Source organism: Periophthalmus magnuspinnatus, chromosome 9 (genome assembly GCF_009829125.3).
Source record: "Periophthalmus magnuspinnatus isolate fPerMag1 chromosome 9, fPerMag1.2.pri, whole genome shotgun sequence".
In the NCBI taxonomy this organism is placed as follows: domain Eukaryota; kingdom Metazoa; phylum Chordata; class Actinopteri; order Gobiiformes; family Gobiidae; genus Periophthalmus; species Periophthalmus magnuspinnatus.
In genome coordinates this window covers 21,330,985-21,403,073 of record NC_047134.1, presented here as the reverse complement: position 1 = coordinate 21,403,073, position 72,089 = coordinate 21,330,985, and the positions used below count along the sequence as shown (strand labels likewise).

The window sequence follows — 72,089 nt, the reverse complement described above, 5'->3', positions numbered from 1 at the left end:
AATGTGTTTAATTCTGATTACTGATGTTCTTTTACTAATAGTAGTACTTTTTTTATAGGTGTTTTGCACTGGTTAAAAAATTTTGTAATCAAGAAAAGGATATCAGCAGGTTAGCCAAATACGCAAGACAAAAGTCAATACGAATAAATACAAACTAGATAAAGCTCCTCAAATCAATATTAAAGGGGACAGTATGTAGAACTGTTATTCTAATTTCAAAATTATGACCTTTGTCCCCAGATACGAGACAAACATGTTCAAAACAAGTATTCCTTTTACAGACAACAATTGTAGTGCTGATCTAATCTAAATTAGTAAATTGTTCTATTGTACATGATGGTCTTGTTTGGTATTTTGGCTCTCAAGATTATTATCCAAACAGAAAGCAGAATGATCTCATTTGGGTTGCCAATTCCTACGCCAAAAAAACAAAACACAAAACAGAAACAGAAAAGGACTCTCTTTGATCTGAATCCTCACGCTCTAAAACCCAGTGCCTGCAGCAAATCATTAATCAATGCTAGTGCAGCCTCTGCAGTGGATTTTAAGGAATGTGCAGGCTACATACAACTCTTATATAAAGAGATTAATCTATCTTTTTACATGTAAATACCAAAATGCGAAATCTTCAGCTAACTCACTCACTAACTTCTCCTTTCTGTTGTTGTCTCATATAAATCTGATTATAATGATTTGTCGATTAATACAAATTTTGGTCAACTAAGACACCTTCGACCGATTAATGAACTAAACGAATAAAGGACTATAGACCTAATCACTACTAGTCACATTACTCTGATTGGAGTGTGCAATAGGCAAATACAGAGGTTTCTTACGTAGCGGCACAACAACAGTAAATTGTTAGATGGACACTGAACCGGTTGCTTAGAGAATGCTAAACCCATTAAACCACGGCCATCACAGCTAACCACTTTTTATTTCCAAATTATTTGGCAGAACACTATAACTACTCAATTCCTATTTATTTGCCCTTTGGGTCAGTCTTTGAGGCCAACAGCAATTTCACAGCAGGTCAGCCACAAATCTTAGGGTGGGTAGTTTTATCTCTCTACCTACCAGTATATTAGTAAGTTTGTGTTCTTTTGCAATTTGTCTGTATAAATGTGTGCTGTAATTATTGTATTGGGCATCTGGCACAGTACATCAGTCAAATCAAGTTTTCCTCTCATTCAAATGTTCTCTCCTATCAGTTTTACATATACATTTGGCTTGATATCCTTCCTGTTCCAACTCACACATGGAAAAATAACACGAAAACTACAATGTCTCTAATGCACATTACCCTTGAAGTCCTATTTATTACAACCGCAGCAAAGAGAGTGAGATAAGCCAGCACAAGTGTTTAAGTGGGAAAAACGGCTTCACTAACTTTACAATGGCTCCCATGTTGGGCAATAGTTCCCATAACCCATGAGTCACAGACATTCTCTGACTAAAATAGTTTTAATCATCTCCAAAAGCAGCCACACTATTCAAAAATGAGTGCTTTGCGGGCTCTCTCACCCACTCTCTATCATTGCGCTCCTAATTGAGAGGCTTTACGTAAACGGCTGGTACACCTCAACTTGTTAAATTAAATATTTGCAGAGCCATTTTAAAACTTGCGGCGATGTTGTCAAAGAATTGAGGTTGAAGAGGTAGATAAATTGGCATTACGGAATCAAACCCTCAACCTTCAATACAATGAACAAGGAAACACGCTCTACAAGTCTATTTCTGCTATCCTGTTATTCCGTTTCTTGTTGTATTTTTGCGCTACGTTTGGTGCTAAGTGATCATTAGCGTAGTTGCGTTCTGTCTGGCTGGGATCAGTGAAGTAGTGTTTTGAGTTTGAGTTTTTTTTGTTCGGCGGTGTGCGGGCTGTGACTTGCAGTAGTTAGGTGGCTGCTGAAGCTGCTTTTCATCATTTATCACACAGGAGTCATATATAAAGGAAAAAGTCTGGAGGCTTTTAACCGTTAACAGTACGCTAATAGGGTACGGCAAAAAATGTAGGTTGATTTGGAAGGAAGGAGAAAGTATAACTCTGAAAAATAGTGTGATATCTGTGCAGAAAAGTCACAAATGAATAGAAGGAAAAACAAAATGATCATATGAGAGATCACATGAAACTCTTATCTATTCAATCATGTATTAAATATTATACACAACCCACCAACAACCCCGTTATTAGAGACGAGCAGATTATCGAAATATTGATAAAATGGTGAATGTTCTTTTAAAAAATATGAAAAACTTTGATACTGAATCTACTGTTTATAATAAAAAAGCTGAAAAATGATCTGATTAAAAAAGAAAAGGGAAAAAAATGTTGAGGAAACTTTCAAATATGGTTATAAAGTGTTTGTTTTCGATGGAGTCATGTAGGTGACTTATGCTCTGTTGCTTTAAACTTCAACTAATAAATTTAAAGACATGTTTTACGACTTTTTTAATGCATTGACATGTAACATCATTTAGGGAAAAAAGTGAAGTTTTTGCACTCCAAGCATTTTTTTTAATTCTTGAAAAAAGAAGAGTTGTTTTTATATTTTTCATATATTCATTATTAAAGCAGACCAATTATGCAAAACTTGCTTTTCAAAGCTTTTAACCATTTATACTTCCCCTAGTTTCCCTTCAACATTTACCCACTCAAAGTTAAATTTGGAGTGATTCATGCATGTCTGAGCAATCTTTAATCGTTTATTTTCAAGTCGCCAACTCCCATTTTCACCGCCACCGGTATATCCCCACTGCTCTCTACTTACTCCTCCAATTAAATTTTCTTAAACTGTGATATGTGTAGGATTTGACAATGCTGCACAGACATTTTGGTATAAATTTAAAAAACACTACTCAACAACGTAATCTGAAGCTATCACGTGAAGGTGCCGAGTTGTTTTAGATGAATATTCCGATTTAAAATGTGTATATTATAACATTGTGATTCACAGAAGAATAACAATTTAAAAACTGATCCCAATTTTGCCGTAGCGGTATTTATACAGCAAAGTACTAATCATCCTTCTATATGCACTTCTTAAACTACAAGACCACAAGATAATCTCAAGGCCAATTACTAGGTAAACAATTTCCCAGGTGATCAAACCGCATGCACACTTGACAAACCGAAATCACTCTGAGCACGTTGCATAATCCAATTCCACGAAAACAATTATTCATCAACTGTCAAGAGCTTTAAAACCACAACCGTGACTATAACCTTGGTTCAACATTTCAACTGCTTCCTGCTCTGAATGCGAGATAAAGATCAGACAGCGGTTAGATCTCATTATGGTGAATCAGAGGACCTCTTCTGTGTCAACACAATGTTATTTTTCAGTCATTTTCATCCCCGCTGAGGTGAGCACTTTAGGCTTTAGGAAACCACGGCCGCTATAGCTACTGTGAGTTCAATAGAAAACACTGAAACACAATACAATGGATAGGTGTTTGAAATAATGGTGTGGTTAGCCGAGTGGTCATTCTGTTAAAGCGGGCATTATCCACTTTGCACAGTGGGGTATTCAAGTTTGCATTGGACTTACCTTTTTAACTTCAAACGCACAACTATCCTATTGGTAGTTTTGGCGAAAATATAACTTGTAAAATACAGCTCACAACTTTACGTAAAGTAAATCAACAATACATGATCTATGGACTTGTGTTGTCAAGATACTAAAATTTAAAACTTGATGTTGATACTAAGGAATAGACTCGATATCAATTCTAATACCACAATTAGACAGTTACAGAACATGATTTTCAGTATTTGTCGTAACGGTGCGGATAGGACCAAAGGATGCAGACCAGAGCAGTTTTAACAGTGTTTATTTACAACGGTGAAAATGCAGTCTTTAAACAGGTCACAAGAGCAGGTACAGGAACCAGGGAGCGGGAGACGGGTCAGGCGGGTGCGGTGCAGGTAGAGGCGGGCAGGACAGGACCAGGACGGGGATAGAAGCAGGTGCGGTACCAGGGCGGGCGGAGCAGACGAAGACCAGAGCGGGGAGCGGGTGACAAACCAGAGACCAGGACCGGACAGGAGACGAGACGAGCAGGAGACGAGACGAGCAGGAGACGAGACGAGCAGGAGACGAGACGAGCAGGAGACAAGACGAGCTGGAAGCGATACCGGGACTGGAACGTGGCGGCAGGAGCTGGGCGAGTAGAGGCAGGAATCTGGAGGGTGCATAAATCCAAATGAGCATTTGCCGGAAAGTACCATATAACAAAGCTTAGCAAGAAACATTCACGTTTTACACGCGGACGGTCTGGCACCGAGTGTAGACTGCCAAGCCTTCTTGTACTCAGCAGCAGGTGGTGGTGATTAGGCTGATGCATCCCAGGTGTGCACGGGAGGAGTCAGGCACTCCACCCAGCTCCAGACACACAGGTAGGGGAGGGGGAGAGAGCACGGGAGGACAGGGAAAACTGACATCATGACAGTACCCCCCCCCCTAAGGTCCACCTCCTGGTGGACCCCCAGGCTTGTCAGGATGAGCGCGGTGGAAGTCTCTCACCATGTCGGGGTCCAGAATGCGTGCCCTGGGCACCCAGGATCGCTCCTCCGGACCGTAACCCTCCCAATCGACGAGGTACTGGAGGCCCCTACCACGGCGACGAACGTCAATCAGGCGGCGGACGGTGAACGCCGGGTGGCCGTCAATGACTCGGGCGGGCGGTGGGGGATCGGCCGGAGGGCACAGGTCGCTGGTCCGGACTGGTTTAACCTGGGAGACGTGAAAGGTCGGATGAATCCGGAGAGACGGGGGTAACTGGAGGCGCACCGCCGATGGATTTATGATCTTCATGATCTTAAACGGTCCCAGGAATCGGGGGGACAGCTTACGGGAGTCCGTCTTCAGCGGGACCGTCTTGGCGGAGAGCCAAACCATCTGGCCAGGTTGGTATACGGGCGCCGGGACACGGTGGCGATCGGCCGTCGCCTTAGTGCGCGCTCCAGCCCGAAGAAGGGCCGCCCTGGCCTTCTTCCAGATCCGGCGACAGCGCTGGAGATGGCGCTGAACAGACGGGACGGCGAGGTCCCTCTCCTCCGTGGGAAAGAGAGGGGGTTGATATCCCAGCGATGCCTCGAAGGGGGACATACCAGTGGCGGAACTCACGAGGGAGTTGTGAGCATACTCTATCCAGGGCAGGTGAGTACTCCAGGTCGCGGGGTTGGCGGAGGCTGTGCACCGTAGGGCCGACTCCAGGTCTTGGTTGGCCCGCTCCGTCTGCCCATTAGATTGTGGATGGAACCCGGACGTGAGGCTAACCGTGGCCCCCAAACCGTCGCAGAAAGACCGCCATACCTGAGAGGTGAATTGGGTCCCTCTGTCGGACACGATGTCCACCGGGATGCCGTGGAGTCGGAAGACATGACTGGTCAGCTGGTCGGCAGTTTCTTTGGCTGTGGGGAGCTTAGGCAGGGCAACGAAATGGGCGGCCTTGGAGAAGCGGTCCACAATGGTGAGAACCACCGTGTTCCCCTGGGAAGGGGGAAGGCCCGTCACGAAGTCCAAGGCGATGTGGGACCAAGGGCGACGAGGAACTGGGAGAGGATGCAAGAGACCAGAAGGGGGTGAGTGGGAGGCCTTGGCCCGAGCACATACCTGGCAGGCGGCGACATAAGCCCGGGTGTCTGTGTCCATCGTGGGCCACCAGAAGCGTCTCCTGAGGAGGGAGAGAGAGCGACCGGCACCAGGATGGCAGGCGAAACGGGAGGCATGGACCCACTGGAGCACCTGAGACCGGACAGAATCGGGAACAAACAGTTTACCTGGAGGGCCGTTACCTGGGTCGGGGTCGTTGGTCTGGGCCTCTCGGACGGTGTCCTCGATATCCCAATGGACCGCGGCCACCACACACGAGGAGGGAATAATTGTTTCTGCGGTGACCGGGCTATCCTCCAGGGCGAACTGGCGGGAGAGGGCATCGGGTTTGACGTTCCGAGATCCGGGGCGGTAGGTGAGGAGAAAGTTGAAGCGGCTGAAGAAGAGGGACCAACGAGCTTGACGGGGATTGAGGCGCCTGGCGGACTGGATGTACTCCAAGTTTTTATGGTCGGTCCAGACGATGAATGGTTGCTCCGCCCCTTCGAGCCAGTGGCGCCACTCCTCCAAGGCCAGCTTTACGGCAAGGAGCTCCCGATCCCCCACGTCATAATTGACCTCGGCCGAGGACAATCGCCGGGAAAAGAAGGCGCAGGGACAGAGGCGGTTGTGGGGGTCGAACCTCTGCGAAAGCACGGCCCCCACTCCCGAGTCGGAGGCGTCGACCTCCACGATGAATTGCCGTGAAGGGTCGGGCTGGTGCAGGATGGGAGCGGAGGTAAATAGTCTCTTAAGCTTCTCGAAGGCTGTCTGCGCCTCAGGAGACCAGGCAAACTGCAAAGCAGGAGAGGTGAGTTTAGTTAAGGGCGAGATAACCCTACTAAAATCCCGGATGAAACGTCTATAAAAATTGGCAAAGCCGATAAATCTCTGGAGCTGTCTCCGGCTGGTAGGAACGGGCCACTCAGTGACAGCCTGGATCTTTTCAGGGTCAGCTCTTACTTGGCCCCGCCCCACAATGAAGCCCAAAAAGCTGACCTCCTCTGCGTGAAACTCGCATTTCTCAGCTTTCACGAACAGTTTATTCTCGAGGAGGCGCTGGAGAACCTGGCGAACGTGCTGATGATGCTCCTGGGGGGACCGCGAGAAAATCAAGATGTCATCCAAGTAAACAAAGACGAATCGGTTAAGGAAATCACGGAGCACATCGTTGATGAGGGCTTGGAATACGGCAGGGGCGTTGGTGAGACCGAAGGGCATAACCAAGTATTCGAAATGTCCCAGGGGTGTCTTGAAGGCCGTCTTCCATTCGTCTCCCTCCCTGATGCGCACCAGGTGGTACGCATTCCGCAAATCCAACTTGGAGAAGATGGTCGCACCGTGGAGGGGCGTAAATGCCGAGTCCAGTAAGGGAAGCGGGTATTTATTCTTTACAGTTATATTGTTCAGACCCCGGTAATCAATGCAAGGCCGCAGGGATTTGTCCTTCTTAGCCACAAAGAAGAACCCCGCTCCCACGGGTGAAGTGGACGGGCGGATGATTCCGGCAGCCAGGGACCCACGGATATAGTCCTCCATTGACTCGCGTTCAGGTTTAGACAGGTTATATAGCCTGCTAGATGGTAGTGGGGCACCCGGCAGGAGGTCAATGGCGCAGTCATATGGGCGGTGGGGCGGTAAAGAGAGGGCCTTGCTCTTGCTAAAAACCTCCCCCAGGTCGTGATATTCAGCAGGCACCGAGGACAGATTGGGGGTGTCTGGGGACGGATCAGCGACAGGAACGGACCTCCCGGCCGGAGGGAGGGCGGACCGAAGGCACTTGGCGTGGCAATCGGGACTCCAGCCCGAAACTCCGCCCCTGGCCCAATCGAAAACAGGGTTGTGGGCGCGTAGCCAGGGGTAACCAAGGACCAGAGGAGACGCGGAGGAGGACAGGACATGAAACTGACGGTTCTCTTGGTGGTTGCCGGACAGAATCACGGTGACAGGTTCTGTGATGTGAGTGATGTGCCCCAGAAAACGTCCATTGAGCCCCTGGGCATTTAAGGGGCGTTCGAGGGGCTCCAGGTAGACCCCGAGCTGCTCCGCGACTTGGGCATCAATAAAGTCCCTCTCAGCCCCGGAGTCGATAAGGGCGGAAACGCATAAGGTCTCTGTGCGAACGCACAGGGTGGCGCTGAGCCGCAGTCTATTAGAAGAGTCCAGGATGTGTTGCTCGCCCACCAGTACTCCCAGTGCTACTGGTGGGCCCCCCCTTTTGGCCGAACTGGGCAGGTGACCACATAATGTCCGCGCTCACCGCAGTAGAGGCAAGCCCCGGCCAGACGACGCCTCCGTTGACGCTCCTCGGCCGACACAAGGGTCCTGTCGAGTTGCATGGGCTCATCCGGCGGGGGCGGGGCAGCGCGTGGCTCCGGCGGGACCGGTGACCGGCGTCTCTCTCGGCGACGAGCCCGTAGGCGGTTGTCTATACGGTGAGTGAGGGAGATGAGGGTCCGCAGGTCGGGGGGTTCGTCCCGGGAAACCAATTCATCTTTCAAAGTCTCGTTCAGGCCCCGCACAAACACAGCCCGCAGCGCGCTGTCCGTCCAGTCCAGCTCCGCCGCATGTGTCCAGAATTCAATGGAATAATCCGCTACCGTCCTGGAGCCCTGGCTGAGAGTCAATAACCGGGAGGCAGCATTGTCCTGGTAGTGCGGGTGGTCAAACACCAGCTTAAACGTGGACACAAATTCATTAAAATCCAGGCTATCCACAGACGTCTTCATTAGGCGCGCCTCTGCCCACTGGAGAGCTCTGCCCCGGAGTAATCCACATATATATCGGATCTTGGTGGCCCCCGAGCTGAAACGAGAAGGGCATTGCTGGAACATGAACTCGCACTGGAACAGGAATCCGCGACAGAGGTGAGGTTGTCCAGCATACGGCTCCGGATCCGTGCCTCTCGGCTCCGGGAGGCGTGGCGGCGCTCCGGCTGCAGCAGGCGGGGTGACGAGGAGCGCGGCCACCTGGTGGTTAAGCTGTGCCACCTGCTGGGACAATGTCTGATTTAGCTCCAATAGAGTTCGAATGGAGTGTTCATGCTGACCCAGCACCGCCTCGGGGTGAGAGTGCGTGAGGCGGCGCGTCTGGTCCGGATCTGAGCCTGCTTGGTCCATAGTGGCCAGACCGTTCTGTCGTAACGGTGCGGATAGGACCAAAGGATGCAGACCAGAGCAGTTTTAACAGTGTTTATTTACAACGGTGAAAATGCAGTCTTTAAACAGGTCACAAGAGCAGGTACAGGAACCAGGGAGCGGGAGACGGGTCAGGCGGGTGCGGTGCAGGTAGAGGCGGGCAGGACAGGACCAGGACGGGGATAGAAGCAGGTGCGGTACCAGGGCGGGCGGAGCAGACGAAGACCAGAGCGGGGAGCGGGTGACAAACCAGAGACCAGGACCGGACAGGAGACGAGACGAGCAGGAGACGAGACGAGCAGGAGACGAGACGAGCAGGAGACGAGACGAGCAGGAGACAAGACGAGCTGGAAGCGATACCGGGACTGGAACGTGGCGGCAGGAGCTGGGCGAGTAGAGGCAGGAATCTGGAGGGTGCATAAATCCAAATGAGCATTTGCCGGAAAGTACCATATAACAAAGCTTAGCAAGAAACATTCACGTTTTACACGCGGACGGTCTGGCACCGAGTGTAGACTGCCAAGCCTTCTTGTACTCAGCAGCAGGTGGTGGTGATTAGGCTGATGCATCCCAGGTGTGCACGGGAGGAGTCAGGCACTCCACCCAGCTCCAGACACACAGGTAGGGGAGGGGGAGAGAGCACGGGAGGACAGGGAAAACTGACATCATGACAGTATTAAATCATAGTACTTTCTTTTATATTACCATGCAGTCTTATATCTGTGTAATCCCTCAGTCGTTCAGGTAGTTTCCATAGTGGTCGATGGGCATGTACTAGTCTATGTGTCTTATACTTGTTCAGATACAGCTCAAGATCATTCTAAAGTTCTTCAGGATAAGGTTAATTACGTTCATTTCTTTCTCATAAATGTGCATTTTTTTGTACTGATACCTCAAATGAGTATCTACATTTGATACTAGTTTTAGTACTGATTAGTATTTGATTTTCATTACATTTAACACCAATACTATATATGAGAAACATTCCAATAAATGTATTAGTTGAGATCATAACTCAGCACAGTAGCACTTTAGACAGTGGCACTCACAGTTAGATGGTCCCCTGCTCTATACCTGGGCTGTGTGGTGTTTGCGTGTTCTCCCTGTGTGAACTGTTGCGAACTGAATAGTGTGTTTTTTGGAAACTGCAAAGAAGTACCACCATTTGGCATTCCATGTACTTTTAGGCAACACTACCATTACACCATTAGACCATTAGTCAGGATAATTACTATATCAAGTTGTCATTCAACATATGTCAGATTGAACAATAATTTTTGAGGGTCGATATATATGGTGGTACTAGAGGGAGGTCTTTTTGCTATTTTCTTTTGTACTATATTAAGTAGAGGTTTCGTTTATTGCTGTTCATTTTTAACCATATTAAACATTTAGAAGTTTTGGGAGGATAATTCTGCTTAATGTGTCAGTGGCATGAATTTGTGTCAGTATTATAGTTAATCGTCTTTTCTTCGGCAACATATCGTACTTCAAAATGTGTTATCGCGACAAACCTATGTAACTTCAACGAAATCTATTCCAAATCTCTGTACATTGCTCCAGCCTCAGTGTTATAATACCTCTCCAACACCTTTAGCTTAAACAAGGCCCGTGTGTGTGACCGTTATCTCCACAGCATTAAAGCATATCTGTTCTCCGAGAAGCCCCTTATCAACGTCGCCACACAAGTTTGCACTCTGAAGTTTGGCCACTGTTCTAAACGCGCCCCGTTAGCAACTGCAAGGTGACAGAGGAAGGTTGAACCAGCCGGGCCCCCCACCCCTCCTTTTACCCCCTCCCTCCCTCTCTCTCTCTTTGTTCGGTGCTCCCATCAGCCTCTCAGCGGGGGGGCGTGGTCCGAAAGAGGAGGAAATTGCCGCAAATTTGCCCGTAATTGAAAACACCTATATCCCCCAGTGTGTCAGCCTGCCTACCTGTTCGGAAAGCCCAGCGCCGAACCTCCGCGGCCCTGTTTCCTCCCTTCTATTCCCAACGCTCCAGCTAATGGTACCCCCTTCCCATCCCCGGTCCCGTCCTCTGTCTCCCACTGGACCCAATTGATGCTAACTACTGAGGGCCCATTTGCTGTCTGGAGGCGCGCTTGACCCACCGTTGGTTGGTCGGATCGCCCAACCTCATCCAGGCAATTGCAGGTATTGATGCCCCGCGATTCTCTGGCCTCGGCCCAGGGGGTGGAGTGCTTTCTGGGAAAATTGGGGGCCCCCCTCAGGTGTTTGATGGCTTTTATCGATTCACACCCACACGCTATGCTTTTTAGACGGGGCTGGATCTGCAGTTGGGGCCTATTGTTAAGTATTATTATTATTATGGTGTTCAGCAGATATGTGGTGGTTTATCTGTAGCTGTCTATCTCTCATTCAAGGGTTCGACTACTTTCAAATTACGTTTAAACAAAAGGATGGCTATTTGACTCCCTGCTACTACTGCAGTTTCAAGATTCAAATATATTCACTTTTTGCACTAATGGTACTTCATGTATTTGTACATAAACATTTTCGGATTGAAGGCCAAATAATGGGAATCGTAGTTGTGTAGAATAAATGTGAATCCTTGAACTGACACAATAGAGTCCAAAGTAAAAAAGAAAAGTTGAGCTCAAAGCAATTGTTTCTGAAAGGAAAACTAACACAACCTATAGCAGTCACCTAGAGGTTGTTCAGTTCTGTTTCTGCTTTATTGTCTAAATGGGCAGGTGTGGGTAGGTAGTACTCAGTTGCATTTACGCAGTTACATTTACTTGAGCAAATTTTTGAAGAAATTGCACTTTTCTGGCAGCGTACTTTCATTCCTTCTCTAGTAATATAGAGTCTACAAGTGCAAAAAAGCTTTATGTTGACAATATGAAAAATTTTTTTGCACTGCTCCTTCAAATATAAAGTAATTGTTCTATTTTGTGTCTATATTCTGAAAATACCAGATTTTGTCCATTATTTAATGTTTTGTCCTTCGAAAATAATAAAGAACTGTCCAGACAGTTACTCTTTAAGTCACTATTACTTGAGTCATTTCTTAGGCTGCTTTGTACTTCTATTTGAATTATATTAATTTGTAGTAATATTATGCCTACTGAAGTACATTTTTGCGACTCTACCCAGCTCTGTAAATGGGACACATATCTTTGCATTGACCCGTTAGATGTGACTAAAACAAGGCCTGTGTATGACCATTATCTCCAGAGCATTAAAGCATATCTGCGCTCCAGGAAGTCCCTTATCAACATGGCCACATAAGTTTGTACTCTGAAGTTTGGTCACTATTTCAATGAGCTTTATTGTCTAAATGGGACACCTTTGCATTGACCATTAAATGTGCTTAATGTGAATGTTTCAGGCTCATCATGGAACCTGATGTACTGGAGGAAAATCAAAATGCAAACTCCACAACAAGTTTGAGAATCAGTCCAGGGGGTGTCTTGGAGAAGGCTGAAACTGACAAGGCAGCAACTATTATTATTTTAGTACTCAATTAAATGATTATTTAATATTCTATAGTGATATTTAATACTATAAGATTATATAGTCAAATGATTGTTTCCATTGTGTTGTGTGCTGTGTTGTGTGTTTTTTTCATAAAACGTTATAGATATTAAAGAGTAGAGATTAAAGACATTATTAAAGAGTATTTATTTTTCTTGCCTGTGTGTTTATAGTCTTGCACGATTCTTGATTCAATTAATTGTTGATTATTAAAATAATTAATTAGTCATAATTACTTTGTTATCACAGCCTTAGTGTTATCTACCCCTCTGCCATAATGGCATGATGAGGTAAGGTGGTTTTATTATTATTTTTTACTGATTTAGGCATATTTTGTAATCCATTGAGCAATCTAATGTCTTCTGTAGCCACATGTGACTCTAAATATATCATGTCATGATTTATTATTTAAAGCCACAGTATGTAACTTTTTAACAAAAAAATAACAACATGTGTCTTTTCTGCATCTGAGCATGCTCGCATCTACACAGACCTGACTCTTATTTGGCCTGGAATAGGATCCCTTCCTGCTTGTTTTCATGGAAATGACATTCCTTTGGCTATAATCTTCCACAGTATAGCATAAACCTCATCTATCTACAAGGTGAATGTTACGAAGTATGGTTTTGACTTTCTATTTCCATGGAACCATCCATGTGACGTGCCTCAAGAAAGTTGCATACTGTACCTTTAATAATTTCAGGTTGATCCAAAGCAAATTATTGAGATTTAAACATTTAACGCAACACATTGAAATAGGAAAACAATACATTTTTGTTTGTCGTTACATTCTGATACACAGTTACCAACTACAACTGCTAACATAACCCTTTCTCCATCAGTGATTGTAGAAGTCTGCGTTTTGGACTTCTTTTGGGTCTACAAGGTCACCGTCCACAATCTCACAGTGCTCATTCCTGTCTTTGTCAGAAGCTGTTTTTGCCCTGCCAATGTGTTTCCTCTGCACGCTGAACCTTCCTCTGCACTAGAGCCTTGTGAGCGTGCTTCCTACAGCAGACAGGAAGCTCGGAGGCCTGCACAGGTTACCACACGACCATCTGACAGGCCCGATACCACTCTCTATCTACACTGCGGCTTCCTCTGCTAACTTCACCGGGTATAGGAGTAGTACAGAAGAAGTATTGTTGCTTTGCTATTGAAGTAAACGAAAAGCAAGGGAATGAATGATAACAACTTCTGGAAACTTTTTTTAGTGTTGTCACAATACTAAACATTCACGAAGGAATAGACTGGATACTGATTCCGATACCAGTACCAGTATTCTTTAGACGATAGAATGTGATTTTCAACATTAAATCTTATATGTTATATCTGTGTAATCCGTTAGTCCTCCAGGCATGTTCCATAGTGGTCCATGGGTGTATACTCGTCTATGGGGTCTTATACTTGTTCTGATACAGCTCAAGATCATTCTAAAGTTATTCAGGAGAGGTTCATTTTTGTCCTGTTGATGTGATTTTTTTTTAGTATAGTCTCATTACTAGTGTTAGTATTGATTAGAATCTGATTTTTGATACTTTTGACAACCCTACTTTCTTACTTTGATTACCGAATTTTTAAAAGTACATAACAAAATAGGCCATTAAGGAACATGTCTTGTTGTTACTATTACTACAACTGCTACCACAACTGGGGCTGACAGATAATCACAATCAAATCGAAATCGCAAGTTGAATGGAAGCATTTTAGCAAATCGCAATGGCTACAATTTTTTAAGTGATGTCATTTCCTTCACAAACAACAAAATATCAGGTCTTATTCTGCATAAATCAGTTAATCTTGTAGTTTAGATCTGTACAAAACAATTATTATCAATGCTTCTTTAAAAAGTGAACAGAATTATACTACCACCACATCTACTACACAAATACTTCCACAACTCCTTCTACTGCTTCTATTACTACTACCCCCCCACGCTGTAACTTATGTCAATACTACGACTATTATCACTAAGACAATTACTACTACCACTTCTACAACTTGAACTTGCCCTCAACTGTTACTTCAGAAAATATAGTAATAGTAAATCATGAGTAAAAAAACAAAATGTACTATACACTACTAGGGTAAGTAGATGGAGTGAAAAGTATGAGCGTGCCAGGTCTGTATGTACCAGGCCTATGTTCTCTTGTCAGTCAGTGGCAGCATTGACAAACTTTCACTTCCTTGTGTGTATTTCTGCCCTGATATGGTTCCTGTTGACCCATATGTAATAAACTAGTTACACCGGGTTTTCGTGTACGTGTGATGTGAATTTTATACAGCTTAAATACACTATCAGCCACTCAACATTTCAGTTCCTTCCTGTTCTTACGGGTGCCCTGAAAAACGACTTGACTCTGTGTACATTTTGCATATGTGTGATAAACTCAGTGATATGTTGAAGATGTTATCACAGTCATATTTATATTTATACTTCTGTTTTGCAAGTTGGCAGAAAAAATACAAAGAAGGGAGTAAGGGCTATGCAGAGGTGGAGTGCGGGCAGAGGAGTTAGGCCTTTCACCATGAAGGTTCTGGGATAAATTTCTATTCGTATACTATGTTAGTTGTAGTTTTACCAACCAAACCATTTCTTTCCAACTTTGACTCATTGTCCATAGATATGACCAATTAACTTTACTTGTTAGGATTGTGCAGTTAATCAAATAAATGATTACATGCAATGGTTACAACACTGATAGAGAGAAAAATAATGATTTATTCTTGCTCAGAAATGCATTACATGTGTGTTTCTGTGAGTGAAACTGGAATTTTTAAATTGTAGAATATATTCATAACTTGCTATTTTGATACTGTCACTGTCTCCCACGGTGCTCTGTCTGTGCAAATACTATCTTGAATAATTGTGAGTTCAGTTATGATAGGAATAATCTTTTTTCCCGAACCAAGCAGCCCTAACTTAATTACACTGCCTGGCCAAAAAAAAGTCACCACCAAAAAAAAGATCACACACATTAGTGGAATAACCTGGTCATTCAGTATATTCAGGTGTCAGCTGACCTCATTCTTTGAGCACAGACTGTTGCTGAACATAGACCTGACTCGTACCTATGAGCTCGTACATATTTGCTTAGTTAAATCCAGGTGGCGACTTTTTTTTTGGGCCAGACAGTGTATAAGTGAAAGTACAACAACAAAAAATATTACTTGAGTACCCAATGTAACAAATCAAATACTAATTCTATTCAGCCTTTCAAGTTAGTGGTGAGAGTGGCGAACACAGGGCAACTAACGGCCTCCCAAACCACTAACAAACACATCCACTTACCACAAACTAGAGATCTACCAATATGTATTTTAATTTGTCATGACCGATACCGATTATTTAGAATCTAGAGAAATTCATAGCTGATAAGCTCTGTCAGTATTTTTGGGTCGATTTTGATCATTTCTACCCAGATTATATTTTTTGAAACTGCAACAAACTTATCCACGATCTTATTTCACTGCAAACCCGTCAGAGAACTGTGTGGTTGCATTTTGTGCAGTGTCCTCTTCACATTAAACTGTTCAAATGAAGCTAAGGTGTCTCATTTAGTCAGGTGATCAACTCAAACAATATCGGCTATCGGCCTTCAATCACTAACAGAGGCCAATAAACAAAAAAGTGCAAATATCTATCTCTACCACAAACACATTCATACATTGAGTCCAGAAGTACTAAAGCCAGTGTGAAGGTGATGTGTTTTGCCCAAGGAAACAAGGGCGGAATGACCTATGCAACACAGATCAACTCAGAAATCATCAAGTTACGTTAAGAAGGTCGGGCTACTGCAACTTTACTCTTCCACCTACTCTTTGTTTGTTTTTTACATTACACCTGCGCTCATTAACATATATCAATTAATTAGCTATACATTATACAGCCCTCCATACATGTACCTGCTCGCTTCTCCCGAGGCAGGCCGTCCTCCCCAGCCATTCCTCCAGTGCTTTTGTGGCAGTGAATGGGGGTGGGTTATATTTCTGGATCGTTAGCGATATCTTCCCTCCCTTTGAAATGCACTCAATGTATGTCACAGCAGATGGCCAGAGAACACAGAGCCTCTAATGCTATCACTTGATCATGCCTCCTCTATGCCGTAAATCAGTGCATTATTAACAACCGACATAAACGCCACACACGCCGCTTTTCAGTGGCCCCCCATGTGAGGCATAAAGCGATTTCATAAAAGCTACACTTAAAGGACAATGTGGGTTTAGCCGACCGTGCCCGAGTGCTAATCCACGCCGGATCTCGCGGGTTTTATGCACAATTTAAATACATTTACTTGGATCTAATTAGAGGGGCTCTTCACGATTGCATTTACATATATATTTAGTTTAGAGAGGGGAGATGAGTGATGGCTGTACAGGGAGGGCTAATTTGCGTGCATCGACAACATGTTTCATTTTATAAATCCACTACAAACATGTGGTGTTATGCTTGAATCCAGATTTTATAGGTAAATTGACTGCCATAAATATGTAAACCACCACATGGCATAAGATTGGCACCATTGTGTCCATATGATACACAAATGTCATTCAGCCATCTCCTCCTGACTTGCATGAAGGATTTCTATATTAACCAAACTTTAAAGAAGCTCTACCTAAGGGTTTTCTTGCCCCAGTACAGATATTTTGTACAAGCAACTCTTGAGGTCAAAATACATTCGCTGTGTAGTCTGCATCCAATTATAAAGCGTTTTTATCATCCAAGATCCAGGAGCGTTGTTAGCATGCTAGTTGTTGTTAGTGTTGCAGTGATGGCAAAACTCCACTCTGAAAGTTGTGAAAAGCAATAACAAACTAATTGCAGTGAATAATTAGGATGCTAGGAATACGCTTGGAAAGAGAGGAGTAACTTTGGACCACTACAAACCAGTTTTTCACATTTTTAAAACAGTAAAAATGAAAGAAGAGGTATTGTGCAAAATCGGCTTTTTGGAGTTTTCTACCATTTCCTCATCAAAAACATGCCTGAAATTGTTTTAAATGCCATCCATTAATGTTTGCGTAATTTAGTGATCTCTTCCAGGCCCAATTCAAAGCCTCCTTACAGTTAGCAGTACAATCCTATCTCAGCCCACATGCCTAATACTCCCACACAACAAATTTCCTTTAAATATGCAAAAGCATGATGCAAAACAATATACTGCAACTTCACAAATCTGATGTGCAGTAATTTCATTAGTGAAATGCAAGCTGGTTGTAATAAGTTTTGAAGATAAAAACTAACATGGTGATCTAAATATGTGTGTGTTAATACCCCATAAAAGTTTAAGTACAGAGCTATTAATGTCTTCACACTGGTGATTAATTCCATGACTAGACCTTACCTGGAATTGTGCATCCCCTGCATAGTCTTAGCAAGGACACCTCCAGTTCATCGTTGACATTTCTTTGTGGCTAGTTATGGTGTCATCCAACTATTGCAGAATTTGTCCTTCTTTAACATTATCTGTTTCCTTAGACAACTCGTTTCACAGAAACGGTCTGCAATGCACTTCTCATTTTATCTTGGCCAGCTTGTCTGAATCCAACTTCACCTGAGAACACCAAACACATATTCAGCAAACAGAAATGTTTTTATTACAATCATACCTGATCAAAAGCCTGATCTTGTCAGATCTCAAAAGGTCAGGTCTATCAGGTGCCATAGTTGGGCACCAGTAGCAAAATCTGACATTGTGTCCTTAGGCAAGGCACTTCACCCACATTGCCTAATATGAATGTGGTGTGTGTGAATGTTGGTGGTCTTGCTTTCATCAGTCTGCCCCAGGGCAGCTGTGGCTATAATAGTATCTTACCACCACTGAGTGTGGAGTGAATGACACTGGCGTCATTGGCGTTGGCGTTGTATCTCCGAGTGTCCAGAATAAGACGATATAAATCTGACGCATTATAATTAGTCTTATCGAATTATGTATGTATGAATTCAAACAGCAGATTACAGCATTACACATGCCATTCCACTATTTGCAAGTGTGAAAAGGATAAAATGACAAACCTTTTGGTAACTGGGCATGCATTTTACACTTTTTTCACTGATGGGTAGTAACAGTAGCAAAACCAAAGCTTGATATCATTAACCCACCTGCTAAATGGTGGTTAGTTTACTTAAATTTTTGTCTTTCTTAAACCATAATAACCCACTAGCCACTTTACAAAGTAAGATTAAATTGTCCTTTGAAATTATACAGGCATGGCATTATGCCTTATTGTATATATTTTAAAGTGAGTCATTCAAATATACACAAAGTTAACATGACCAGAAAAAATCATCCTATTGTTGAAAATACACTACACTAGCATTTCAACATAAAAAGGGGCCTCACATAATTCTAGTCTGCTCAGACCAAACTTGCCACAGTGTCCAGGAAACAGAACAATTAGTGTCATATGGACAACTGCCACTGAACTGATTAGTTATAAATAATGAATTCATAACTTACTAACAGGAATTAATGACTATTATTTTCTAATCTAATTTCTGTTCTTCCCAGCTGCACTTGCAAGTCATGTAGTTCCAGCCTGAGCAATTATGTCTATATTAAGACTAAGAATAATGATAAATGTGTCCATACTTAAGTGCATGCAGGCATAACAGCCATACAACAGTTATATAATAAATAGGAGGAAGTGAGACTTTAGTTGTGCACTACTGCCCCCATGTGGAAGTGTCATTTAACAGTACTGTTTAATTTACTTAACTGTACATATACTGTATCCTGCGAACAGTACTTTAAACCTAGGTGTAAAATGTAGTTCTACGTTTTGACTTAAGAATTGATTTTATCAGGTCAAATCCACACAAAACACTGGATTGACCCTTGACCATGGACTATGCCCTTAAGCTAATAAGATCATTTACTGACCACTATGAGCCTAGAGCCTAGAACATTATATATATATATATATATATATATATATATATATATATGTATATATATATGTAAATATATGTATATATATATATATATATATATATATATATATATATATATATATATATATATATATATATATATATATATATACATACATATATTTACATATATATATACATATATATATATATATATATATATATATATATAATGTTCTAGTGTGTGTAGTAGTAGTATTTGGCTCCATTACCACCTTCCCACCTCTGACCATTGCCCTATAGCTGTAACACTAACTACTCCTGTGTCCACCTCTTTTTTTAGCCGCTTGCCCTTGTGTTGATCTGTCAGCCTGCACACAGACTGCCTACGATCGTGAGCTTTAGACCTATTTTTAGTTTTTTGGTGTGGGGACGCGCTGACCCAAGCTGACACTCGGACATTCGGACATAACTGACCACTTCACCTGCAGGACATTCATGGTGAGTTTGTTTGACTAACCTTGCTATTATTGGCCATGGAGGACGTTTTATCAGCTGGTATTTCCTGCACTGCAAACTGTGGGTGTCAAATGGTGATTGGGGGACCGGCGGTGGGACGGCTGGTTGTCTGAGGAGGTGCGAGGCTGAAATTGAAAGCATAAAAACAAACAAATGTAAAAATGTGTATTCATGGGCTTGTTCTAACAATGTGCTGTTAGACGCAACATTTTGAGGACTTTTTCCCATTCAAAAGATTAATTTTCATTTAAATTGTTCATTGCTATGGCAATCGTCCAAATTCTTCATCATTCTGAAACCCCCTGGATAGTTCGCAGTATTGTACTCTTCTACAGGCCTTTTTTTCTAAATTGTGCTATAAGATGATTTCAATGAAAATATATATAATGAACAAAAAAAACCAAAACGATAATACAATTAAATTTAGAGGCCGGGGCATGAAAGACAACAGACCTTAACAGTCCTATATTACACAAAATGGATTCTTATGAGCTTTAAGCAAAGTTATAATTATTGTTACCTTAACATACACAGAGTTGTGTTATGTTTCAGTCACACGTTTGAGTAAAACTTTATTATTAGTCTGTCTACATCTCTAAAGCTCAAATGCTCTGTTCTACCTTGTGATGTCATGCAGATATAGATAACAGTTACCTTTTACTTTTAATTCAGTACAGATGGGCAATTCCAGGTCTGAAATCACCCAAATGATTGTAGTGAAGGTGTATGGAGAGTACAGCTACAGTGCTCCTAGTACAGGTCTAATGAGGATGTTTGTTCTTCATCTTTTTCTAGATAACTCATCACAATGAGAGTATAAGCACAGAGCTGGAGAGAGTGAGGGGCACAGAGCGATGTGTCAGTCTGAGGCTCTTGACCCCACCACGGGCCTGAGCAGCCCCGACCCTCTGGTGAGAGTGGGGTCGGCCAACCCAATATATATGTCACATTAGTAAAATTAACTAGTGTTTATAAACAAGCAATATGCAATAGTGTGTAATAGTATAAAAGTCTAGTTAATTAGACTTTTTAAAAGTAAAAATATGTTTTAGACAAAAAATTATTTGCTTTTGATGGCAAATTATATGATTAAAGGCTTACCACTCGCTTTATGTGACTGCACTTTAAAATGTATGTATTATGTTTTTGTTTTAATTAATTAACTAATCATACACAGGTAGGTAGCACAAGTACATTTACTCAGATAAATCATTTGTACGTTATTGAGTAACTTGTAATAAAATTGCACTTCTGGGAGTAGTTAGTTTCAGACAACTTACTTTTATTTTAATTTGAGTACTATTTTACAGTGTAACAGTACTTTTACTTGAGTTTTTTGTTTGTTTTGTTTTGCAGTCTATCCTTTGGACAGCTACATCTAATATACTTCTACTTGAGTAATATTATTTTGAGATAGTGGAAGGCTCAGTTTTTGGCTACTCTAGTCTACTCATCTCTGCTAATAGACAGGGAAAGCTGATGTTTTGTTACTGGTTTGACCTCCCTGGCAGGTGAGAGAAGCCTACCTGATGGCCCACGACTACATAGACTATGTTACCTCCGGGGGGGCAGATGGCACCATGGGACCGGCCCCTACACAGTGTACAGCGGCATTACGGCATGCAGGAGACGAACTTCTCATGAGGTTCCCTATTTTCTTCCGACGCTGGCCTCGCATTTTCAAAGACGTCAAGGAGGAGACAGCCATCCCCATGCTGATGAGTATCCTTGACCAACACTTCTTCCCCCACGCGCCAGGCGGGAGGCGAAGGGATCTAGCCTGGAGCGCTGTGCTGTCTGTGTATGTTTTGGCAGGACAGATGGCACAGCACTGCCACGAGAGTGGGATCGAGGGTGTCCTTCCACAACTGAAGGCCAGCGTGGGGGCCTACGTGGAGAGGGTCATCTGTCCAGAGATACGGGACAAAGGAGGATGGGTGAGAGAAAGCAAAGCCTGCAAGTGAGCTAGTGATATTTAGTACAGTAGTAGTAGGGTAGTGGTTCTTTTTCACATATAACTGGGTTTCAGATGACATCACACCATTCTAGGCCAATAATATTTAATGCAGATTTTCTGTTGTAATTGAACTAGCTCTTGGGTCTAGTCACTAATAGAAGTGATCATATTTAGAACTAATTGTAATACTACAGAAGTTGTCATTTTAACAATTTTACCTGGCCACCATCTGTATGAAATATTATTGGCCTAATCTATATAATGTTGTGACGTCTGAAACTGGATCTAAACCAGGTGTAAAACAGGACTTTTCTAGGCCTAAATGAGACCTAACATGGTCTCAAATAGGACACTTCTGCTATTGAAATTCTAAACAAGGAGGACTCCGTGTACCACCTGAGGGAGCTCCTGTACTACCAGTGGAACATGAACCACAGTTCAAGAACCACTGGTCTAGGATGTTGGTAAGATGATTATTAAAAGAAGGTGCAAGAATACAAATACACTAAAAGCATTTACTACATTTACTTGAGTAATGTTTTGAGAAATTGTTAGCTACTGTACATTCTTGTACCTTGTTAACATCCCCATAGCTTTATGTCAAATTTTACAAAAAAAGAGCATATACAAAATCCTGGACAAGCATCACAGCAAGCACCTATGGCAAGTGTGCAGGCCCCTGGATGATCAGAGCAGAGTCCAGCAGTGGCCTGAAGTGACCCCTGAACTCCGCAGGATTTACACACTTCAGTTTTTTTGTTTTTTTAAACGAAAAGGTTTGGTAGACTAATCCGATTTAATTAGGCCGAAGAAAATTAGGGTAGCCTAATAAATTACATCACATTTAGTAGTTTTTAATAAGATTCACTTGTCACACTAGCTAATGGTCAAATAATTACAGGATTTGTCACATCCCCATTTAAAATAAACCAACCTTGATTTTGTGCCTTAATGTGTAAATAGATACACGTGTTGTGAAGAATTTGATTTTGGAAGAACTTTAACTTACTTCAAGTGCTTAAAATCTATGGAGACACGAGGATAAAGGTATTTTCATGTTTGTGTTCGCAGGGTGGGTTCGTGTCTCGGTTTGGGCCGAAGCCGGGGCTGGAGAGCAGACTGAAGGCGGCGTGCTGCTGGACCCTGTTGGCATTAGCCGTTAGCATCCTCTCATACTGCCTATGGAAACTACTGACAACACCGACATCCAGTGGACATGCGCAGTAATGTCCTTGAATTTAAGTTTAATGCGTTTGAAGAACAGTAGTTTTATATTTTTTGAGTTTGTGTCAACCTAATATGGCTAGTATAATTACAAAATTTTGTATTTGCAAATTTCCTTAATGTATGCTTTTGAATATTTTATGAAACTAAACTGTCAACTACAAAGGGAATATAAAGACTGGATTCAAACATAATATGCAAGAACTTTTATTAACAGCATGAACAGACAACATTGAAAACTGGAAAGCTTAACATCACATTAAGCTGTAAAATTTAGACAGAAATTTGGCCGACTTCAGTGTTGGAAAGATTTGACAGTGAGATAATTTATGCAATTTCCTCCTCGCCATCATCCTCAAACTCTCCCTCCTCGTCAGCGGTGGCGTCCTGGTACTGTTGGTACTCAGACACCAGGTCATTCATGTTGCTCTCTGCCTCAGTGAACTCCATCTCATCCATGCCCTCGCCTGTGTACCAGTGGAGGAAAGCCTTGCGCCTGAACATGGCAGTGAACTGCTCGGAGATGCGCTTGAACAGCTCTTGGATGGCTGTGCTGTTGCCGATGAAGGTGGCGGCCATCTTGAGGCCACGAGGAGGAATGTCGCACACTGCGGTCTTCACGTTGTTGGGGATCCATTCAACGAAGTAGCTGCTGTTCTTGTTCTGCACATTGAGCATCTGCTCGTCCACTTCCTTCATGGACATGCGACCTCTGAAGATGGCAGCCACTGTGAGGTAACGGCCATGGCGAGGGTCGCAGGCAGCCATCATGTTTTTGGCATCGAACATCTGCTGTGTGAGCTCTGGGACAGTGAGGGACCTGTACTGCTGGCTGCCTCTGCTGGTGAGGGGGGCAAAGCCAGGCATGAAGAAGTGCAGACGAGGGAAGGGCACCATGTTGACTGCCAGTTTACGCAGGTCAGCGTTGAGCTGTCCGGGGAACCTGAGGCAGGTGGTGACTCCACTCATGGTGGCGGACACCAGGTGGTTGAGGTCACCGTAGGAGGGTGTGGTGAGTTTGAGAGTGCGGAAACAGATGTCGTACAGAGCCTCGTTGTCAATGCAGTAGGTCTCGTCTGTGTTCTCTACCAACTGGTGCACTGATAGTGTGGCGTTGTAGGGCTCTACAACAGTGTCTGACACTTTGGGAGAAGGCACCACGCTGAAGGTGTTCATGATACGGTCTGGGTACTCTTCACGGATTTTGCTGATAAGCAGGGTGCCCATACCAGAGCCTGTGCCTCCTCCCAGAGAGTGTGTGAGCTGGAATCCCTGCAGACAGTCACAGCTTTCTGCCTCCTTTCTTACGACATCTAAAACTGAGTCCACCAGCTCTGCTCCCTCTGTGTAATGGCCCTTAGCCCAGTTGTTTCCAGCTCCGCTCTGACCTGGAATTCAACAAACTGAATTAGAGCCTGCAGATGAGCACAGGATAATCTGATTTACAGAAGTGCATGCTTACCAAAGACAAAGTTATCAGGCCTGAAGACCTGGCCGAAGGGTCCAGACCTCACAGAGTCCATGGTCCCTGGCTCCAGATCCACAAGCACAGCACGGGGCACATATTTGCCACCTGTAGAAATAACAGCATGATTACACATAAAATTAATCGTTTCCTCCATCTTCACTTACATTACCTGTGAATACTAAAATTTATCATGGCCAATTATGCAGGTTGATGTAATATTTTATATATTTAAAGAAACTGCATCAATTTACCAGAGGCTTCGTTGTAGTAGACATTGATCCTGTCAAGCTGCAGGTCACTGTCTCCATGGTATGTTCCAGTTGGGTCGATACCATGTTCGTCACTGATCACCTCCCAGAACTGTACAAATAAAGCATACTTTGGTATAAAAACATGTCCACATAATCCACCTTGAAAGAAAAACACGCGGTTTTTCCTTGTTCTTCAAGTTTTCCCGCGCTCATGTCGGTGTGGGTGGAGAGCGGGCTAAGCGCTGATTGGCTGCGACACGGATCTGAGAAATTTGAAAGCCCCGGTTACGTCACTAACCGCCAAAACGCCCACTGCGCAGACTGCAGCAGAGCAGCCGGCGCGGCTCTGGACACGGCCAGGCCGCCCGCACTAGGCCTCAGTGGACTCCAGACGGGGAAAAAACCCTCAAGCTTCAAGTGATTGGCAAACATTTACAATGTAATCGCTTGACAAAACGTATTATGCGTTGTATATCCTATTTAATATTCAACAGCCGTTTATCCAACACTCCAAGCGGTACAATGTTAAAGTATTTTTTATTCAAATGTGATTAATCCAACGTCCCATTTAACGTGTAATACTATTCAAAAAATCCATACATGTTACATAAGCTCACGATTTAACTTTAGTTACCGCGTATTAGGCCCTGAAAAGTCTGTATGAGATTATGGGTGTGGTTTCTTTGAGGCTAGACACAAAGCACCGGCTTCTTGGGCTAAAATCTTCACATTTCTGAATTAAAGTAAGGTATTAAGTCTACAAATCACTAATGAAGGATTACTAACCTTGGCGCCGATCTGGTTACCGCACTGGCCAGCCTGAAGATGGACAATTTCCCTCATTTTGTCTGGAGGTAGGAAGAAACCGTAGATGAGACCCTTTGGCTTTCAATGAACTGCGTGCTCAGGAGCTGCGCGTTCTATTTTATCAGATAGCTCACCCCGCCCATAGCAACGCGTCTCGCAATTTCATTGGTCAATATTTGGGCCCGCCTTTGACAGACACATAAAGTAACCAATTAAATGAAAAATATTTCGGCTACCATTGGTTCAAATCACACGCCAATCACTCTCAGCTGAAACGTGTGACTGCCGTAATCTGTGGACGTTGGCCTACTTTTTCATGATGGCGGGGAAGAGGAACCCTGAGTCACTTTACCTCGCCTGCTTTCGTATTATTAATTGCGTACTGTTCATAAATATGTGGAAAAACTTGAAATATCAACACTTAATAGCTTTTACACCAGCATTTCTTTTTACAGGGGAGATTTGCATTGCTCCACGTGGCTCAGCAGTGGCTCTTTTAGCAGATGTTGGAGCATTGGCAGCAGTACATTCATACATACCAATGCAGGGAAATGGCCGCAGTCTCCACTTATTCAGTCATGTGTTTTAGTGCCAAGTTTACAGCAAAGTAGCTCACTGAAGGCAGATTAGTTCCCTATCCACTTATCACTAGTCTGCATTATTTATCCTAAGCTTGGATAATAGGGTAGTCTATTCTCCCTTGAATATATTTACCTATTATTATTATTTTTATTATTGGTTTATAGTGTCATGTAGCTATTTCACACATTTTAGGCTACTAAATTGACTCTGAATTTAATTATTATTAGGAATTTAAAGTGAAACTGATTGTCTCCCTTATAATTAGACTTACGCTCTGAAGATTGTAGATTTGTACATTTGGGTACCAGGAGCATTGAACATCTCCCCTAGATATATAGATATTTGATAATACTAGGTCTTATACCCTCACGTAGCTACATTTCACACATTTTAGGCTATGAATTTTATGTATTCTTATAATTATTTTGTATAATCCAAAGTGGTTGTCTCCATTACGATTAAACTTAGACCCCCTGCTGAACATTGTGGATTTGTGCGTTTGTGTACCGGGCTTTTTATCCCGTCTTTTCACCGGTATGCATGCCAAACATTTTTTACAGATTAGAGCTGACTGGGGCACAGTGAAAATGCCTGTATGAACGCACAGTAGTGAGCCATTCTGCTAGTAAACAAAATCACAAAGTAGTACGCTAATGTCGTTAATGTTATTCTGAATTTTTATCCAACTTGGCCCTGGAGTTTTGAACACTGGTGCACTATGATATTGTTAAAATGTGGGTCAGTCCTCCTACCCTCCATGTACTGGGTAATATGATATGACACACAAAGGGGTCTGTTGAGAAGCAGGCCTGTCACAAAGCGGATGTGTCATTTTCAGCAGCTCCTAAACTAGAGCCCATCCCAGAGGAGACCACTATCCTGATTGAACAAAGTTACAGGAATTTATAGTCACAAGAAGTATTATTGGCTGCTATTCATTTTGAACTTTCTTTTTTGCCAAAGTAAAAGAATTGACAGCTAGGATCTGCACACTGATTGCTTACATTAATATAAGCGAGGAATTGGTTAAAAAAAAGAAGAGCATTATAAAGATCATAAATGATTAGGTTATAACAGCTACATTGTTTTGAGTAATTTTAATACTTTTTTTTTTTAGATTTCACATTTAAAAAAGGTGTGTCCACATTATTTTAGCCTCTAATTTGGGCTATAACATGTGTCTTGTAGTGCCTCCCGATCTACACATGCATGAGATTTTGAGCAGTGGTGGATGGAGTACTTAATTTTGGACAACTTTTTGTCCAATTGACAGATTTGAATTTTTCTTTTACTATGAATCACACCTGAGGGATTACACACACTTAAGTAAAAGTATAGATACAGGGACAAAAGATTACTCAAGTAAAAGTAAATGTATTACATGAAAAAATCTAGTTAAGTAAAAATATTGAAGTACCTGTTTAAAAATGTACTTTAAGAGTAAAAAGTAAAAGTATTTTGCAGACATATTTAGAACAAGCATCACATGTAGTGATTATGATAAAGAATTTTGCTAATTTTAAGTGATTCAATTTATTTATTTTTTTGTACCTGTTTTATGTATTTGTGTATTTGGCTTGCTTAAAGTTGAGACGTTAACTCAAATTAAATATGCTAAAAAAGTTTCAGCCATTTCAGCAGGTCTCAAACCATAAAGAAAATAACTTTTTATGTTTCAGTCCAGATTTAAAATGTAGTGGAGTCAAAAGTACACATACATGCTTGCAAAAGTACTAAAGTAAAAGTATTGTCTGTAAAATTTACTTAAGTAAAGTACAGGTACCTAAAAATTGCACTTTTACTTTTTGTACTTTGTAACCTTCCTCCACTGGTTTTGAGTAGCCTCCCATATAACATGACATGACATGGGCTTTTTTTCATTTTTCCCCCCTGAAATTCCCTTTTATTGTAACTATGCCCATACTTTTAATTATAGCAAAATGCTAGTCTATTTCTCTGCAGGTACTACTACAGAAAGCAATTCACAACATGAAATCATTTTTGGAAGAAATTTGATACATAGCCTCAGCCTATAAAATTTTGCTCTTCCCCATATTATGTAATGTAACCACAGGATGCTTAGGAAGTCAAATAGACATCCTACACCATTCAGCTTGGCCCATTGCAGCATATGGCCCCACCTTCCGCCCTCATCTTTCCCATTGGCATTGTAATAAAATTGGAGTGCATTAGGTGCAGGATAATGCAGTGTTAGCCATATCGCTGCAGTTAGCTTTAGCCTGAGGTATCTGATGGAAAGCCTGTATCCTGGTCACTTTGTCTTGCTGCCTTATGTCAGACCTATCAATTATTCACTCTCATGGGGGAGGATGCCAGTGTCTTAAGTGGTGCAGTGACACAAGCAGGTCAGCTAACCTAGTCTGGGCTGGGTATTTTTTTTTTTTTTTTTTTTTGCTTTTAGTTTAATCTCAGAACATATATATTGTTGATTTAGTCCCGGTTTAGGCTTGTTTAATCTGTTTTAGTCTATCCTGGTTAGAATGTCCTGGTTTAGTCTTTAGTGATTCTAGTTTAGTTTTACTCTGGCTTTTGTTGGTGTTCGTTCACTTTTACTAATATTTATAAGTGTAGTCCTTGTTTAGGCCTAATTTCCATTGTTTAACCCTGAATTATATAACCTAGTATGTGTTGCCCCATTTATAACCTGGTTTAATCCTACTTTAGTTTTATTTTTTCCTGGAGTAGTTGTAGTAGTTATATTAAATCTCATTTCTGGTTTAGACATTGTTTAGCCCATGTTTAGTAGGTAATGCTAGATGTTGGTTTAGATCTAGTTTAGTAGTCCTTAACATCTGGTTTCATTGTTGACCTCATGATTTGGTCCCAATATTGCAGATTTTTTTGAAGGCGTGTCCAATATCTTTCGGCATCTGACAATATTCACCAAAATGTTAGAATATATGCTACTCTCAGCCCTACAAGAAGCCTATTTCCCATGCTGTACTAAACATGCAGTTTGATGCTCTTTTACATCTGAATATCCTCGTATGGAAGCCTTTAAAGCCCATGTTAAACCATGACTCAGCATGTGTGGGCTCTGCAGTATTCGACGTCCTGCAGTCTGTTGGATCAATGCAGAGACAGATGCAGCCTAGAGAGACACGCCCATATTGATTCAAATGCTCTTAGGTCTTAAAGATCCAAGACTCAATGTGATTTTAAAATGCACATACTGAAGATAGACACACCCCATTTCCACATTTGTTGATGATGAGTTCTGTACAGTTACTGTCAATCAGATCAATCGACTCATTAAAAATCCAAATTGCAGAATGAAGTAATTGCAGATGGGACTTGACTGTATAAATGTTGTATAGGGTGTAAATAAATAAACAAATTCATATCAAATTCAAAATCATATATACATCATTTTCTCTTGCTTCAAAAAAAAAAAAAAAAAAAAAGAAGAGGAAAAAATTGTCAGGGTACACATAAGGTCATCATATTGACCCAATAGTGTAAGTCGCATCGCTACAAATTTACATTTTTATATATGGCAAACAAGTGCAAATTTTAACATGTAAAAACCTACATATTCCAATTCTAACCAATATATCTTCATACTTCCTATTTGAGATTTTGATGTATAATTTATTTTACATCAGATGTCCTCCCTGACGCAACCTTTATACACCTTTACAATTGAACTTGAATGTTATACAGTATATTCTGTTTCTAAGGGCAGTTGCCTGGTTTGACAGTCATTTCACGCACATACCCAAAGAAACATCATCCAAAATCCTGCTTGGAGATACTCGGACATACTATCTTGAGGTTTTGATGTGGCATTCATTTTATGTCAGATTCCCTCCTTGACAACAAACTTCACAATTTCTGCACCCTTACGATTTAACTTAAATGTTCTGTCTTCTGTTTCTGAAGAATGCTTTTGCAAGGCACTTCAATAATTTGACCCACATACCTAAAGAAAACATTATCCAAAATATTTCTCGGAGATATTTGGACATACACCCTTGGAAATTCGATACAGCATTTATCTTATATCGAATGCCCTCCTTGACGCAACCTTCTCATTATACATCCTCAACTTGAATGTTATCTGTTCTGTTTCTATGAGGGTTTGCAGGGCACGACAATCATTTCACACACATACCCAAAGAAAACATTGTCCAGAATCCTGCTTGGAAATATTTGGACACACCCAGAGGACTGATGCACTGCTCCACATTGTGAATACCAGCGCAGTACAGTGTAGAGCCACAGACAGAGGGGGCTTTCGGGGCAAACAGGTGCCTGAGAGGAACAGCTGGCTCCATGGCTGCACTCATTGACTGTGGTGTTAAGTTACACACTCAAACATACAGCAAACAGCAGTGTTTTCCAACCAGTGGTGTATGGACCAATAAGGGTGTATGCCAGGACTTTATTGGGGGGATGTGTCATTATTTTCACCCCGTTCACTGCGCCCACTGCACTGTGTCTTGTTGCAATATAAAGGGCAGCTGGCTTCGCATAATAATATATACAAGGTAATGCTATTCAAAGTGCTCAACAGAATAAGAAAAACATTAAAAATTGACATTGCCCTGGATTGTGATGTCATAGGCAGAGACCCTGCAAAGTCATAAATGCATAATATTTGTTCTTTATAAAGACTATTGTAAATAAAACAAGATAAATGTTACTAAAGTTAAGCTGAAACGTTTGAGCCTTGAAACATTTGAACATAGAAAGCAAAACTTGGACCATTCATGGAGAAACAAGTTTGTGCCATTCTGCAGAACATTCCCAACTGCGTATTAACATTTCCCTGGAAACAAGTAAGTAATGTGCCATTCCTCAGACCAAGTTACAAATCATATCTGTGGAAGGCAAGCACTCACAGTAAGGATACATGTTAAAGAAGTTTTTTTAGGCAGTAAAACCATAAACACATAAAGAAAAAAAATGTATTTGTATTATTTGTTTTGGCTGAAATATTACACAGTACAATAAAGCTCAGTCTGTAAAGTCTTACCTACCCTTTAAATGAGGTCTGAAAATGCTAATATTTTCAACAAAAGTGTAAGACCTTGGTCACACAGGGTTACTCTTGGATGATTTGCCAAAGAACTGAAAAACCCAAGGGAGATACAAATGAACAACAACACAGTGAACTACTCTACAGTTTACAGCCTAAACCACAGAAGCCTTTGAGCTCAGAAACATCTCTGTATCTCATCAAAGTGTGTCAGGCCACACTGTTTGTTTGAGGTTAGCAACACCCAAAGCTATAGTAGCAAATACAATAGTCCAGGTGGGAAAGAAGCACGGAGAATGGATGTAAGATGTGTGCTACCGGGGCGATACTGATGGAGGACAAAAACATCTAATGTGTAACCAGCAAGAGAAATATCAGGTTTAAAGGGATTGTTCACTTCATGCTGGGTTTCATGTGCTGGGCTAATGCCAATAAGCAGATAATACTAAAAAGACCTTGGGGTTGCAGACTAAACTCAGAGCTGTCTGAGCCAATATAAGCTACTGCAGAATCCTGCATGGGCATGATAAAAAGTTAGTACTTTAAATTTTATTAAAGAGATGCATATTATGCTACTATGGGGTATTAATTGCTAATGAACAACATACTGAAACTAGTTTCACTTTTGTGGTTGGCGTTCTGAGTCCATGCTCTATATTTATGAAAAAATGGCCAAATGGTGCTGCAGAATTTTCATGGATTGTGCCTTGTACAAGACTCATGGCCTTGTACTGTTAACCAGTTTGAGAGATGGCAAGATTTCCCAAATACATATATAGGCCTGCATATTTGGGAAATCTTGATTTTGATGACAGAACATTATAACATGCTAGAAAGCCCTAAAAAGTTGATTTTATATAATAAAGACGTATGCTTGAGAAATCATGCAGTGATGTTGTGATGTTGTAACTTCCTCTTTAAAGCAGATGCGTTTACCACACAGCTTAAATCAGATTACACAATTGATTTCTGATTACCTGCTAAAAGGAAGCATGTTTTTTTCTCAACATTAACCCATATTTTCTTGAGACACTGAACAATATGAAAGAGAGGGTGTTGGGTGTATGAAGAATTTCAATTCACCATTTTCAAATACATTTGCTCAAAGCTTTTTCTTTCTTTTTTTTAAATTTTGGTTGTCTTTATTGCATAAAACATGCATCCTTAGTCTGGACAAGCTTGCATTTTCACAAACCTAACCAGTAGGAGGAGGGCCCTCAATTTATTTATGACTTTGATATTGTTTGGTTTCTCTTTCTCTGTAAACTTGAATGCTGATCATGTAAAAATGAATATTCATTGAGTTTATCCTGATGACAATATTTAGATAAGATATCAAGTATATCAAGTATTTCTAAAGTGTAAATAAACAGCAAAATGGACCACAAAAATGCAGAAATGCCACTTTATGCTCTTATATAAAATATTACAGTGTCTTTTAAAACTGTTTCTAATCAGCTCTTTTTGCAGCTTTTTAAACCAGTTGTTACTATAGACAATATACTGGTGATATTATAATTTCTTTATATAAGTCCCACATATTCAATATATTCCTGCCTTTCAGTATGTGTGACCCTCTCTTTATAATCCTTATCTTTTGGCTTCTACTGTGGATTTAATGTTACTTTGTGACTTATGTGTTTGAGCTCTGTCACATGTTTCAGAAAATATACTTGAGCTTAAGTGAAATAACTACTAGAACTACCATTTCTACAGGCAAACACATATGTAATACTGGCACATTAAGCTACTTTCATATTGACTAGTGCAATTTGAATGGTAGTACTGGCTGTTTTCAGATGCCAGATACAATGACTATTTTACTGAAAAGAACAACAGCAGTTATAAACATATTTATCCATCACAAGATTAAAGGAGCAATATGTAGCCTTCTCTCTTACTGTGTGAAAAAAGCAACTACAATCGCAACTGAACCTGTGTTGCCAAAGCCTTAACCTGCAGATAGAGGACACATACAAGTTTTTCCTCATTCTCAGTACAGTATATGGACAAGTAATGTCTCATGTGAATGGTCAGGATTCTCTCACAGGCTGCACCAGCACTGGGGTTTAGGTTGTGACGATTCAGATCAGAACGAGTCCTTTTAGGTTTAAACCCACTGGATTTCAGCATTGGAACTGGCAACACAAATGAGAGACGCATTTGAAACTCACTCGGCTTTCTGATTGGATAATGATCTTCAGAACCAAAACACAAAATTAAAACATAAACACTATTAAGTTCAGTGTTTTTGTAATTAAGAGCAAACCAGCGTTACACTTGATCTCTCATATTATTGTTGTCCATAGTGGTTATTTTTCTGATTGGTCACACACAGAAAACATCCACCTACAATGTTCAGTGATTTGCCAATATATTGATTCTTATGGCATCTCTCAAATCTGTTTTTAAGTTTATTTATACAGCACATTTTAAGAATTCTACAGCTGACCAATGATGCTTTACATAAAAATCAACAGAAAACAAATATGGAGATACATGGAAAAGAACAATAAACACAATGTTATCCTGTCTAGCTAGTATTAAATGCCAGGGAGAAGAGGTGACTTTTCAGTCTAGTCTTAAACTGTGTTACAGACATTTTCTTAGCTATAATACTGTATACATAGTCTCTTTAATAAATGAAAATGTAAAAGCCTGTCAGTCAGTCAGCTCCAGGCCACCACCAAAACAAATACTGTGATCTGTTTAGTATTTCTCGGTCCTGTCAGGGTGTAAAACAGTGAAATTGCATTCATATGACCTCACACTGATCCACTGCAGTAGATAATACCACATACACACTGTTGTGAAAGTAAAACCTCTTGCAACCTTTGAAACTGTAATCTGTCCAAATATCAGATTTTATTACGTAGAGTCTAAAGTAACAGTGTCATTATCATTGATTCACACAGTTTAGTTTGGTTTTGTGTTAATATATACAGAAGCGTTGTCAGGATACAAACATTTTAAGCTTGATTTTGATACTAAGGAATTGCCTCGATACTCAATACTGATTCTGATACCACAAGGAAAATAAAAACATTCTTTATTTAGACAATAGAATGTCATTTTCAACATTACATCATTTTCTTTTATATTGCCATGTGGTGTTATATCTGTGTAATCCCTCAGTCATCAAGGTGTGTTCCATAGTGGTCCATACTAGTTCATTTGGTCTTATACTTTAATATACAATATCATTCTAAAACTATTCATGAGAGATTCATGTCTGTCCTGTGAATGAGCTTTTAGTATTGATACCTCCTCAAAAGAGTATCTAGTTTTAATACTAGTTTTAGTATTCATTACTATCTGATTACTATCTGAAAAGTATACAAATAAAAAAAAATCACTACATTTCAAACTTTATTACATCTCAAAATCTACGTGAAATACTTTTATTTTTTACTCTTTAAGTACATTTTTAAACAGGTACTCTAATACTTTTACTTAAGTTTTTTTTTTTTTTTTTCATGTAACACTTTTCCTTTTACTGGAGTATTTTTTGCCCTGGTTTCTGTACTTTTACAACACAAAATCAAGTACTTCTTCTACCACTGTATATAACAAAGAAGTGGTGGAAGGATGTAGTGTAAAGTGTTTGGATTTACCTTGAATAAAAAGTAGTGCAACCTAATAATCCTTTAGTAGGCCTAGTTGTGTGTTTGAAACTGGAGTCTGCAAAGAATCACCAAATACTTGTAAATAATGTAGCACTAGCATATACATATTGATTTTTTACCCTGTACATGCCTTGTGTATGCAGTGTGTCTTTAAGAGCTTGCTGTGGGGAGGTGACTCAGGAAAAGCCCCATCTGCTAGACCCACTAGTCAGCAGTGAAGTATGCCCCTCTCCCTCCCTCTCTCCCTCCCTCCTTTCCCCTCTCTCTTCCCCTCCCTCCCCCTCTCCTTCCTGCCCTTCCTCTTCCTCTGGTCTGAACAGAGGGGGAGGTTTCATGGCCCCATCCTGCATCACACAGGGGCTCATGTTACAGAAACGCCGCCATGACACTGCCAGCGCGAGCAAAGGGGTGGAGTTTAACTATCCATTCACTCACTCATATACATATTCACTGATTCATTTAGTTTTGTGCAAATGCAAGATAAAGTGGTTGCTTGTAAAGTGGAAATTGTACTTACAGTTGTAGAGAGGGGAAAAAAGCTATTTTTGTGGGATATGGCACCTATATTTGAATAAATGAAGTGAAATGCATGTGTTTATTTGTGTTTGAGTTCATGTTTTATACAATAAGTCTTCATTGTTACAGAAAAAAAAAGCAGGTAGTCTTATTGAAAGCTGTAGAAGCATGGAAAGGCTGAGGACAGGAAGCAAGCAGAATTATAGGAAATGCAGTGAGCCGTAGAGCATTGTGGGTTAGACATCCTACTAATGATGTGCTGTTGTAATTGTACAACCTTAAAAATAACTATATTTCTAACATCTAAGAGGCTAAATAGTGAAACTAAGTGGTTTGATAAAGTAATAGATTGCACTTTTATGATATTTGGTTTACATTACATCACTGATTGGCTTACATCCAACCAGTTTCACCATGGGGTAAGCTGCTGTAAAAGCTTGGTGAAATCCTAGTTATAAACCCTTAAAGCGACACAGGTAGTATGCAACCTGTTCATTCAGTACAACATGACCCACTTTTTTCATTGCAATGTTACGTAATACTTGGATTGATCAAATACAATGGAAGAAAATGTAATAGTGCTATTTAGTTCAACTTTGTAACTGTAACTCCAGGTGTCATGTCCCACCAGGAGGAGGCCCCGGGGGTAGACTCAGGACACGCTGGAAGGATTGTATCTCTTGGATGACCTGGGAATGGAAGTTGGAGGAAGTGTTTGGGGTGTAGGAAGTCTGGAAGTCCCTGCTTAGACTGCTGCCCCATGACCTGGCCCTGGATAAGTGAAAGAAGATAGATGGATGGATAGATGGATGGCATTATTTTGTACTACTTGAAACTGTGATCCCATCAGCTTACCCAAGATTATGTTTTTCATAAGTATAGCATATAACAAAGAGTGGTTATTAATGTCATAGTCTTTGAATTAGTGTCGTATCATCAGTCGTTATCAAATGTATTATGTTATTCAGTAGGCTATTTGCACTACAACTGAAAATATCTCCACATCATGTGTCTTGAGTTTAGATCACTTCCCTCTTTTTGGTCTGTGTCAGAATCAAGTACATTCTGTCCCATGTAAAAACTTGTATAAGCTTAGCCCACGTTATCCCAAAGCAGGGTTCACTATGTAGCATTTTGGCTCTCTCTAGTGGTGGTATTTATACACACACTTCAGATTTATTACTGCCTCTGAGGGAGTGGACTGATACTCATGACTTTTGTTGATTTAGCCTAAAAGTAGAATATGGCTACTTAAAGAGGGAGCTTTCTACCATGTTATAACATTGTACGCTCATCAAAAACATGCGTGAAGAGGCTTTAGATGCCATTCATTCATATGTCAGTAATTTAGTGACCTCTTCAGGGCCCTATTTGAACCATCCGTACGGTTAGTTGTGAGATTCTGTCCACGGCTCAGCCCATAGCCCTACGTCATCCATGCTCTCACAGGACAATTCTCCATAAATATACAAAAGCATGATAAAACTCAAAGTTAAATCTGTCAACTGGACAAAAAGTTGTTTATTCAGTTGACAGATTTACGTTTGGCTTTTGCTATTGATCAGACCTGGATGACAGAGGGATTACAGAGACATACAAAAGCATGACGTGAAACTATAAACAACAACTTGACAATCCTGAGGTGATGTGCAGTAGTTTCATTAGCAGGATGCACGCTGATTGTGTTGTGAAAGCACTCTGATTGGGGCTTGACTTCGCTCACAGAATAAAGGGAGGAGAGACTCAAGCGTCAAAAACAAGAATGAAACTTATCAAACATGTTAATATGTTGTTTTCAGCAAATATAGCAAACAAGAAAAGGTAATCTACTAATCGAAATATGTTATGTATTGGCAGTTAACGCCCCATAGAAGTAAAATACCCCCTCTCTAAAAAAAATAAATAAAAAAAAAACTAAAAAAATAAAAAAACTGTTCTGGTTGATGGTTAGTTTTGTTGCCAGTTGGCCTCATGCTTACCTGGTACATGTACTCTACTTGTGTATAGCAATGGGAGGCCTACTTTTGTACTAAGTCTAGCTTCAGACCCTCACCCAGATGGCCCTTATGTGACCCACCTCCACACATCGCTGGTCACACTACCAAAAGAGCGGAAAAGTCTGGAATTTCCTGACATTACTACATTAAAAACAACCCAAAACATTTTTCTTAACCTAACTATAACGCCCTCAATGAGGGAGTACACGGTAAGACCAGCCCACGGCACTGTCAGCTCTCACTTATCATCTGTATTACACATGGCCCCAGTGTTCAAAGTTGTTATATTTTTTTTTCAATTATTTGTTGTTATATCATTTAGCCTTTCTGCATTTTCTTACTGACACAACACTGACATATACCCTCTTCCAACAGCCAGTGTATCTGATCAGATCTGGGCCCTTCACTGTGACCACTCAGCCCCAACTGAAGGAGTACAAGGTAAGACCAGTGCACAGAACACTGTTAAATGTAACTTAACTTTGTTAACAAAAATGATTTATAATCTACTTTGATGTATTGCGTTACTGAGTATATAGTATGTGTACATATTCTCTCTGTAACATAATTACATTTACTGCAAAGTTGCTTAATCTAAAATGACACGTATCCTCCTACAGTGGCTGTATCTGGTCCGCTCTGGGCCATTCACTGAGTCCTTCAGGACAACTGCCCCCAACTGTGGTTCTCCATCCACAAAATGGAGCTGGATCTTCAGTCAGAGAAGAGGCACCAAACGCCCTGGTTCCAATGGGATGATGCTTGACCCCTGTGGTCCTATACCACAGCCAAACGCCAGTGTGTCCAAGTGTCCAATTTTAAAAGTTAATCAGATAACTACAACAACGTAACACATTTATATTTATTCATCTACAAGTACATGAAACATTGCCAATGAACTGAATAAGTGTCTTTTATGTTAACGTAAGATGTGAACAGTTAATTAGAAAACTAAAGCATAAAAAAATTTACTCTCGGTCTCACTCCAAATCACTAAATCCATAGAATGTCTGTGTCGCTTCTGATCAACTCCGGGAGCTCCAGAGATACATGAAGCGGCACTTCCGCTTCCAGGTGGTTGTTATCAGACTCAGCATCAGTTCCAGTTCTTCCGACATTTTAATCCCGACAGGATGGTTTTGGTCGTCACTGAAGTCCATGCTTTGTCGATCCATTCAATGACTTGCAGGAAGTGACACAAGACTGCCTTAAAGCTCCGGTTTATTTTATTTATTTATTTATTTATAGCGGACAGTGCATGTTGACCAACAGTAACTGTTTAACATGCCAGAATTAGCGAGGAGATGTTAAGTGGCTGGAGTCCTTTGGTTAAGTCTCCAGGGATGATCCAAAATATGGAGTTGAAAACTTTTAATTTATCTTTGAACTGTGTCATGATGTGCACTTGCATGCTGGCCATCAGGAGCAGGGCTTTGCACATTCTAAAAAATCCATCCGGACACTTAGTGTAGCACTTTGTAAGCCAAAAGTTAATCATTTCTTGATCGATCCACCCTTTCTCATTCATGTCCATGACAACTGAGGGGAACTGAATTTTTGGCATGGTTTTTCATTTGAAAATTTTGATCCATCTCCACAACACACCAGCACGACTGTGAGTGTGATTTCTCATGACCAGTTGTCACTATATTCACAATCTTTTGCCGTTTCTCTGTGACACTTCGGCCCATGGGAATGTCAAACATAAGGGGGACCTTGTCCATGTTAATAATATGAACCGGTGTCACTTTGTGCTCAGTTACTTGCTTTTTTAAGAACTCATGGAAACTGTCCACCTTGGCTGCAAGTCTGCTGGCAGTTTGGGACATCGTTGTCCTTGCTCTGATAGAGAGGTTGCATTGCATGAAGTGGTAACACCAAGAAGGTCCTCCTGCAAAGTCATTTATATTCATTTTCTTGGCAATTACCTGGGCCTGGAGACGTAACAGCACCATTGACAAGCCTCTCCCGGGAGCACGTTGTTCAAGCACCCATTTGTGAAGTTGTTTCTCTAGCTGTGGCCATCTTGCTTTTAGCCCGCAATTAGCTTTTTTGTTTTCTTCATTGAAATAAGAATGACTTCTGTTTTTTGCGAGTCCCTCACAAGTTTCTCATTCACTCCAAACTTTCTTTCTGCTGCTCAATTGCTCATTTTTGGTTCCACGTTTTACTGCTTGCCTCTTGTAATTCACAGAATACAATTTTCTTTTTTGGGGGCATTTTTGTTCAGTCTTTCTCTGATTTCTTTTAAATTACATAATGTTGAAATTTAAAATTTTCAATGGTACAGGAGCAGCAGATACTGGTACACGAGCCTAAAGTATCCTTGCACGGTGGTCAGCAGGGCAGTAACAAAGATGTGAAATTACTGTATATATTTTATTAAATAATGGCTTCCAAGCTAAAAAAAACAGATGGAGCATAGTCCAACAGAAAACCAAGAGTCCAGACACACCAACATCCAAAGTCTACTGTTCAGAACAAAAGTGCTGAAAAAAGCCAGATGGAAAGTCCTGGAGAAAATCCAGAGTGAATTCAAACAGAAAGCACACGACATGGCTCAGAGCAGTGTCCATGAACCGGCCCAGGACAAAGTGCAGAAGGGAGTCCTGGTGAAGATCCAGGCACAAGTCCAGATTCTAAATCTGGACAAAATCCCGAGCAAAGTCCTGGACTCCTGAGCTTGACTTTAGTTGATCCTTCAGTCTTTCCTCTCCCAAATCCACATACTACTCACAGCTAAAACATTATAATCTAAACTAAACACTAAACATGATTCAGAATCCCACCACATCTACTTACACCTTACTTCACCAGGAGCTGTAGTCTTTAGAGTGGACTCTCCATCTCAGTGGTTCCTCCAAAACTTTCTCCTGCTTTACCTGCAGCTCTATCGCAGAACTTATTCACACATTAAAACTCTCCCCTCCCTTGTCCCCTATAGCCAATATCATTCACTCTTCTTTAACCTCTGTCACCACTAACTACACTGAAACTAACACACCTATTTGTTTACAGTTTCTGTTTGTAGGCCAGGTCTATTGAACTACACTAAGTGTGAACTATGCCTGGGTCATATTCTGCATAGTCGTTCAGGCTCCTAATGGTTGATCTCACGCCTATTAGCATACTGGCCTTTACTATGGATCAGACCTGGACGACTGAGGGACTACACAGACTTCCTTGTTTTGATTTAGGTCTGATTGGGAGATTGGCATCTCTCACACTTTCAATTTGTCCAACTCAAATTTCTCAAGCCTCACTTCATACAAAATTGCTTTTTTTTCTCTATCTCTAAGAGCAATGGAGCAGGCTCCAGTCATGATGAGTCCTGACAGAATAGCTAAAACACATAAGTCTATGGTTCGGTCAGTTCTGAACTTTTTGATGTGGACCACTGAGAGAGTCATATTTTGAGCAGATGTTAAGTCTTGCTTTGCTGCACAGATTAAAGAGCTAGACAAGTCATTATTACTTTACAATACACTCAGTGAGTTGGTTCTGTAGCCACATCTGCCCTGCGACAGACTGATGGAAGTGAGGCTGCCAATGTGAACCACCACCAACCACACACACACAGACCACATTTACAGGAGGAAAGGTTGGTGAAGTGTCATGCATAAGGACAGAAGGGGGGAGAGGGGGGGATCGGACCTCTGATCTTTGGGTCAAATATAAGTAACATCATTCAGTTGTGGTAAACAATACTTAATATTATTGTCCCAGGTAATTTATGAAAAAGTGGCCCATTTACCTGACTTTACTGTAGTTTCTGAAGATTTTCATTTGTCAATGAAGCTCAGTCTTAGCTGCTCATGTTATAAAATGCATAAAACAAAAACATTGATTTATTTCGTAGATTTAAAATGGCCTTTCCACACATACTTTACCTAGGCACTTCAAATTCATCTTTTTATTGGTCAAAAACATCTGTGTTTTTGCACTATATTGTATCAGTACATTTTTAAATTTCTATCCAAAGTGCCAATTTCAATAATGGCAAACTCACTTTGTGAAATAATAATTAAGTGTAAACGTTTCAATTGACCCTTTTTGTCTGTTTTGTAAGTTTGTCCTGTCCTCACATTATTTTGACTCCATATGAAGGCAGTACCCACTCCAGAAAAGAAAGCTTTATTAAAAATACATTTAAATTGACATCATCGTTATACTGTGTTAAAAGTGTTTTTCAATGGCAGTGCTATTCCAGTCGTCTACAGCAGGGTGCAGCAGATCACTTTGGTCTCTCCAGGTTCGAATCCTGGTCCTGAGTTTGAGCCAGGACTTTTGGGAATGATGTTACTACTACCTGCAACTGGACAGACAAATGCAATTCAATGGCTGTTTTCTTATAGGCTATTTTGTGTTATTCTACAGCGTATGATTTTTTAAAAAGTATTTCTAAAACAGTCATCTCCAGAACACCATTGCAAACCAACAAAAATGTATTGAAAGAGAAAAACAGTTTCAAATGAAATAATTGAAAAAGTAGTTAATTTAAAATGGTTTGCAGGGGTCCAAAGTTATTACTCATTTTCCAAACACATTCCTAATTATTCGCCACATTGAATTTTTAAGCACTCCAAATTTGAGAGGCCAGAGTGGAGTTTCACTGTCACGGCAAGCCAGTCTCAAATTGACTATTAGAGCTGCTTTTGCACTCTATCTGTAATACTTGGACAAAACAAATTTACCTGAATGTGTGAGTGAAAAGTTGAATTTTGTTTTGTTTCACATTCAGAAAAAAAACAATATTATGACAAATTATTATGACTTTATTCGGCTGCATGAAAAAACACTGGATACAGCCCCTTTAATGTAGTTATTTTCTCTTGTGGTAAAATTGAAATATTAAAATCACCTTTTGGGAGGACGTTTTCCTGGAAGTACATGGGACTGTTCATGTTCCCGGCTGGTCGGTACTGTCCTACCACAAACACCTTTTTACCACTGGAGGCCACACCCACTCCCAGCTCAGTACTGTCCTTCCACACCACCTGAGTGAAGTGTCCTGGGACAGAGGAGAGGAGAGGGCTCAACAATACACAGATACTTGCAATTTATCAAGTGGTCTATGATTATGTCATACTCCCAGATGGGGGGGCAATAGACAGCTCTCCCTGTTGATTACAAGTGTGTACAAGAGTGTTTATTTGTATTATTGTTATTGTTATTGTTATTGTTATTGTTATTATTACTGAGTGGTTACAACAAATATTGTATTATAACTATATTAATTTTAGTTGCCTCCTCATCTGTATTAAATGTTATTGGCCTATGAAATGTTGTGATGTCATCTGAAATCCAACAATGGAAGTAAAAAAAGCTAAAGAAATACTACTTTAAACCAATATTTCCTTTCTTTATGGCTTTAACATGATAAAATTCAGCCAAAGATGATGAGTGAAGTGTCATGACTGAAGGCACAACAGCAGTATGCAAAAAAGAAAACCAACACAACTCAATTCAAGCAAGGCAATGTATTTAGGCTACATAAAAAATAAAAAAAAACCTTGGATGGGAGATATAGACTATAGAACAACGGGTTTTAAACTATTTACATGGAGTATTACCTAGGAAAATATTCAGCCTTCTGCATATTCCCAGATTAAAACCAGGTGTAACAGGACTAGGTCTACAGAGCTCCTACACCCAGCTAAATTAGACAGGGGCGCCATGTTGGCAGGGGTTAATTAGCTGTAATGAGTCTGCTTTTGTTTGCTTGCCATTAAATTAAATCATAGACAATGATCCGATTAAACATTAGTCAGGATATCTGGTTTACTTTTCACCTTCTTATATCATCAAAAAGGGTTCCTGTAGATGTTTGTGAAACATAGACTTTATTATAAATCCTTGGACCTATAATGTTTACTGATATTGACAGTTTAAACGATGTGAAAATGATGAAATAATGAAAACACAGTGTGCTCTAACTAATGTGCAGATGTTGTAGCCTGTTAGCAGCTAAATCACTCACCCCAATGTAATAAACACACACAAACATTAATTTGTGATTTTATTTTCTACAATTGACATTTCTGTGCTGTCTATTAACATTGTGCAAATAAACAGTGTTTAGCAAAAAGCGTTTGGGGTGGTTTCTTTTCAAACTACTCTCACTGCCTGATTAATTGACTATAACGCTAATGACAATGCAAATGTCAACCATTATGAGACAATGGCTGAATCAATCAAAAACAAATTCAAAACAATCAATCTAAAAATACATTTGTATTTGAATAGCTGTTAGTCCGTTTAGCTGCAGAAATCCACTTCTACCGTCAATGTGGAGTTTGGTAAATCTGTTAAAAGCCTCAAGCTTTCTTCTGCCCTTGATAATGTGTACATCCCAGTGCTCAACAATAATCCACAATCTCTGAAACTCTCATAAGATTTGTTCATTATGGCTGATGTTGTTAATTCCTATGAGAATTCGCCGCCACTATCCCTGCCAATATGTTGAAGGTGTATATTTTTACCTCATGAGCTGCTTTTACAATATACAGTATCTGTACTGAGGCAAGACATATTTTGGGGGTGCAGGGCCTTAAGGGCAACACTAACTGAAGAGGAATCCGCATAGAAATCTAAATACTGATAAGAAAACCAGGACCAATTTGATACAGACAATTTACACTTAATAAAGAATGTGGGCTTTAAAGAAGCTCTGAGATAAAACAACAAACTCTTCTCCTATGAAATAAACTCTCAGTCAGTGGCTATTAGGTTTTCACCCTGCAGATTTCATCCTTTATGGTTGAAGGAGATTCTGTGTGTATCTGACCACATAACACCTCCTTATAGATGCACATGGATAATTTGCATATCAATATAGCAAAACATTTGAAATGTGCTTTCTGATGAAAGTTCGGAGTAGGGCAGATTAAATATCAAGAAGTACACAGCCTGACTGAGAAATAAATTATATTAAGTGGCTTAAGTGATGATTTGAGTCTAGACTCATTTTTTCAATGTGATTATTTTTCTGTGCGTGAGGTTCAGCAGCTCGTCGTCTCCCTGCCTCTGGTTATATGGAGCTGATAAGCCCAAACAAGGATATTTTGGGGGTACAGCATGTAAATAGACACAGTTAATATGTGGGTAATTATAAGCTTTCAGTGCATTCACTGCTCATTAAGCATCATGCTTATCTAAAAGTAGAACCAGAACATTGATTTTGTGAACAGACTTTTTGGTGGGTAGTTGTGTCTTAAATGAAAATAAATCTAGCAAAGAGCAGTCAAGAGAGATCTTTGCCTACGTGACCACACAGGCATCCTCACACCTCTTCAAAGAGCAACAAAAAGTCCAACTGGAATTGTTCAATAATTCAATGTCTGTCCAATTTGTAAAGATCTTTGAAACTACCACAGCAGCGTCAGGGCCTCTCTCACTGGACTAGTCCATTCTAACCTGAAAGGGGGGAATGCTTTGACAGTTAAAATGTATTTGACAAACACACACTATTCTGATGGTGTTATCTTGTTTATAAGTAAACTACTTGCATTTATTGCAATACTGAGAGAATATCAAATAGGTCTGAAGCCTGGGCCATTGGTGGCCAATTGTCTGGGGACCTTCCAGAGTAGGGGGCTCTAGGCGGCCGCCTACTCTTGTCTAATGGTAGCGTCGCTCCTGCACAAATGTTCAAATCATTTCATATTGTCAACATAAAGCTTTTGTCACAAAAACGTTTGCTTGAGTAAGAGCACAACTTCAGTATAATATAAATATTACTCAAGTAGAAGTAAAAGTATGCTGATAGAAATGTACTCTGAAAAGTATAATTTCTTCAAAAAGTTAATTAAGTAAATGTAACTCAGTTCTACCCACCTCATACCTCCTTATAGCTTTTACTACTTTGACACAAAATGCCTTAATGAACACTGGACTCACCAGTCTTACTGCTGTATCCAGGACTACTCCAGCTGTAATACTTGATCTCACTGTACCAGGAATCCACAGCCTCTCTGCCTAAAGGAGACACGTGCACAGAAACCTACATGTCAGCGGTCCTATAGAATGTGTAAGCTTTTTCAAATATGTGACATTTTATATCTTTTGTTTGTTTGTACGTTATTCAGTCATAATTTCTGTCCTTATGAATGTCACGTTTTGTCAGCATCTTGGAGTCAACCATGATAAAATGATCAGAATGAGTCAAATTGCAGAAGAAACAAATTGAATATGAAGAAATTAAGTAAAGCTTTAAAGAGAAAAAACACCAGATAACACTTATAATAATTACACCTTAATCAGCTTTAACAAACTATGTACAAAGACTTCATTCATAATGAACAGATACTTTATTAAGTATAAAGTATTATCGTAACCCTATAAATCATTATTAATAAACTACTTGTTCACTATGAAGTAGGCCTTTATTCATGCTTTATTGAGGTTAATTAAGGTTGAGTAATTATAAAGTAACAAACATCATAACATGGCTAAAATAAATAAATGAAATTTTTAAAATGTAGACAAAAAAAATCCACCCAAATATGCAGGTATAGGTGTATTTTGATGTGTGGATTTCTCAGAGAAGCTTGTGAAATTGTCAAAGACAGGACCATGACTCTGTGTCTGTGTGTACTAGACCAATGTGTGGGTGTCAACACCAGGCAGAGAAAAGTGGTTCAGTCTTCCCAATGTTATTTCAGATGTTATTTTACATATTTCTCAATGTTATTTTAGATGTTTTGGCTGATCTGTTGGTGTCATGTTGCTGTCACTCTAGATTATATTGATATTATGCATAGACTTCCTTTTAGCATTCAGCCTATATAGTTTGCATTAGGCAGGGTTGAGTGTCAGTCATAACTTAATGGGCTATGGATGAGTACTGAAAAAAAGAAGATGGAAGGAGTTGAATTGTGGGAACAATACTTCAGTCCTTCAGTTGTAAATTTTGGTTTCCTTCTGTGTTTTTGTCTAAATTTAGTAGTTTTATTCAGCATTTTTATGTATTGTTTTGGTTTTGGACAGAAACATTGGTTGTGTTTGCACCTGTTCTGGTTTTGGTGCTGTTTTATGAAGTTGGATTGGTGAGTTGGTGAGATAACTTTGAGGCTAGCCTTAGTTAGGTAGTACCACAAAGCTGGATCACTTTCTGTCAGGGCACATTTCTATGGTAACATGCCCTGAGCTCATCACCTGCTCCAAACCAGATTAAAATCCAGAATAAGAAAAGAAGACAACTCTTTGACCAATTAGTAGTAGTGGTCTTGAGTTTTGTTACTTCAGTAAAAATACAGATACTGGAGAAAAAAAAAAAAAAATCAAGTAAAAGTATCACAAATCTACTTAAGTATTAAAGTACCCATTCAAAAATGTACTTAAAGAGTAAAAACTAAAAATATTTTGTGCATATTTTAATAAAATAAAATCTAATAAATCCTCAAATGTAGTGATTAGCTCAAACAATCTGTCAAGTCAATAATGAAAAATATTTTTCAATTTAGTTAAAGCATGTAGTGAAGTATAAAGTACAGATACCAAAATAAAAGTAAAAAATATCCACTTTAAAATGTAAGTTAAGTAAAGTACAGATACCTAAAATTAAGTGCAGTATTTTACTAACTTTACTTTGTTACTTTGTTTGTCCACCACTTCCAGTTAGAGACATGAATTCAGCTGCTATGAGCTGAGATTAGTGTGTTTAAAAAATGTTTATTTATTTATTTGGTGTTGTAAGTTGTGATCACGCTTCATGGTACCACATATCCAGAGACATGTCTGGGTTAGTTTATCCGGATAAGTGACACTCTGTACAGGTAGTAGAGGGCTGTGGTTTAGTCTTTGATCAGGTTTAGCTTCTTTTTGGGTTTAGTCCAAATATTGATAAAACATTAATCATCTTAAAATGTATACTATACTTACTATATTGAAAGCATGACCCATTTATATAGAGTACATTTCCTTTGTTTTACTTTGATCTGTAGTGATGAGACTTTTGGCTCTTCTCTGGAATCTGAATCTTTTGAGTCAGAGTTTCAAAGAGCTGCTCAAAAAAATGACTTTTTTATATTTATTTATATCTCAGAAGCCAATGTGAGAACTAATTTTATCTACAAACTAATTTCAGAGAGAAATGACCAAGGCTCAGATGTGTTTAAAATGGTTCAAACTGAGAGTGGGAGTGTATTTATCCTTTGGAATTATGCATAATCCAAATATAACATTGCACTACAATAATAATAACTTTTAAACTAACTGTATTTATGATGTCAAATATGTTTTTTGTGCACAAACCTCTCACTTGTAAAGCTGCTCTGCTTCTATGTTGATTCTTGTGTTGGTTCAGTGTTAATCAGTGTAAAAATGCATACTGCAGTCGACTCCTTCACGAACCTGTGAGCTTCACTGAGGCTGAGCTTCTGAAACAGTAGATGTTCTCTCCATGACTGGTTCCACTGTGCATCATGGTGTTCTTCTGGAGGAGATGGTTGGCCCACTTCTGAGCCTCTGCACACAGCTCTGAGCTCAGGCTGAGGGGAGGGGCGCTGTGCTGGGACCGGTACCTGTTATGGGCATCTAGGAACTCGCGCTTAAAACTTCCATCTGGGATAATAATCAAAATATCAATATATATTTTAATTTTTCATTCAGTTTTATGTAGGGTTTCCTGACACTTGGTGCGTTACTCTCCACGGGCCACCATAAATCAGACATATCTAAGCACATTCATGTAGAGGCAAGGTGGATTAAGTGTCTTGCCAAGGGGAACAACAAGAAGACATTTTCGACAGGTTTAAAGTTACAACCTGTGAGGCGCTTGAACGGTTTCAACTTGTGCTCCTACAGTTAGTAAAGAACACTTTCTCACTGTACCTTTGATGTAAGTATTGTGAACACTGTCAGCAGGCAAGTTAAACGTGCACTGTGTAACTCTTCTAGTGGGTCTGCCACCTGTCTCCATGGTGATGAAATAGCTTTGCCTTGAATGTTTCGCAGTATGTAATTGTAACTTAATGGATTCTTGTGAGCCTTAAGCCATGTTATAATGTTGCTACCTCCATCCATCTGTCCATTTTCTTCCTCTTATCCGGGGCCGGGTCGCGGGGACAGCAGTCTAAGCAGGGACTCCCAGACTTCCCTCACCTCGGACATGTCCTCCTGCTCCTCCGGTGGGACACCAAGGCGTTCCCAGGCCAGCTGAGAGACATAGTCCCTCCATTGTGTCCTGGGTCTTTCCTGGGGCCTCCTCCCGGTGGGACATGCCCAGATCACCTCTCTAGGGAGGCATCCAGGAAGCATTCTGAGCAGAAACCCGAGCGCACTCACCTCTGGTTCCTCTCGACGTGTAGGAGCAGCGGCTCTACTCCAAGCTCCTCCCGTGTGACCGAGCTCCTCACCCTATCCCTAAGGGTGCGCCTGGCCATCCTACCCTGTGTTGCTACCTCATCAAAAATATACAAATACTGTGTTTTGTTTCATTCACACATGTTGTGAATGAAACCTAATCCTTTATTATTAGTCTGTCTACATCACCAAAGCTCAAAATGCTCAGTTCCACCTTGTGATGTCATGAAGCGGTAATTTTCAAGTTAACAGCTACATTTCACTCTTTGTTCAGTAGAGATGGGCAGGAAATGTAATGGTTTATAAAAAAATAAAATAAAACAGTGGAGCACTTCATGTATTACCACATGATATCGCACGGAGTGTTTTCTGTCTGAGAGAACTCAGCCTAAATATGCAGGGTTTATGTGTGAGACATGTGTGAAGGAAGGAGCTAACGACAATGAAACTGAACAGCTTTTGTTTACAGTTTCTGTTTGTAGGCTGGGTCTATTGAGCTACACTAAGTGTGAACTGAGCCTGACCTACTTGGCATAATCATTCAGTTTGAGTGTAGTTAGCTCCTCCCTTCAGATAGATATGAGACTGTGTCCACCAGCAATCTGATCAGAACTGAAGAAGCGGCTTAGATGAGCAGTGAAATGTCTTCATTCCTACAACTTTTTGTCCAGTCGACAGATTTAACTTTGGTTTTTACTATGGACCAGGCCTGGACGACTGTGGGATTACACAGACATGTGTGAATGAAACAAAACACAAATCCAGGTATGTTTTTGATGAGGAAATAACATTATAAAATAGATTTTTTTTTTTAAAATAGTGTAATATGGGCCGATTAACTCTGTATATCCATGGAGAAAATGCCCTACTGTAGAACATTCCAGGCAACGCAAAAACACCCCCCACCCCCAGAAAAGTTACACAGCACACCTAACGAACTACAAAAAAAAGCAAAAAGCAATAAAATCAACTTGAATTTAAAATATCATTGGATTTGTCAATAGGTCAATACAAATTACAATTTGTAATAATTATATAATTAATATTTCCTCAATACAGTACATTAATTGAGAAAAGAAGACACTTAGATCAGTAAATCACAAAAAAGTATAAATCTGTGACACATTTATGGTCAGAGAGTTTCCAGTTGAAATATTGATGTGCTGAGTGCATGCACTTACTGTACCTGCCATTATAAGTCCTACAGACTGTCAGCAGCTTCCAGTACTCAGATCTGCAACACATGTGCAAAAGTATTCAAACACACAACAATAGTGTAATGTATACTGGTCTGCAGCTGTTTATCTATGGAACATGAGTCTTATGTAATGTTTAAACACTTTTCAAGCTGACTTTGTTCTGCTTGTTTACAATAACCGTGGGGTTGAAATGTTAAGACTTAGTTGCTTGACCTGGATTTGAACTTCAACTTATGAACTAGCTCAACAAGCACGCACGGTTGTGCCTCAGAAATAACATATTAAAACATATTCTATGAGGAAACACACATTCAAACTACACATTATAATAGTAAATATGAGTCAAAAATAAATTCATCGAAACAGTTGCGGTGTTGTATCCTTAAGTCGAAGAACAAATAAAAATCAAAACTAACATCCCTTATCAAATGAAATCCTGTATATAAACATCATAATATACTCAGAGATTATATTTTAAAGTACTGCATTGTTTACATCTTAAGTGACCTATAATATTGCTGTAAATGAGTTACTTTTTCTAAGCATTCAGCTGTTTCTATAAATCTTGTGTGTTTTTCATTTAGTCTGACATATGAGCTGAGAAGAGCCTATACAGAAATGTTTATTAATGTACATCGTCCCTGTTAAATAAACTAATAAATAAATAATAAAAAGTAGCCAAAAATTGTACTCAAGTAAGAGTAATGTTACTTCAAAATATTATTCAAGTAAAAGTAAAAGTCGTGGTCTGAGGAGTTACTCAAGTAGTTCTGAGAAAACTACTACTCAGGTAAGTTGTAAAAGTTGGAGCCAGCCACCTCCTTTAGAAATAGCACTAAATGTTTTATTTTCAAAGGACAGACCATAAATATGAGACAAACTAAATCATATCATAATCATATCACGATAATCATATATCGCAGTCAGAGGAGACAAGAAACACAAATGTTCAAATCTACATAAAGTCTTTGCCACTTGCTCACAGTGGGAAGAGTAACAAAGTATTTTCCTCAAGTAAGAGTACTTTTACTTCAAAAATATTATATGCTTAGGAGCTGTTTATCCATCAATATATCCCTCTATTAGAATCCAAAATATTTCACTGCAACTATTAGTACAAAACACAACAGTTTCACTAAACGGTTTGCAATATTTTGTTTTCAAATTAGCATATTAATTCAACCTTTACAAAGAGGAAAGAATGTGTGCATATATCTATACATATACTATGTAGTGTCTTACCTGCAGAGGAGTGCAGGAGGTGTGGAGCAGCCCTCTGTCCTCAGTATTTATACAGGCTTTACTGCAGGTATGTAGGAGGAGACACCCATCACGATACATTATACTTGACCATTGTAACCTATGACATAATGTCAGTGAGTTTTATAGATAGTTCAAGGCACAAGTGACTCATTGGTTCTGAAACTGTTGTGCTTCTGGAAATGTATTTGTATGTTTTTTGACATAAATGACATATATGTTTGGAGGATGAATTTTAAGTTAAAATAGAATAATATAACTGCACAGGGGGAGTCCGGATTTTTATCTATGACTCAACTAAATGCCAAAATGGGAATGAAGCACAGCGTAAGTATTTTTTTAAATTATGGAAACCCTGTAAACTATTGCAATTTAAGTTATTAAGAACACATTGACTAATCTATTACAGATCTAGTTCCTGAACAGGTTCATCAATCAGCCACTGCAGCGTTTAAATCGTACCTGGTCACTAAAATGTCACTTAAGTACTAAAACTTTCTGAGATATGCAAATCTTGGCTTTTGAAATGACAGTATATTGGAAGATTGCCACAGGCTTTTTACTATAGTCTATAGGAGTACAACGTGAAAACCCTTTAGCTATTTTCTAATCCAGTCACTAATGTCACTAAAAACTCAGCTACTCAAATAAAATAAAGTGTTGATTTACATATATTGCTTATGTAAAGCTGAATTAAAGATGTATTTGCTGTGATGGATGAAGTACTCTATTATGTTACTTAAGTAACATTACAGATACAGAGGCACACAGTTACTCAAGAGTAAAAAGTACAAGTATTTCACACAAGTATTTTTATTTTGTTAAAGTGTTAAATAAAGCAATATTGATTAAAAATGACACATATTTTGGTCAACAGTAGCAATATGAATCAATTTTTGCTATTAATTTTGTGTATTTATTTTTGTTCGGTCAAACCCGAAGCTTGAACTAGAAAACTGTCAGAATGTTACCACAAACATGGCAAAAATAACTTCTCAAATCATATGAAAAGCACTTTTTATGTTTCAGTCCAGTTAAAAAATGCAGTAGAGTAGAAAGTACAAATACTGCTCTCAAATGTAGTGAAGTAAAGGTTAAAAGTATCCACTCTCAAATTTACTTAAGTAAAGTACAGATATCTAAAAATTTTGCTGAAGTACAGTACTTGTACTTGGTTACCTTCTGCCACTGTGCATTTCTCTGTGGGAAGTTGATTGTTATTTAGAGTGGATTTCTTACTAGAGCTGCACCAACCTGATACCAGATATTGGTGCTGAGTTTTAGCTTTTTTTTTTTTTTTTTTAATCTAAACCAACTGGATTTCAGAATTGAAACTGGCAACCCAAATCAGAGACTTATATGAGGCTCATTCTACTTTCTGATTGGATAATCGCCTTCACAGCCATAGATTATATATATAAATGGACATAGCTAACCTGTTAGCCGCCACGTTCCAAATAGGAAGTGATCATGGGCTGTACTTCAGGCGCCATCGACTCTGGCTCTAATTCACTTTACATTAGAAAATTGTGGCCCCTCTCTCCGTAAATGCAGCTGTCAGACTCGTCATTTTGGTCTTAAAATGTTCATATTAACCCACTCTGTGATCCTGGTATTTTTATTTCACTATTGTGTCTGTAACTCAAGATATGAACATTAATACGAGACAAATCAGCTCCCTTCATTCCCAGAGGTCGCTCATACTAGTGTTAGCAGTAGTTTGATGGACACCGTTGCTAAGCGCCCACCCCTTCACTTCAGATTGGCTCTTTGGTTGCTATGGTCAGAATTACAAATACGGAGCTACAAATTCGCCCTGTATCCGCCAACCTCACTATGCTTCTTTCAACTGGAGCCAAACGCTATGGGTGACGTCACACTCACTCCACTTCTTTAAACAGAAACAGCAGATTATAACATAAACAACTTGGCCATCATTGGGATTAAGAATAAATAAGCATTACAATTGTTATTTTGAACATGTTTACCTTGTGTATGGGAGGTCATGTTTTGAAATTCTAAATACCCTTCTGTTAATTATCAAAAACACAGGTGTTATCAAATCAAAATCAAGTATCTTATAATAATTATTATTATTTAATTATTAATAATAATTTTACTTTTTGTTGTGTAGTTTTGAAAATAGAACTTACCTAGTGTGACCAGTTCCACTTCCTTATTTTCTGAGCTCAGGTAGCAAAAATATACAAATTAAAAAAAAATATATATATATAAAAAGTCTTGGTAATGTGTAATGTGCAATTTAAAATGTCAATGACTGCCCCAACTGGTTATAACGATGAGGAACTTAACTTAAGTTGTAGCTCGAGTAGTACCAGAATGCTCCCCACTCTGTCCCGTGCCTGTCCTGGCGTCCGCCCTCTGTCCGGCGTCCCTCACTGCTGTGCAAAGCCTAGGGTGGACCAGTGCCACTGATACACTTGTATCAAATTATCCTGAATCTTTCTTTTAGGCTAATACTTCTCACTCTCTTTGCAGTTGCCAGTGTATTTCTCAAATGGCCCTGCTGCTTGTTGTTTCTATTTATCAGCCACTTTTAGCCCAACTGCTTAGTCAGAGGCAGAAGCAGTGATCGAGCATTTCACATCCCAGTGTCAGATACCACACACACACTTTCACTTTGACTGTGGAGGAGGTCATGTGATTCCATCATTTTGACCAATCACTTATGATGATTTTGATTCAGCGGTTAGTAGTTCAAAAATATATATACAATTGAATTTATCTGCTAAACTTCTTTTACTATTACCATCAAGGTTATACTGCTACTGCAACTACAACATATCTAGTAACAGTATGATACAAATGCACTGGAGTTTGCTATTTTAGTCACCAGAGCTGGGGACTTGCAACTCATGACTCAAACTGGAGTCAGACTTGAGCTAATATTATTTATAACATAAAACTTGACTTTTTACAGTTGATAGTTTCAGTCATTCCTTTTACAGCAACAAACTAAAACAAAAATGTACTACAGAAGCACAGATATTATGCATTCTTGTGACTTTAATTCCTTTTCAATGCTTTTTGTCACCTTGACATTGGCATTTCATATTTTCTAAATTACAATAATGTCTGCCTTTGGAAAATGTACTTCATAAACTTCACCTCCATTTCCAATAAGATATTTAGGCACTGGAGCTCCCTCTGCTGTCAGCAACTAACAATTCAAAAGTAAATACATGAAGCACAGGAAATGAGAATGCTATGCTAATAGAGCCATGCTTTTTTTTGTGAACACAGTTTGACTGCAGAATGAGTCCAGTGGTAGTTTATGAGGTTAAAAACTCTGCAGGAGTCACAACTAAAGGAGACACAACTAAACTGGTAAAATGTGAATGGAGCATTTTTGAGTGCTCAGAGAATACAATTTTGGATTAATGGATTTATTAAAGCTATTATCCCTAGGCGAGGCATATTTGATATGCAAAACTTCAAGACAAAGAAGGGACTGGGAATTATACATATAACTTTATGTAGTATCTTATCTAAATTAGAATACATTAAAGTCTGGGCAGCAGACCCACATATTTTTATATTTTCTGAAATCTGGCTATCAAATAAAAAGGAAGCGGCGTTGCTATTTATGTCAAAGATCCCCTGTTTGTGGACCTTCTATTCTCCTGTTTTGCATATCTGTCTGTGTCTGTTAGTTATGTAAATGATCTTGATAAAAATTGACTATTGCTGGTATTTATCGTGCACCTTCAGCCCCTAAAAATGCTCTTAATGATCTGTTCATGGTGCTTTCTAAACTATGAAATTATAAGGTCCTGATAATGGAGAAACTTTGAAAGACCAATGCAATGGCCTCAATCACACACAATTCATTTCTATTCTGACTAATCTTAAAAAACAAACTCCATAATTATGAGGCAATGGTGTTTTTCCGCTTGATTTTAGTGACCATTGTCCAGTTGGATGTATTCGAAATACAAAAGTGAAAAAGACGCATCCATGTGTAAAGGTTAGAAGTCATAGCTGTTATAGGTAAAACAAAAGTTTTATTTCTTTTTGTTACACACTTAAACATTGAATCTGGTACATTTTAATGGCAGTCTTGGTCTAGAGCAGAGTGCAGGGCATCTTCTGGCCTCCTCCTCCTGCTCCACCGCCTGTGGTCTTTGCTGTAAAATGCACAGCCTTTATGCTGCAAAGCAACAGTACACAGTGATAGTAGTGTAGTCACATGTATCCTGCTGCGTAAAAGAACCTAATATGTCACTATTTCAAAACATAATAGGAAAGAGGAGTTGTTAAAATGAGATGTAAAGTTAAATCCACAAACAGCATTCATAGTTGGTCAAACAGTACTGCATGCAGTTTCATTGTTTTGCTCTGCAACACTGGAAATTCCCCCATTGTGAGACAAATAAAAGTTATCTTATCTCATCTTTACTATTCACACCTTGTTTATTCACGTGTGTCAGTTGTTTATAGATTGCTTAAAATAGCATATTGTATTTTGACAATATGGCTAGATGGCTTATGGACATGGCATCAGTTACTGTTTTAAAATGTGGCAATGCTCTCTGTCCCTTTTAAATAAACATTCATTCATTGAATTGTTAATTGCAATGGCAGTGGTGCTTATTTATCAGCTGCAGTAAGGTGGTTTTCACGCGTTAGTCACTGTGTGGAGCAACCCCAGTGTGCATTAGATTTAGTTCTGTTTACTTTACTTTTTACATACACCGCACATCATTTGCCCCAAACACGCACCATGAGCCACGTGAGAGTCCATCTGATTAAAGCTTCAGCTGATCAAAGAACTTATTTCTATGACAACGTGCTTCAAGAGACATAGGGCCCTATACGCGCACACACTCACTTCCCCTATATGCGTCAGCTATACCTATCTGTTTTTTTCTTTAACTTGTAGATAAATACACCTTGACGTGCACGCGGAGGAGGTGTGGTGGTGGAATGCGGGTGGAGCCGCTCCAAGACCTCCTGTTTGAAACGCTCTCTGACCGGCCGTTTACTGCGGTCCAGAGTGCGGCTGTTAGGTTCACACTGGCCCTCTTTATGTCGACTTAACTAGTGGCAGTGTGAAAACGTTGGTGCATGTTGCTTACAGTTCCTTAAAAAGTATGAAATTATGACCTCATATGCACTGTTCCCTCCAAGCTGCGCGTGTGCGCAATTGCGCACTGCTGACACGGTCTCCGCGCACAGAAAATCTGTGCTGCGCACAAAAAAATCGAACCGGAGTTGAAAATAAAATAAACACACAACAATTCATTCTGCGCTATTTTTCAGTGTGAGTCAGTGAGTGTGACCGGGGACGAGCTGCTACAGACAATTATGTGATTCACATACGTGTTTGCGCAGTTTATCAACGTCATTGACAGGCTCCTCATGTCCCGCTCCCAGTGTTTTAGCCGATGTGGCCGATGTGGAGAGAAGACTAGCTAATGATTCTAAGTGTTTAACCCCTTAACGTTCCGACAGCCCGCCCTCGGGCAAAGATCCGCGCGTAAAATTACACGCGCGTAATTGCGTAATTTTACGCACTGTTTTGTAGTAGTTTTGCGTTTTAAACATGACGAAACGGACAAAAGAAATGAAGTACGCGACCGAGGACACTGTGGATGTTTGTACAAGTTAAACTAGAGGCATCTCGGACCCGGAGCGGTTCGTGGAACCAAGTGAAGATCTCATGGTGGACAGAGGAGTAGAGGGACCTTATGTTTTGATGGACTGGCACACACCACTTGGGTGAAGTGTCTTGCCTAAGGACACAGTGACAGAAGTTGGTCCGAGCGGGACTCAATCTTCCAACCTCTGTCACAGAATGACTGTCACATGTACAGTGTATTTTTAGTTTCCAGTGTGTGTTTGTTTACATTTTGAAGTGTGTGGTTTGTAAATATATATTTATTTTGACCCATACCACTTGTTTTGAATATATTTTATGTACAAATACACATTATATATTGTGTTTTGATATGATATATAAATGTACAGTAATAGAGCAGCTGGGTGTGCAGATACAGATTCCTCTCAGTGTGTGTTGGTCATTGACTGTCACTAGTTTATGAGTTGTAAAAATCAAATGATCGTGTCATATACTGAAAAAGAGTTAACGGACTGTCTCCCAGACACAGTAGGACAATCTCACTCAGTCACAGCAAAAGCTTCACACAATGGCTTATACTCATAATACAAGTCAGAGCTTTATCATAAAAATGTTAAGTGTGTTTTCAATATTGGAGTTTACAGTTGGCTTTGGTTTGGTTGGAAGCTCATGTTTTGCCATAGTTAAAATTAAATATTTATACTTCCAATAGCATTAACATACTACACAGGTCATGAGCAAGATTTTTGTCATTTTCATTGTATAAGTGGCTAAAGCACTTAATTAAAAGTCTTATAACAGAAATGTAAATGCGGTAATTTGATTCTTTTAATAAACCATTTAACTTGGATGGATACGATGCAGCAGGACCACAGTGCACACGTCTGATGTTGCTCACAGTGGTCCATGGGAGCGCTCAGGGAGTTTGTGTGTTTGCTCAGACTCATGAAAAATTAGAGGGAACATTGCTCATGAGTGATCATTTTGAGTCAACAATTCACAGCATGCGTACAGGGAAAACCCACAGTTTAATCAGGGTTAGAGCATCATTAGATTAGACTGATGTAAGTGGAAATTCAGGTTAAATGAATATGCTCACTCTTATTAACTTTATTATTAAATTCAGTTGGTGCAGTTTGAACTGATAGCTACTATTTCTATCAAAAACTATATTATCCTCAAAATGTCCCTTACACCACTTATAATATTTCATCTCAAAACCCATTTTGTATACTTACCTTTGGGCAGAACGTTTTTGTCAAAATGCTCGGTAGTGTTCACGTTCCCGGCCGGTCTGTACTGTCCCACCACAAACACAGTATTCCCATTAGTGGCCACGCCCACTCCCAGCTCTGTGCTGTCCTTCCACACCACCTGAGTAAAGTGTCCTGGAACATACAGTTGCATCCACTCATTTTATATTGTATGAAATGGCAAAAAAACAGCTTTACAAAATGACAGAAGCATAGTTTTAGTGTTTATGGGCCAGGTTGTTGGCTGTCTGTCTGTTAGCATGACATCCCTGAGGAGAAGCAGTGCTCACACATACTTCACTGGGCAGGTAGACATTCATTTTCACTGTGATCTACCCATTGAAAAGCTAAAAATCCATTTACTTAATTTTGTCTGTACACAAACTGGAGTGGGTCCACATACAGCTGGGATCTGACTTTTAATAAAATCCATCAGACATTCAAAAGTTTTCATTAAAACAGATGTGAGCGTCACAAGTCGATCATTCAAACATGTCACAGGTGTTTTCTTAGGAACTGAAATAACAATGGACTTTTTAAAGGTGTCTGGAACAGTACAGTCTCTGAGTGACATGTTGAAGAAATCAGTGAGAACAGAAGCCAGTTGCTCAGAGCACAGTTAGAGGAAGCAACGATGAATGCCATCTGCATCAGGGGCTTTCCAAAGCTTGTAGTGTCATTGTACACGAGACTAGTCTTGATTAATTTTTTTATGGCCTTGGTGTCATCTTGGACTCAAGCACCTTTGGCATTGGTCTAGGCACTTCAAAGCAAGGCATTTTAGATTGGCAGTGCAGTCGGCTACGCAGCCCCCACAGCAGCCCCTTTGTTCCCCTCGATGTCTGCACTGTCGACACTGGCAAATGGCGTCTTGCAACTCTAAACCCCTGTAATGTATGTGATGGAGCCTCCATCTTGTCCCCTCACTCTGCTCCTGGCCTCAGTGGCTTGACTGCTGGTCTCTGTTGCCTCAACTAAGGCACTCATTGAAACCGTAGCATCTCAGTTGAGGACTCAGATGTGACAGGCCACAGATTTTTCTCATGTGGCAGAAGTATTTTTTATTGTCATTGTGGTATTGAAATAAGTGGAGTATCAAGCCTTTAGGATCAGGTTTGACATATTGATGTCATGACAACACTTTTTTGTACAACTTACTTGTAGTACAAAGAATAATTTAATGTGACATGTAGTTATTATTATATGTGTGTGAAATAAGCAGGCAGTCAATTTGAACTCTGGAGATGTGGTTGGATCAGTAGAATCTATATATCTAGGATTATCAATAGTAATGAAAATCAGAAATAAATCAATGCCAAAACAAGTATCAAAACTACACAGTAATTTGAACTTATTTGAAGTATCGTGTACTGAAAGGTATCAACTCCCCTCCTGTCCTTCTCGCAGGGTGAGTCAGCGGCTCATCTCGCCTCGTGTGAGAGCCCTATTGTCTTTGTACAATTTTGGGGAAAATGACAAAAATAAAGCAGTAAACAATAATGTATAGAAAATTAAGTGGTACTGAAAATTAATTTTGAGTGAAGACCCCCCCCCCCCCCCCCCCACTATATCTCTACTTTTTGAGGCCCTCCTAAATTCCTGTCTCCCTGTCGATTGGTGGAGCTCACCTGTGTTATTGTTGTATCCTGGCTTCTTAAAGTTGTAGTCCTTGATCTCACTATACCACGAATCCACCGCTTCATTGCCTGAAATGCATCAAGCAACAGCAACAGTCCATTTAGCCATAAAATGTGCAAACACCATAAAGAAATACCTAAACGGGGATAATATATACAGTGTGTTTATGTGAGGAACATGTTTACAGTGCACTTATTTCTAATATGCTGTTAACAGACAGGTTTATTATTTGTTGGTTGCTCTTCTTGTTTTGAAAAAAATTTAATGATTGAATCTGTTAAGTCCCACAGGAAAAAAAAGTTTGCTCCAAAAGAGACTGGCTGCTCTGATTGGCTGTTGTAAAGCTGATCACATCGTAAATATTCAACATGTTGGAACCTTACAATTTGAGGCTCTGGTTTAAAATCAGGTTAAAATTTTGTTCTAAAATCAATCAGCCAACTCTGCAAATAAAAGTATTTATGGTGAGGGAAAAGCATTATACCATGGCTTTAATCGCTCATAGTACAATTGTTGTCCAAAATTGCCTTACCTTTTGGAGTGACAGGGGCAGAGCTGGTGGAGCAGTAGATGTTCTCTCCATCAGAGGTTTGACTGTGGGCGAAGGTGTTGTTCTGGAGCAGGTGATCAGCCCATTTCTGAGCAATGGCACACAGTTCTGAACTATAGCTCAGGGCAGGGGTGTCGTGCTCAGCCCGGTATGCATTATGGGTGTCCAGGAAAACCTTCTTGAAGCTCTCACCTGCAGTTCACAAATGCAGAATATAACATTTCGAGTTTTTATTCATAAATTATTACACTTAAATACAACAATTTTCTTATATTGAATGTAAGCAGTTAGCACAAAAAAATATTAGGAAAAGGTTTGAAATGAATTGCATGAATAAATTTAGATACATAATTTAAAGGGGTTATGTACATTTTTGGTGAAAGGTTCAAAAACCTCCTTTTATCCATATGTCATTGTTTTAACTGGGATATTTTACAAAATGGCATAAAGATTAGCTGTCTCCATGGAGACAAGCAAGTGACTCCACCAAACAAAGCATTTTTTTTTTTTTCCAATAAAACCACCTGTAACTGAATAAATTAAAGATAGATAAGTTTACACCATTCTGCAGAATATTCCAGGCAAAGCAATAACATTGTATTAACAAACAAGAGACGTACCATCCACTAGAAAAGTTACATAGTGCACCTTTAAATTCAAATTCGTTTCTGGCATTTTATTATTTTATTTTTATATCACTTTTAATATTCATGCATATCAAATCCCCTCTTTTAATATTTCTTTCCCCATGTTCAAACATTTCAATTTAAAAGTCACATATAAATCCCAAATCGTGCAAAGAATTTGAAAAGTGCACCACACTTACTCGCCATAGTGTCTTTAGCCAAGCCTGGAAGAAAATCACATCAATAATGAATGGACACAAATAAATACCAACATACACATTTTCAAACCATGCAAATATTTACATGCAGTAGAAGTATTCTTACCTGAAGCTGAATGCACAGGGTTTCGTTACTGATTCATGAGGATGTGGTTTGTCTGTTGCTTAAATAGCATCCTGTTTGAAGATGAGGAAGAGGAGGAGGATGAGGGGGCTGGACTGTGCGTATCTGTGACCAAGCTGACAGAAGTACAGTCTGGTTTGTGCTGTTGCTGTGGTTACTCTGAGGGTAATTATGTGGTTTGAGCAAAACAGGGCAGTTTTTATCTTTAAAACCATGTATGTAAACCTGTTAAAATATTATGTTACAACATGATGACTAGACTAGACATTTGTAATACTTATAATACTTTCCCCAATATATTTGAGAAGATATTTGAACTTTTAGGATGCACATGTGTGTAGTAGTAGTTGTAGTTGTAGTTGTAGTAGTAGTAGAAGTAGTTGCTGTTGTTTTTGTAGTAGTAGTAGTAGTAGTAGTAGTAGTAGTAGTAGTAGCTGTTGTTGTTGTAGTACTAGTACTAGTAGTAGTAGTAGTAGTAGCTGTTGTTGTTGTAGTACTAGTACTAGTAGTAGTAGTAGTAGTAGTAGTAGTAGTAGTAGTAATAGTTGTAATTATTGTTGTTGTAGAAGTAGTTGCTGTTGTTTTTGTAATAGTAGTAGTAGTTGTAGTAGTAGTTGTAGTTGTTGTTGTAGTTGTTGTAGAAGTAGTTGCTGTTGTTTTTGTAGTAGTAGTAGTAGTTGTAGTTGTTGTAGAAGTAGTTGCTGTTGTTTTTGTAGTAGTAGTAGTAGTTGCTGTTGTTTTTGTAGTAGTAGTAGTAGTTGCTGTTGTTTTTGTAGTAGTAGTAGTAGTAGTTGCTGTTGTTTTTGTTGTTGTAGTAGTTGCTGTTGTTTTTGTTGTAGTAGTAGTAGTAGTAGTAGTAGTAGTAGTAGTAGTAGTAGTAGTAGTAGTAGTAGTAGTAGTTGTTTTGAAAATACTTGTGTTGTTGCAGTGGTGATAAGAGTATCTGGAAGGGCATCTGACATAAAAGTATATGCCAAATATCATTTAAAATAGCTTAAACCTTGTATCGAAGTCATGGGCAATTTGACTGGAACAAATGTAAACAAAATGATATACTTTAACTTTATTGCCAGTTTATATTCTATTCGACACTTTGTAAATTTTTTCTGAAATTTTAAGTGTTTTTGCACCAAATTAAAACATCAAATAGTCGTGAAGTTTAATATCTTTTCTGTGTTATCCGTCCGCTCTGATTTATGACCGCACGCAGCCACTGGTAGTAGATTAACACTCAGTACTCACCTCATAACCGTGATATAAAACAACACTTCTAACTTATCCAAAAATGCCACATTATAGCCGACCTCCCTCTCTTTCCCCTGTAGCGCTCTAATGTAAAACACACACTTTTTCCCATCATGCCCCAGTGGTTGCTTTTAACGAGAGCGGATGTGTATGCTAACACTTCAAACGCCCTGTACGTTCATTAGTCCACCATAAAAAGCTTACTATGGAAATACAGCGTGCTTATGTCCAACCACAAGTCCCAAACACGACTTTCTCTCCCCATAGGCTACAACACACACCTGTATACAACAAGTCTCATCGGGATTTATGAAAGACATTTTTTTTACCCATGTATTTGAGCAAAAATATGTCTTACCCCAGTATAAGCAGCTTTTGGGATAAAAAAAAGTTGTTGTTAGCATTACTGTGACTCCGCTCTGGCTTCTGAAAGTTTTGAAAAGTGCTTATAAACTCATCATGGGGAATATTCACGGTGTTCAGATCGTATAAAGGAAGTGAAGTAACTGTCAAATGGACTAGTTCTGGTTTTCACATTTTTAAGACAGTAAATATCAGGTCGGCTTAAAATATCTTTAAAGACTGAAATAACTATTATAAGTCTATTCTGCTTTGTTTTCCAAATACAACAGTTACTCCACATTCATTCTCTTGTGCATCTAAACACACATCAAAAAACACATATAATTATTGGCTTATCTGATTATTCTAGTTTTCTGATTTTACTGGTCATGTAAACGCACCTACTGTTAGAAAATACACATGGGCATCAGTTTTTTATTATTATGTTGGATATGTGTCACTGTAGAACCATTCACACACTGTATTGTCACATATTATGGTGTTATTGGGCGAATTAAAAAGTCCAGTGGATTACCTGGGAAACCTTTTATCCTGGACAAAGATAAGATAACCTTTATTGTCCCACCAGTGGACATTAGTGTGAAGTGTGAAGTGCAGTTCATAATATTAATAAATTCATAGTCAGTACAGATTAAAAAAAAGAAAAAACAGTAAAGCGACGTATGCACTAGTAGCCTAGAAGTCGTACACAAAGTAATTCAAAGTGCTTTACAGAATGAGAAAGATATTAAAATCACAATACAACGAATCAAAACATAAACAATCATCATAAAATCAACTTATGTGCTCGTACTTCCTAGCCAGCAGATGGAGGGTATTACTGGGAACGTATTAGTCTGTAGTAGCTGAATAGTGAATGGATGGAATGGCAACAAATCTACAGCTGCAGGGATTAAAAAGGCAGAGATTCACAAGAAAAAAAAAACAACAAAAAAATTCAACAACAATGCCTTCCCTTATAGACTCACACGAACTAGAATACCTTGACTGATTTGCATGTTACTGATAATTCTTGAACTGTCAGGACTCGTTTTGGGCCATTCCAGTGAAAACTACAGTACTATCCACATGTATGTTTGTATGTCAGGCTGATGAACATGTTGCCTGGAGGGAGCTGCTCTGTCTGCTGCTTGATCATAGCTTTGACTATGGACCATAAAAAACACGGTAATTTATATTTTATCACTATAAGCTCAAAATTCCATAATGTACCAAACCTGTAAATGCACAGTATTTTCCCCACCCCTTCAGAGTCAAATTGTATTTTTATTGTTTTATTGTTGAAGAAGATTATATAAAATGTTTTGATCCTACAAGTACAATGACAAGCTATGATCCAGAGTCAGGCTGCTTTGAATATTTGGAAGTAAGATAAGCAGGCGGAGTTAGGGGGGATGTGAAAACAGGAATTTTCTGGGCACTCATAATAAAGATAAACAGGATTACTCAAACATGCACATTGAACATAATCTGTCTTTTGATCCTCTGAGTAAAAGCAGTTGACATAAACCCAAAAGCACTTTATACATGACTGCAGTGTAAGTGTATGTATGTAACTTTTTGCCAAGTTAAAAGCATGCTTATTGCATTGAAAATCAGAGAAAAACATATATCTTTATTATGCGCGGTCTTGCATCTCCACAAACTTAACTATTATTTGACATAGAGGAGGGTCTCCACCTGCGTATTTACATAAATGTTGTTTTTTTGGATATAATCTTCCACAGTACGGCACGTCAATTAAAATAAAGAAGACTTTTATGAGCTGGAACATCCCATTGTTTCTGTCTGTTTTGTCACAATTCAAATATGTGGATTATGTGTAGAAAAATGTGGATTTCAACACCAAAATGAGACATCCTTTTGTGTGAAACTACTATTTTCTGCTGTCAATCCATTTTAAGTGTTGTTTGCTCAAGTTATTGCCTTGTAAAACTGTTGAAGCAATAGTGCAAAGATCCATGGCATACTCTCTTATCTCTTTTCTAGATAAATTATAAAATGCTAGTCAAGGTCAATAAAAGAATAGATCTAGTAAAGTAGTTATCTTGACTAGTTCTGTAGAAATGCATATCTCTGGAAAAATGTCAAGATTGCTGCTGTTGTGAGCAGTTCGTCCCATAGCTGTGGTGGTAGCAAACAGGTAGAACATGTAGCCTAAAGGGGCAGACGCATTGTGTAATACTTAAGTACCATGGTGACAGGATTATTAAACAGAAGGATGAATGCAAGCTATGATTAAAGGTGTAAAAATGGGCCTTTGGCAGATGTGCAACTGTTTGTAGTCAATGAGAATAGTAATTATGAGGCGTAAAACAGATTCTTAGTTACAAGTCTTTCATTGATAAGAGTTTTTTAATAAAGGTGCGCTATCTTACTTTTCTGCTGGAGGATCTGCCGCCTGGTTGACTCCATGGAGATGTTATTGCCCGCAGTGTGGCATTAAACCTATTTATATCTCAGGAGAAAGGGGCACCAGGGCAAGTTATAAGTCAGATCTGTGGTGATTCGACTCCGCTCTTTGGAGAAGTTGAATGTCATACTGTGGAATAAACGGAAACTTCTTCATGGAGACAAATGTGTGTATATTGCTAGTTTTTTTGTTATGAAATAGTAACGCATGCTGTCTGGTTTAAGCGCTTTGTTCAAGTGAATACATACATCCATGCACTCCATTTCTTTTGTGCAATCACATTTGTTTTGTGACATGTGAAGCAAAGGAGATTATTGGTTTCCCCATTGATTCTACACAAATCCAACATATTTTTTTGATGATATAATCCACCCCTCAAGCATGCCCATTTGAAAACGGAGAGATTTACTGGTGACGAGACTCAAATTTTTGTAAAGTATTGAAGAAGTGTGTGTTCTAGATCCCAGGAAATAAATTATAAAGCACAAAGTATAGTTCAAACTTGTTTTAAAAGTCCTTTAAAAGTGAATTCAAAGTTTCCCTGTTTAGGTCTAACTCTCAGTCTGTATCACACATGTGTCTAATTGCATGTGTCTATAATGTTACATGCGTGCAGTGATCGTGCTCATTAGCAGACAGGGTTTCACATTAGTGGTCAGCTTAAGGCAAAATCACAAAACTATTTTAATTACAGCAATTAAACTGTTTTTTGTAACCTCGGTTCCATTCTATAAGCGATCCACATAATTACCGGTGAAGAAAAATACTACATTTATTTTTTAAGTAGGAGTGGAGTTTGTATGTTCTACCTGTGTCTTAATGAGTTCTTCCTATAGACACACATCTGATATTTACTATGTTAAAAACCGTTTGCAGCCCTAACCCTAAAGTTATTCCTCACATTCCTAAAGCAATTCTGGCATCATAATAATATTGATCATGTTGAGGGTATAAGCTTTTCACAATTTTATTAGGCTAGAGTGAAGTTTTGACATCACTGTAAAGCTGCCAGCAACTAGCAAGCTAACAGCACACTTTTTAGTCCGCAGATAATGAACTTTGTCAGGAGCACCATATCTCGTCTATTAGTTTACATGTTTCGGGGTTGAAAAGCTAAACCAAAGTACCCCTGGACACCAATTTGAGGAGAATATGCAAATACCCATCAGCAGGGTCAGGGGATAAACTGAAAGGAAACATTTTATTTATTTTAAGAATAAACAAGACATACCTTTAATTAATGCAGTTTCTCATAGAATAGCCCAATTTCTTGTTGCAGAGTTTTAACACTTTATTAAAGCACCTAGCAAATGATTAACCATTTAGAAATTCTTGGTTCGATTAAAATACAGTTAAACGGGGGGTATTTTACTTCTATGCATATTAACATGTCACATATCACTTTTGTTTTTGATGCTCTGAGTCTTCTCTCTTTCACTCACAACACAATCAGTGCGTATCCCGCTAATGAAGCTACTACACGTAGGTTTATCAAGTTGTTGTGTACAGTTTTGTATCATGCTTTTGTATATTTATAGAGAATTGTCATGAGGGAGCTTGGATGACGTGGGCTTGTGAGATGAGCTATGGACAGAATCTTACAGCTAACCATAAGGAGCGTTTGGATAAGGCCCAGGAGAGGTCGCTAAATAATGAAACATGCGTGGATGAGTTAAAAAAGAAAGCTTTCGATGAGGGAACACTGCTATAACATGGTAGAAAGCTCCAAAAATTAAATCCCGCCCCATCTTGTTGAAAATGTTGAATATTGACTCATAGGAACTGGTGTTTGGCTTCATGTGGTTGCTTGTTGGTCCTGGCCGTTTGGTCAGAGTTGAAGGATGGGTCAAATGTGGAGAGCCCATTTTCCAGTGCAGAGGAACATGAGCAATCATACACATTTTCCCACATTATATTTGACATTTATGATACCATTATTACCCCCTCCCTCCTCCACACAGACTCTTAATCCAGTTTTACTTCATAATGAGATCTAATTTGCATACGGCACACTTTTATTACAGATAAACTAGTTTGGACTTGCTTGTGTTGCTCTCATTGGGGTGCTTACAGTGCTTTTCAAAAGCATTCTCAGACTACAGTAAAAACAACATGCGTTTTATGACGCTGTGCACCATATAATTGACTCATGCTTGTCATGTTTGAGGGTTTGCCATATGTATAATAAGAATGTATAGAGCAGGGCTTCTCAAACTGTGGGACATGTACATGTCACGCAGCCTTAATCTAGAGCAGGGGTCTCTCATTTCTAATTTCTATTCATTGTGAAATGCATAAGACAGTTCCCATAATGCAGTGTTGCCTACAGCGCTGATTTGTTCCCAAAACAAACACTAAAGTGAGAGGAGTAGACAGCTCTTCTATAGAGACTTTAAAACTTACTCCAACCAAGAAATGGACAGAAAAAAATGTGAGAACAGAGGCTTCAGTGAGTGACTGTCAAAGCCAGAGGAGCAGCCTCGAGAGCTAAAGGAGCGTCTACAGTGGCTGGGGAAAGAAGTAGTCTACCGTTGTGCTCTGGTTGAAAATATGACAAACTGAAAGCAACACAGACACAGAGAAATATGGCTTAACAGCCTGTAATAAAAAAATGAATATATTACTTTTATTAAGCCTATTATTTTTATGAGGGCTTCAGTCTTGCATTATATTAAAAAAACATATAATATCCTAGCAGATGATTACAACATATAACATAATAATATAATATGCAGTCAACACTGATGTTATAACTTCGGCTCTGCTCCAATTGAGTTTGAGACCCTTGATCTAGAGGAATGTTTTTTATTTGGGTGAAAATTTACAGGGATGTTTTGGTGGGTTTAATACTTGTTTCAATCTGATTTAAAAGCATGTTTTTTGCAGTCAGTATATTGTAAACAGTAGTTTGTAGAGAAATAATACCACTACATAATGTAGTTCATCCCCTTCTTTGCCAGACTGTAACGCCCAACAATGTGATGGTTTTTAATTTTTTCAAAACATCATAGCTGGGTATTTTACTCCCAAATGAGAAAAAGCTAACCTTTATGTATTTCTGAGTTCACAATCTCAATCTAGTCCAATTCTCAGTGTTGTGATTGCCCGGTTAATCAGACCAATCAGAACATCAGTGTGGTTTGGGCGGAGGACAAAGGTGAAGTGCCCAAACAAACCAAAACAAACATGGCATATTTCAAATTATTGTAGCATCCAGAATATTTAGTTTTTGTAGAACGTGCAGAGGGAAGGAAACTTGCATTTGTGACAGGAAAGATGTATTTCCTCTCAGCTTAATATGACATAGGTGTGATATCTTTCTTGCTCCGCTCTAGTGACGCTTCGTCCAATCAGATTCAGATATTTGTCATGACGTTCCTCCTTTTCTTGAGGGTTTCAGTGAGAGCTGCTCCACATTGAGAAATGTGTACAACTCAATTCAGAGTACAACACAAGTCACTGTGGCATGTTCAACAAGATCAACACAAAAGTGTTTGCACAGGTGTGAAAGATGACGCATGTTTAACAGTCTATAATGACAAATTAAAAACATGTTATATAATTTAGCTGCCCTTTGATATATCAGTCTGTGTATGCCATGTGTCAGAGACACACAATAGACCAACAACTATAGATCTGCTCTGATTAAAACCAGCCACATAAAAATATGCACTTATTCTACTCTATTCTACTGTCTCCCTGCAGGTTCTACACTGAAAAATGAAGCACCACAATGAAATTCAGGTTTTGTTTTCGGAATTTAAGTTGCTAAGATTTTTTAAACTTGATGAACATTCATTATTTGAGATATTTCACAGTAAAATGCTTAGAATATTGTTATTTTTTTGTTTTGTTTTTGTTTGTTTTTTCCATTTTTGTAAAATCTAAACTAGTAAAACTACACAAGATGTTTTATGGCACTGCCTGTTACTGTAATACAAAACCACACTGAAATGCGCTTAAAGGGCCCAGGAAGTGTCAATCTCTACTAAAGTAAAAGTAAACAAAAGCTGTTAACTTTAAAACTACCACTATATGACATCACAAGGTGGAACAGAGCATATTGATCTTTGGAGATTTAGACAGGCTAATAACACAACATGTGTGAATGAAACACAACTCAACTCCAGGTCTGTTTTTGAGGACGTAACAATGTTATAACATGGATTAAAGCTCACATGACTCAACTTTGCATAATATTGGTCCTTTAACTACATATTGGTGAGTGGGAGTAGAACCCACGTAGGTGCACTTGTATTTTCTGTGTTAACAAAACTATAAGACATGAACTGAATTCCAACACATAAAGTCATGGCTATGGTCACAGACAGTCACTTTGTCACTGTTGCTGAGAGAAACCCCTGACAAAGCAGCATTACCTCCATCTGGTGGACAAAGACTAAAAATACAAAATAATAATCCAATCTAAATGTATTTGTATAGGACATTTTATAAATAAGAATCAAAGTGTTGCACATAATAGCAATATAAAACCAACATGTAGCTCTAAAACTCAGAAGCAAAATTCAATTAATTAGAAATATAAATCTATAAAAACAACACATGATAAAACAAAACAAAACAAAACCAAAAACAAAAAACAAGCAAAAACAAAACAAAAACAAAAAACTAGCATGTGACCAGGAAAATACCAAAATACAAGAATTAAAAAATGTTTGTTTCATAATTTGAGAAAGAAAAAGAAAAGAAAGAAAAAAATATCTAAGAAGTGCTCCGTTGAATAGCGCCCTCTGCTGTAGGGCTGCAGCAGTAACAGGCAGATGGTGCAGCTATGTGTCAAACTTTGCTCTTTGATTCTTTTTCTGAACACCTTTATACCACAAACATATTTTATAAACAATTGCTTACATGCAGCTAATTTTCTAAGGATCTGCTAGTACCATTATATACTCCTCCCTTTCATGTATTTATTGATTTATTTTTTCTTCTTTACCTTAGATACCCTTCCTGCCATAATCATCTACACAGTTCAGCTGTGATGGCCAACCGGAGAGATGTTTCGTATGACGCTAAGCTTTGAACTGGCAACTATCTGATTAATGAGTGAATACCTAACTAACTGTGCCACTATACCCCCTGCTTCCACCACTCACTACCACTGTAACAAACTTATCGCAGTGATAATCTATTATCAGCCATGGTCTTGCCGTGTATTATTCTTCCTCTATCCAAACCAAGTAAAAACATTCAGGTCTTTTCTGTCTTCTACCCCCTACTGTGAATTCTTATCAGGGCTAAGCTGACGGGCAGACACCACTTTAAAACTCCTAGTATCCCAATATCTTACTATTATTTCTAATTTCAATTTCAAATATCACTAGAGGAAACATTGAGCCTGCGGACTTGTCCCCAAAATCCCTTTCATAACTTCGGAATTATTTTGGTCGGCATACCTCGGGCCATTTCCGGGCTTTAAAGGGTTAACCTGGATGTTTTGGAAGTTTTGGGGGGCCCAACGGGGGGCTGCCTTTGTCTCTACGGCTTATTAGCTCCTCATCCAGATTAGGGAACCAGGGATGGGACAACAGATTTGAGGCCCCTTCCATGTTACATAGAGAAAACATCATTAGAAGGAGGTCAGGTATTTAGCGATGAACTATATCTAAGGGTATAGGCCAATTCTAGTTTGTATATTTAGAAACAAGTGAGCAGTTTTAAACACATTTTGGACAGACAAGAGTGTGAAGATTATCCAAAAGTAAGTAAAGGGGATTAGCGTGTCATTTAGTTTATTGCAGCAAGAAAGCAAGCTGTCAGAGTCAGAGTATAAGCAGGAGGATTGGGTGTTGTAAACAGACTTGCATCTTGGTAATGGTCACACACACTAAGGGTGGGTTAAGTGTCTTGCTCAAGTACACGACAGCATTCATCTGTGGGAGCTGGATTCGAACCGCTAACCTTCAGATCAGTGGACAAACACTCTACCAACTGAAATATTGTCTTCTTAGAAACCCCTAATTTGCATAAATAAATAAATAACAATAATAATAATAATAATAATAATAATAATAATAATAATAATAATAATAATAATAATAATAATAATAATAATAATAATAATAATAATAAAGACCATGTTTTTTTTTTGCATTAAAGTGTGAACAAAATATAATAATTTCCGTGTAATAATTTTAGACAAATATAGGCCTACAGTGTTTTTTAAATTTACAATAGATTTTCTGAATTTTTCACCACATCCTAATATTAAAGTGCTTTAAGTGCTTTTGTCACCCGCAAACCAGAAAGTAGACTTAAAAAAACATCATTGGTAGAGTGGATAGAGCCATTGACCCACAGGTTGTCGGTGCAAATCTCATACGTACACTGGTGCATAAAGGTGTGTGTGAATGGGTAAGTGGTTCCTTGATGTAAAGCGCTTTGAATGCCTTGATAATGGAAAAGCACTATATAAAAATGTATATAACTGCAGTAAATATGAAGTGTTAACAGATTTTTTTCTCCAAATTGTTTATCTCTATGTAGCATATCATTCTTTCAAAAAATCAGACTCTATATTGAAAAACTATGGTTTGCAAGAAATGTTGGTTCAGTGAGTGGCTGCAGCAGCATTCTTTGCCGGAGGGGTGAAGTTAGGGGTCACAAGGCAATTGGGAGCCCCCTCAGATGCCATTGTAAGGGAGGGTCAGAGCGGGTGGCCTCAAAGAAGCTAACTGTGCAAGCATGAAACTCACCGCAAATCTCCTGTCTCCTGTCCTCAACGCTTTTGAAGCTACTGACTTTAATTACACACATGGTCTCCGCCCTCTGAAAAAGATTTTTTAAGATGGTGCTTGAAAATATCCAAAGCGAGAGCTCGATACTGCTGTGACGAACCCTCGCGAGATCCAATTCGTGATCCAATATGGCTGCTAGATTAAGCAAATAAACAACTTTCACCTCAAAATCCCAATAACTTTTCGAGTACTCCACTGCATTACTAGCACAACATTCCGCCATAAAAAAACAAAAAAACAAAAAAACAACTGGATATCTTTACCAACACCCTGGAACAACTTGAGAACTGCATTGACCAATATATTACACTGGTCAACACTAAATTTATTGTCTAAGATTTTTTAGCTGATTTAGGATAATTTTGATGTGCTGAATCCAAAAATCACATTGGTTTTGCTCAATCAGGTCAACGTTCTGAACTAAGCTACATATTTGTTTTTGGACGATTTTGTTTACATGTATGAGTATTTTCACGTCATATGAT

At 39.4% G+C, this 72,089-nt stretch overlaps 3 protein-coding genes across 4 annotated transcripts; 1 reads left to right on the top strand and 2 right to left on the bottom strand.

Moving 5' to 3' along the window:
- The first annotated feature begins 19,463 nt into the window (after positions 1–19,463).
- On the top strand, positions 19,464–22,817 carry bcl2l16 (BCL2 like 16). 2 transcript variants are annotated; one of them, XM_033972552.2, is made up of 4 exons: positions 19,464–19,606; positions 20,420–20,535; positions 21,136–21,561; positions 22,653–22,817. In XM_033972552.2, exons 2-4 carry the CDS (start codon positions 20,479–20,481, stop codon positions 22,806–22,808), a joined length of 639 nt encoding a protein of 212 aa, XP_033828443.1. In that variant the 5' UTR covers positions 19,464–19,606; positions 20,420–20,478; the 3' UTR covers positions 22,809–22,817. The 2 variants fall into 2 exon arrangements, with proteins under 2 accessions (XP_033828443.1, XP_055080162.1); XM_055224187.1 differs by having other exon boundaries at positions 21,136–21,584; positions 22,653–22,729.
- A 130-nt stretch (positions 22,818–22,947) lies between these two features.
- LOC117375638 (tubulin beta-1 chain) lies at positions 22,948–25,424 on the bottom strand. The gene is made up of 4 exons (XM_033971942.2): positions 25,311–25,424; positions 24,525–24,633; positions 24,268–24,378; positions 22,948–24,193 (listed from the first exon to the last, which is right to left on the bottom strand). Exons 1-4 carry the CDS (start codon positions 25,365–25,367, stop codon positions 23,133–23,135), a joined length of 1,338 nt encoding a protein of 445 aa, XP_033827833.1. The 5' UTR covers positions 25,368–25,424; the 3' UTR covers positions 22,948–23,132.
- A 15,830-nt stretch (positions 25,425–41,254) lies between these two features.
- On the bottom strand, positions 41,255–60,849 carry LOC117376144 (uncharacterized). The gene is made up of 12 exons (XM_055224235.1): positions 60,811–60,849; positions 60,687–60,710; positions 59,843–60,052; positions 59,301–59,378; positions 57,658–57,807; positions 54,911–54,965; positions 50,800–50,860; positions 49,545–49,566; positions 47,408–47,617; positions 44,954–45,031; positions 41,916–42,065; positions 41,255–41,369 (listed from the first exon to the last, which is right to left on the bottom strand). Exons 2-12 carry the CDS (start codon positions 60,691–60,693, stop codon positions 41,269–41,271), a joined length of 1,122 nt encoding a protein of 373 aa, XP_055080210.1. The 5' UTR covers positions 60,694–60,710; positions 60,811–60,849; the 3' UTR covers positions 41,255–41,268.
- Between the last annotated feature and the right edge of the window lie 11,240 nt (positions 60,850–72,089).

Excerpts from the sequence above, each read along its gene's own strand:
- LOC117375638 (XM_033971942.2), bottom strand. The coding sequence starts at position 25,367 with ATGAGGGAAATTGTCCATCTTCAGGCTGGCCAGTGCGGTAACCAGATC. Across the intron at positions 24,634-25,310 it reads GTAACCAGATCGGCGCCAAG|TTCTGGGAGGTGATCAGTGA; the intron begins GTTAGTAATCCT and ends TTATTTGTACAG. Across the intron at positions 24,194-24,267 it reads GCCTGATAACTTTGTCTTTG|GTCAGAGCGGAGCTGGAAAC; the intron begins GTAAGCATGCAC and ends GTTGAATTCCAG.
- LOC117376144 (XM_055224235.1), bottom strand. Across the intron at positions 59,379-59,842 it reads TGCCCCTGTCACTCCAAAAG|GCAATGAAGCGGTGGATTCG; the intron begins GTAAGGCAATTT and ends GATGCATTTCAG. Across the intron at positions 47,618-49,544 it reads TGTAGGACTTATAATGGCAG|ATGGAAGTTTTAAGCGCGAG; the intron begins GTACAGTAAGTG and ends TTATTATCCCAG.
- bcl2l16 (XM_033972552.2), top strand. The coding sequence starts at position 20,479 with ATGTGTCAGTCTGAGGCTCTTGACCCCACCACGGGCCTGAGCAGCCCC. Across the intron at positions 20,536-21,135 it reads TGAGCAGCCCCGACCCTCTG|GTGAGAGAAGCCTACCTGAT; the intron begins GTGAGAGTGGGG and ends CCTCCCTGGCAG. Across the intron at positions 21,562-22,652 it reads TACGGGACAAAGGAGGATGG|GGTGGGTTCGTGTCTCGGTT; the intron begins GTGAGAGAAAGC and ends TTGTGTTCGCAG.